Source organism: Taudactylus pleione, unplaced genomic scaffold (genome assembly GCF_031769625.1).
Source record: "Taudactylus pleione unplaced genomic scaffold, aTauple2 ptg000518l, whole genome shotgun sequence".
Classification (NCBI taxonomy): domain Eukaryota; kingdom Metazoa; phylum Chordata; class Amphibia; order Anura; family Myobatrachidae; genus Taudactylus; species Taudactylus pleione.
Window position 1 is genome coordinate 11,645,038 of NW_028284920.1, and position 72,089 is coordinate 11,717,126.

A 72,089-nucleotide genomic window follows, 5' to 3' on the forward strand; every position below is an offset into this window, starting at 1 on the left:
TTTCTTCAGAGGTTCCACATTGTGAGAAACCACCATATAGGTAAGGTGCATATGGAATAGGAAGGAATGTTCCCAGACTGACAAGAGATTGGTGGCGTATCATGTTGGCACACCCCATTTTCAGTAGCCATGACCCTTTCGTTGTTTGACCATGCCCATTTTTTGCTTATGTGGGGGGCTTCAATCTTAAATTTGCCCTGGGCTCAGAAAACCCTGCCTTGTACAAAGGCAGAAGACACTGCCTTGTACAAATTAGCTTTGGTTTACTTAAGCTGACCACCCTCCAGTGTGTACTCAGAAAGAGTGTTTAGCACAGCTGGGAACCTTGTCAGCTATCAACATACGAGGCTAGTTCCAAACAGTTTGAAAAAACTGATGTTAATCAAAATGCACTACAAATCTATGAGGAGCACCCTTGCCACCAATTAGAACAAACAGAGATGTCTGTAGCGCTGGATTCCAGTAGGGATTAGTTAATATTGTATAATAATGATATAACAGGGATAAGGTTGATGATGATAATGACATCTTCCAACTGTGGGGATGATTAACAACACTGTTATTTGCTTTAAGCCCATTGGTAGCTTGGTTAAACCAAACCACAAGATGTTTCCTTTTGTTGAGGCCGAAACAAACCAAGCATTTCAGGTACAAAAGTGGCAGTCCCTGTTCCTGCAAGTGCATAGTTAAACAATATTGTAAATGTCATTTTTAATATCCAACATAAGGATGGGTGGGAGGATCCAAAGACAATTCCATCATGCACTACTTTTCATTATGGGCTTTGCCAAAATTGTGTGTTTGAGAGGTAGCATATATTACTGTACTTTATTGGGGCATTGATGGCCTTCTGTATCTTACAAGACCATCTATTACAAACTTCTTACCCATGCGCATAAGCCTTGTTTCCAGTAGCTTCTCCACAGATACTACGATGTAGTATCATCCTCCTTATCATCCTTTATTGTGTGTGTTTAACAAGCAGTGTATATTACTGTACTTTATGGGGGCGTTGATGTTCTTCTGTATCTTGCAAGACTACCCATCACCAGATTTCCATCATCAAATCATATAATCTATATATAATCTTCAAATCACATAATCATATCTCATTTAGTCAAATCATACAATTATATAATTATCAACTTCGACTAGATTGTGAGTCTGCCTTGAATTGCTGCAATTGTCCTGAGGCCTGTGATTTCATGTTTGGAATGGACTCAGGACCTCATTCAGAGTCGGTCAAAAGCACTGAGTGCTCGCAATCGACTCGATGTTTTGGTCCTGCGCACGCGCAGTGGCCGCACTGCACGTGCGAAAGCCCCGGAACGAGAAAGAAACTCTCTCGCTCCATAGCTCACTACAAAAGGATCGGCTGTCGATGTTGATCGACAGCTCACCCCGTTTTGTAGGCGGGGCGGGGGGTGGTTACACAAACGGAGGCGTTCCTGATGGAACGCTTGCCGTTTTGTGGGCAGCCGCACTGAGATCAGCAGTGATGTCAGTGGGGAGTTTCCTGCTTGATCAGAGCAGGAAGCTCCCTGGGGCTTGCGGTTGCCGAGACCCAACCTTAGGGTCTCGTTGCAAGCCCCGATGGTCGCGATGGTCTTGACCATCGTGACCATCACCCTGGTCGGTCGCTAAGCTGTGGGTAGTAACCTACAACTTAGCTAGCGACCAGGAAGCCGCACAAATAAAAAAAAGGGCCCACCCTCATTCAGAGAGAGCGATCGCTTCTTGCGACTGCCTCTGAATGAGGGCCTTAGTTTCTTTTCCATTTTCAAAATCTCATTGGATTTTGGAAGCTTGTTTCGTAATAATTACTTCCATGTCTCCGATTTACTTTTCTTTACAGTTATTACTGTTCATATGTAGTATGTTGATTAAAGTTTTACCGGGTTTCCACTACATAAATACTCCATTTACCGTACAGGCCTCTTATCTGGTTTTTGATTAATGAAAACATTCTATAGGATCATTTAGTTTATTAAATTGCTATCCTGTCTGCCACTACAGTGCCTAACCTGCTGCTTACATGCTTCTTCCTCCCTGTCTACCCTATCTGTGTCACCTCTGTCTGTCTACCCCCCTATAGAATGTAAGCTCTCACGAGCAGGGCCCTCTTTCCTTATGTGCTTTTCCTTCCCTCACTCATATGATCATCTACTCAAAACTCTCCAGAAGGGCACTTAACACTTGGTAGCTGACGCCCTACTGCTTTTTTGAGTGTTATGATCGTTGCAGCAATGTTTATAAACCATGTTATTATTCTGTATTGTCTTGTACTGTAAGTTGCTGTTTTACGAGTTTGCCTAGTTGTTAATGTACTTTGTGAGGCGCTGCGGAACCCTTGATGCACCATATAAATAAAGGATAATAATAATTATGTTTCATAGATGTACCGTATTCTTTTAAACTGCTATGTGTTTGTGCAGCTGCTCTTTCTTATACTTTAGCCAGCATCTCACTGCAGCCTTTGGCCATTATTGGTGAAAACAATATTATGAGCTGTGAGGTGATCAAAATTGACTGGAAATGAGTGGAAATTAATGTTATTGATGTTAATAATGATGTAGGAACAAACACAGGTCAAAATTACATGATTTTAGCTGTTTTTATTAATAAAAAAAAAATCCCAAACCAGAATTTGAGGGTGATTTTGCCAAAGTCAAAACACAATGAAGATTTAGAACCAAAGCACAGGGGTCCGTGCACATCTCTAATCAAAACAAGCATGTGATCTGTGGCAAAAGAGGAGCAGCGAGTAATATAGGAAATTGGTACTTCTCAGTAAGAATACCATATGTGATCTTGTTAAGTTGCAAATAAAGTATAACAAAACTGTAATGCAAAAAAAATATCTTTACCTTCTCATTAAGGAGTATAACAACCTTGAAAGGAGCCCATTCTGCATTGCTGAGCAATATGTATTGCAAATATTAACTTCCAATAGATGGCAAAGTACTTGCTAATATTAAAAATACATATAGATTGATATTTTTAAAGTAATTACATAGTAATATAATAAATTTATATGTATATATCTGATTTTATGTTTTTTTTCAAATGTAGAGTAGTTAATCTAAGTAGTAGGGTTATATATATATATATATATATATATATATATAATGAAGCTGCTGTTACTTGTTTAGTTATCAACCTTATCAACCTATCACCAATCTCTTTGAAATAAATAAATAAATAACTTAAAATAAAACAATTGCTAATAAACAGATCTTTGAGATACTGAATGCTGCTAATTCCAGTGTGGGTTCTATTCCCATGGAGGCTCAATTGCTTATTTATGACTGATCCCAAAGAATTCTTTCAACATCACCACTGAACAAACCGAAGTGAACATTTTATTTGATAACCGTGGCATATAGTTTAAACTTTTTTGTCTGCAAAGTGTGGATATCTAGAGTTCAGTTTAATTCTACAGTTGCAACCTTACAGTCAATTTCTCTTATCCAATTTTCGGACATCAAATGTGATCTTTTTATGTTTGTAAAATGTCACAGCAGTGAATGGAATGAAAAAAATACTTTCTAGCTGTACACCAGCCTAAATATTTTGTTAACGTTATTCTGTTAATGAAGCAGTTGAAATTTGATTTTAAATATTAAAATATCAGATAGTTTACTAGCGCAAACAATATTGTTTCACAGAATTTATTTTCAATCCTTTCTCACAAAATATTTAGGGGCCTATGCATCAAGCTGTTTGTTACATAAAAGTATGCAGTAACTGCAGTTTCTTTATAATTTGATGTATTGTTCCTATGTACTAATGGCACAATACAGGATATTTCACAGAATATCTGGAAAAAGTGCTAATTAGCACTGCAGAAAGCAGTCCCCATTAGTATCAAGAGAAAGCCAAGCTTTTCAGAGTTTGACCCTGGTAGTTTGCACCATCTTCAGATGTGTAAACTGATTAAAGCCTATGAAGCCTCCAGGAGCAGGAGAGAGATCTTTTTCTCTCTGCCTCTGCAGCCCACTTGCCAGCTCCGGGAGCTGATACTGTGCACATGCTCAGTGTCAGCTTCCACAGGAGAAGTCTTTCACAAACATGAAAGACTTCTACAATTTGCTGGGGATATAACTCGCAGGGACAGCTGTTACCTCATCCGATGTCCCTGTGAGTTCCCCTTTGTACATAGTGGGGATATTTTCATTATAAATGAAAATATCACCTGAGATATGGATAGATAATAATTGCGGCAGTTCCGCAAATATTAGTACATAGACCCCCATAGTTTTAAAGTTGTCTGTGTTTATGCATTAACAATTCCACTAGAAAAATGCATTTGGGTAGCATAAAGCTACATTTCTTATTATTATTATTATTACTTAAGATGATTTCAAACATCTTTGTTTTCTGGCCTCAAATCGCCCTAAATAGATCACATAGAAAATGCTCTAATGTTAATAACATTACCAGACCTGTCAGTTTTAGTTTGTAGTGTTATAATCATGAACAGGTAAGCTCACCATGAAAGCAGAGACTAATGACATGCTACCAAAGTTTAATGCTGCTGCCATGTTAGCCCTTTGAGTAGAGTTAAATACAAAAAAATGCACAAATAATGTACATGTAAAACCATTTTACAACTGCAGTTTAAATTGCATGTACTGTATCTTAAGATATGTCCACATTAATATCCAGTATAGAGTATGTGTCTGGAGCAAAGATATGACAGTAACGATCAACCTTCTGGACTTTAAAAGAGCTTCCATGGAACAAGTTAATGGTGGTGACTGCCATATTTACATTGATAAAAAATAAATATTAGTTTTTTCTAGACAAACATATATCCCCCCCCCCCCCCCAAACCCTAACCAGCAGGGCTGTAAAACCAAGGATAGTGTCCACTGACACTGACTATGTAATAGTAAGAACCAGAATAAGCCTTATCAGTAAAGCTTTTATTACATTGCAGCAAAGAAAGTGGTAACTCAAGATATTAGAAAATATTTAAATTGGAATGCTTTTTCTTATATCTACTTTTTACTTTTTGTTTCCAACCTAGAAATGGTGAAATATCAAACTGATTCAGATATTTTCTTTAATATAGCAAAATGAAGGTTCATCACACTGCTTAGCTGCCGGCCCTCTCCTTATTGGAATACACTCTAGCGGCCTGTCAATCAATGAAAATAGCCGGGTCGTGCCTGTTGCTTCCACCCCGGGATAGGGGGGAGTCATCTTCAGTGAACACTAGTATGTGGCATTCTGAGGGACCGGATCTATCTTTCCTTATACACCACTGTTTAGTGGTCTGACAACAATTGAAAGTAGCCCAGTCCTGCCTGCTGCTTGCACCCTGGAATAGGGGTAAGTTACCATTAGTGAACATCAGTGTATGGTATTCTGTGGGACTGGACCTTATCTCCCCCAACACCAAGGGTGGCCATCCCAGTCCTCGAGGGCACCTAACATTACATGATTTGCAGACCACCTAGCTGGTGCACAGGTGTAGTCATTACTAACTGTCACATTTTAAAACATGTGGTGCATTCATTTCTAACTGACACATTCTACAGATCCACAGGTGGTTTGGAAAACATGAACTGTTAGAGGTCCTTGAGGACTGATTTGGCCACCTATGCCCTACACCATTGCCTAATTTACAGAAGCCCTACTACATCTGCCAATTACGCATATTAGTGCAGCATGGATTGCCCCTGCATATCAATCAGCCCAAGTGCGGTAGGAGCTGTCAGTGGGGGTTGTTTTGATTTCTGGATACATTCAGGTAACTTAGCCTGATACATGGTCTTTAGTGGAGACTTTAATGAACCTCTGCAATTATAAACCACCTAACAGCTTTACAAGTGTGAAGATTGAAGGAATTTCACTGTATAATAATAATCTGTGGACTCACAGGATTTTGTAAAGCAATATATTGCAACAAAGTATTTTATATAAAGTAATTATTCACATCTCTTTATACTTAGGTGCAATATATGCAATGTTTTTTTGTGTACTTTCAGGTGTAAATTATATTGAATGTTAATGTTTTTTGATGTTTATGTAATAAAACCTTTTTACTAAATTAAAGAAGCGCAAAACACATTTCTTTTCTATTACTATTGTTGTTTGGAGTGGGCAACAGAACCCACTGTGAGAGCTGCTGATGTGAATTTACGGTGATTTTATCTGACCTACAGCGCATCTTTTTCTTCTATTGGAACCAGAATCAGTCTGATCAGTATAAAGTTTTTAGCAAAACAAAGAGGAAATTTACAATATTAGAAAAAAATTCATTTGGAATGCTTTTTCTTATATATTTTTCTTTTGTTTTTCTTTTACCAAACTAGAAATGGTGAAATATAAAACTGATTTGGATATTTTCTATAATCTAACAGAATTTACATTTGAAGGATTATCTGACATTCCAGAACTCCAATTTTTAATTTAAATAATATTTCTACTGATCTACTTCATCATTATTTTTGGAAATATTGGCCTCATAGTTGTTGTGTGGTTGAATTCTCATCTGCATACGCCTATGTACATGTTCTTGATGCATCTTTCCATTGCTGACATTGCTTATAGCTCATATATTATGCCTAAACTACTAAGTGAGATGGTAATCTGGTTAAAAAAAAAAAAACAGGTGCATATCATTATGTAGTGGTCCGTTTGACAATCAGCTGCATATGATTTTCTTTTATTAAGAACATTGATCATGCTATATAAACTCCACATGGATGCTCACCATAATCTACCTTCTGATAAAACTGGGAATTGGCATACCCAGAGAAACGTGTGAAGGTTCTCATTTTAGGGACACCAATCTTACACATACAGTAGCTGCACATTGTTCCCCCTAAGCAGACTGACAATCGAGATAGTAGTCTGATATTTGCTTTTGCTTAGTGCCCTTCATCACACTGCTTAGCTTCCAGCTCTATAATAATTGGTAAGTGCATTTGTAATACACTCTAGCAGCCTGACAATCATTGAAATTAGCCAGGTCCTGCCTGCTGCTTCCACCTCGGGATAGGAGGGAGTCATCGTCAGTGAACACCAGTGTGTGGTGCATTCATTTCTAACTGACATATTCTACAGATTCACAGGTGGTCTGTAAAACATGCAAGAGAAGAGAAAAGAATGAATTGGTGCTGTCACAAGCAGCTGGTTCAAAAGGAGTATGTCAGACTCCAAGCAAAGATATAGTAATAGGAAAGGGGGTTGAACAGCGCTGATAGCAATTATATTATTAAAATTGGTGTGATATACTGAATTATCACTGAAGACAAATAGTATGCTGAGTATATAGAGACAATCAAAAGGTACCTGATACTAGTGAAAAAGGTACTATTCGGCTCTCCTACTCAATGGACTTATACGGTTTGGTTCATAATATAATGGCATTTAATAATTAAAAAACATTTTATAAAAATCAATGCATAAAAATCAAAACATAAAAATTAAGGAGCAATAGTATTCTGATCCTCAAATTTTGATAATTATTTCAGTCTATTTATAATCCACTGTCCATGAGAAGATATGAAAGTCAAATGACAAAGTCACATAATTAATGGCAGCATTCTTATAGAGTAAATTTAGTCTCATAACAGGGCAATCCAGATGATTATCCAGCAAACGAAATGAGTATATTACCAGACTTCAAAAGTGGTCCATTTTAGCTTTTATCTCCTGTTTAGCAAATGGACGACAATGTCGTTGGATGGAAAAGGATATAAAAGATGCTGGTCCGGAACCTCCCGTAAAGTCTCCAATCCAATAGGTTATTCAAGGGGTGCTAAACGCGTTTCATTGGGGAAAACCCCCACAACTTCGTCAGTAGCTTTTTGATTGTCTATATATACTCAGCATACTACTGGTCTGTAAAACTTGAACTGTTAGGGGTCCTTGAGGACTGATTTGGCCACCCCTACCCCTACCATTGCCTAATTTACAGAAGCCCTGCTACATAGGCCAATTACTCATAATAGTACAGCATGGATTGCTCCTGCATATCAATCAGCCCAGGTGCGGTAGGAGCTGTCAGAGGGAGTTACTTGTTTCAACTTCTGGATACATTCAGGTAACTTAGCCTGATACATGGTCTTTAGTGGAGACTTTAATGAACCTCTGCAATTATTAACCACCTAACAGCTTTACAAGTGTGAACATTGAAGGAAGTTCACTGTATAATAATCATCTGTGGACTCACAGGATTTTGTAAAGCAATATATTGCAACAAAGTATTTTATATAAAGTAATTATTCACATCTCTTTATACTTAGGTGAAATATATACAAGTTTTTTTGTGTGGATTCAGGTGTAAATTATATTGAATTTTAATGTTTTTTGATGTTTATGTAATAAAACCTTTTTACTAAATTCAAGTAGCGCTCCACACATTTCTTTTCTTTTACTATTGTTGTTTGGAGTGGGCAACAGAACCCACTGTGAGAGCTGCTGATCTGAATTTAGGGTGATTTTATCTGACCTACAGCGCATCTTTTTCTTCTATTGGAGCCAGAATAAGGCTGATCAGTAAAGGGTTTTTACTTTGCAGTGAAACCAAAAATAAATTTACAATATTAGAAATAATTCATTTGGAATGCATTTTCTTATATATGTTTTCCTTTTTTTTTTAACCAAACTAGAAATGGCGAAATATCAAACTGATTTGGATATTTTCTATAATCTAACAGAATTTACATTTGAAGGATTATCTGACATTCCAGAACTCCAGTATCTAATTTACATAATATTTCTACTGATCTACTTCATCATTATTTTTGGAAATATTGTCATCATAGTTGTTGTGTGTTTCAATTCACATCTGCATAAGCCTATGTACATGTTCTTGGTGAATCTTTCCATCATTGACATTGCTTATAGTTCAAATATTCTGCCTAAACTACTAAACATGCTCATCACAAAGAATAGCAAAATTTCATTTTGGGGATGTATTTATCAGATGTATTTCTTTTTAGGTTTGGCTTGCACTGAGGTCCTCTTACTGGCAGGCATGGCATATGACCGCTATGTGGCTATCTGCCACCCTCTGCATTACATTGTTCTTATAAGTATGAAACGATCTGCTGGCCTTGCAGCTATTGCATGGTTTATTGGGTTTGTAGACTCTAGTGGTCATGCTGTTCTTATATCTAGACTGTCCTTTTGTGCCTCCCACATTATTGACCATTTCTTCTGTGATATAATTCCGCTGCTAAAAATATCCTGCAGCGACACATCTAAGGTGGAAATTTTGAATTATTTTGGCGGGACGCTATTATTAGCTACTGCTTTTCTGCTTACATTAGTGTCTTATATATTTATTATAACTAACATTATAAAGATTAAATCTGGAGACAGTCAGTGTAAAACATTTTCTACTTGCTCTTCCCACCTAACTTGTGTCATTATGTTTTACGGGACACTGATCTGTTTGTATATGAGACCCACAACAAGCTATACCCCAAAACAAGACAAGTTTATTGCTCTTCTATATGCTATATTGGTTCCTGTTCTGAATCCTGTAATATACAGCCTGAAAAATCAAGAAGTTAAAAGTGCCTTGTTGAAATTTTGGAACAAGTTTGTTTGAAAAAAACTCAATATTCAAATGTCAGATTTGTAGTTCCATTATTTTCTCTAAACAATGATTTCTCATTAAACATTTTTGGACACACTGTTGAGTTTGTCCCTATTTATGGTAATAATTATGTAACTGTGTTTAGTGAGAGTCCATTGTATCTCAAGAGGATAGTTAGGAAGTTGAATTAATGACATAGATAAAATAATTTGAAATGTCAAGGACATGGTTTAGTAAAGGTAAGCTTACAAATTAAGAGACAAGCAAGATGTTAAGGTTTTAGAGGTCACTATGACCCTGACAGCCTCACTTCCTCCTGGTACCTTAACATTACTTCTACGGTCAGTCAAGACTGATGAGTGCTTGCATAGTCCTAAATGAACCATGAACATTTAATAAAGACAAAGGTAAACTGGGGTTGGAGTCTATGGCTCTTGGAAATTGTATCAGTGCAGCAGTTTTCTGATACAGCAGTTAGAAGGGAAGTCTCAGCACAAAAGATCTCTGGCAGTTGGAGGGTGTTTCAAAGATAACTGGTAATTAATAAAATAAAAATACAGTCCAGCTCCATACAGCACTAATACCCTATACAGTCCAGCTCCATACAGCACTTATACCCTTATACCCTATATAGTCTGTTCCCATACAGCACTATTACCCTATACAGGTTAGCTCCATACAGCACTAATACCCTATACAGTCCAGCTCTATACAGCAGCGCTAATAGTCTGTAGAGTCCAGCTGCATACAAAATTAATACTATATAGAGCACAGTTATATACATCATTAATATCCTACAGAGCAGCTTCATATATATAGCATTAACACCCTATTAAGTCCAGCTCCATAAAGCACTAACTCTCACCAATTTCTACATTCACTTCACCTGAGACTGTTGTATCACACCTGAACCAGAATCTTTAAAAAGCCCTCAATGAAGTAGCTCCAGCTACCCATCACACTTCACGTAGATATAGACGGCAACCGTGGCACTCTAACTTAACAAGGCATCTACAAAAGTTTCACTTAAAGTAGAACATCAGAAGCATAAATCTCGTACACCAAGTGACTTCCTCACATATAAGACTATCTACCACTCTTACTGTAATGCTTTGGACACTGCCAAACAAACATATTTTCAATCTCTCATCCCTGATCAAGCCTCTAACCCCAAGATACTTTTTAATACATTTAAATCGCTTCTTAACCCTCCCTCACCCAACCCACTTCTACTATCTGTGTACAAGATTTTGCTTCTTATTTCAAGGATAAGATTGATAAGATCCTAAATTAAATGGTATGCTTTTCCTCAGCCAGTGACCTGCTTAGTTCCTCCCTGAAACCTCTGGCACATTATCTTGATTTGACCCCACAAATGAATACAAAGTATATACACTATTCTCATCCTCCTACTCTACTACCTCTCCTCTTGATCCTATACCCTCACAACTCAGTAAAGCTCTGTCTCCTGTGCTCACCCCAACCCTAAGCATGCAGTGATTACTCCCATTCTGAAAAAACAAAATTCTGACCCTAATACTTTCTCAAATTACCGACCCATCACCCAGCTCCAATGCCCCTCCAAGCTACTTGAGAGACTTGCTTACACCAGCCACACACACTTTCTTAACTCACACAACTTGGACCCACTTTAGTCTCGCTTTCATTCCCAACACTCCACATACTGTAGACAGCACTGACTAAGGTAGCAAATGATCTGGTCACTGCCAAGGCTAATGGCCATTACTCACTTCTAATTCTTCTCTCTGCTGCATTTGATACTGTTGACCACTCTTTTCTCATACAAACACTACCATCCTTAGGTCTTAAAGACATTGCACTTTCTTGGTTCTCATCCTACCTATCTAATTACTCTTTCACTGTTTGTTTTTCTGATTCTGCCACCTCTATCAGTTGAAGCACCACAAGGCTCAGTCTTAGGTCCTCTGCTTTTCTCAATCTATACCACCTCTTTTAGCAAAATAATCAGCTCTTTTGGATTTCAGTACCATCTCTACGCAGATGGTACTCAAATCTACCTATCTCCAGATACGTCATAGTATGTATTGGTCAGTATCACTGCATGTCTTTCTGCCATTTCATCTTGATAGACATCTCGCCACCTCAAACTTAATATTTCCAAAACAGAATTAATTATATTTCCACCGGCCAATAGCAGTTAACAACCTGATCTCTCTATCACTTTTAATAACTCGACAATCTACCCTGACCCACAAGCTCACTGCCTATGTTTCATCCTTGATTCTGAACTGTCCTTTGTTCCCCACATTCAATGTAAATTTTTCCCAAAAACAGGCTCTCGCCACTACAATCCATTATGAATGTAGCTGCGAGGCTGATCTTCCTCACCAAACGTTCATCGTCTGCAGCTCCGCTCAGTCAGTACCTCCATTGGTTACCGGTATTCTACCATATTCAATACAAAATACTTTTACTTACACATAAGGCTATTAACCAAACCACACCAACATACATTTTTCACTCATCTCAAAATATCTCCCAACCCGACCTCCGCTCAGCACACGATCTGCGTCTATCATCCCCATGCATTACATGCTCCCATTCACGGTTACAGGAATTTTTGGGGCTGCACCCACTCTGTGGAATGCCCTTCCATGCACAATAAGACTTTTCTCTAGTCTCTAAATCTTTAAGCATTCCCTGAAACTCAGACAAGGTTATCAGATTCCAGAACCACCCACATAGCCTTCATAGCTTCCATATCTAATTACATCCCCTCTCACAGTCCACACATAACCTCACACATATTCTTTCTTTCATATCCTCCTGACCTTTGGCCAACATTCCTGAATGACTGGATCATACAGCCCACCAAGAAACTCTCCAATCTGGATGGACCAAAATGTAATTTATAGCACCTATCCTTGTGTATCAAGGCCTAGTTCCCTATAGATTGTAAGCTTGCGAGCAGGGCCTTCATACCTCTATGTCTGTCTGTTATTACCCAATTTTATTCTTTTAATGTTTCCAATTGTGAAGCACAATAGAATATGTTGCTGTATAAGTAACTGTTAATAAATAAATAAGATATAAGTGTCTGGTACGGTAGTTGGAGAGTTTTGTCACTACTGGTGTATGCAAGCACTAGAAGAGGGGTCCCATTAGTAAAAGTTTCTGTCAGGTGAAGTTCTCATATCAAATGGTGTCTGGCAGACTAAAAGGGGAGTCTAGGTGTTTCAGATGGATATGAGTTGGAGGTTTTTTTTTCATTCTATAAGTATCTGATAGTTGGCAAAGGTCTTCGTGCTAAAGGAGACTGGTGTGTGGCATTGATGCTATACGTGGCTGACAATTTGGAGTGGTTGGGTCTGAACTTAAAGGTGGCTGGTGGTTGGGGGTACAGATGTGTTCTAATGAATATACACCATATGGCGCAAGATGCCCGGGGCAAATGAGATGCTCCAAGAAGTGTAATGCATCTTTTCTTTTATTCACATTTTGTGTCTTATTCTCATCATGCACACAGCAAATCACTACACACAGTGTACTTGAGACACTGGGCTGTGACTTTAACTGCATAGGAATACATTTTAAACATGTACAAAGTCATAGACGAAGCACAACAGAACTTGTCATGAGAAAAAAGCCACGGCCGCTGCATTGTAGCACTTCTTACACAAATTCAGACTCAGGGCCGTATTCAATTAGTTTTGCACCCGCAGTACTTTTTTGCCTAGATTGCGTATTTTAGCTGCGGAAACTAAACGCGCATGTACCCACGATTCACCATATTAATTTCCAAAAGACACAAAAATGCAACCTGGCAAATGCAAAACAGGCGAAAAATGCTGTCAGAATTGGGGAAATCAGCCTGACACCCCCTAAAAGATGCACTAACATTGGGGATCAATGTACATGCCCCTGATTAGCTCTAATAAAGCTATTTGGGGTACTTAAGGTGTGTCAATATCTTCTAATTAGCGTCTTTGCACAAGTGGTGAAGAATAGCATTAAGCAGGTTTTTTTGAGAAAATTAGTAGTCCTGTCAAATTTGTGGTACTTGAAAATGGGAGCTAGCATGGTCTAAAGTCGCTAAAGTAAAGTTTTAAAAAATGCTAAAAATGCACCAGAAGCAAGCACCTGCTATCAAAATATACCTCACCCCTACTTGCAGACCCCCTCCAAAAGTCTATTTCACTAGTTTTTAAGTTTGTACCCCCATTCTGCACTTTCTCGCACCCTTTTTCAAAGTCATTATTTGGGTATTCCTCTAATTGTTTTAGGTTTTTTTATGTAGTAATCCTTTGGGGGGTTGTCCCAAGGATGCAGAGTGGTTTTCCGACCTTTGCACCCCAAAATAGCGCTTGTGCACATTTGTTTGACACCTATTCATAGGCAAATCTTTTTCGCCTATTACATTGCATTGCATTTTCGCGTACACGAAAACAATTTCCAATTGAATACAGAAATAAATTTCCGCCTGGTGAAAAGTCGACCTTTCTCGGCTAATTTACAGGCCATAGTCGCACACAGATGTACAAATGTCGCACCACGAATTGATCAGTGTAAGCTAGCTGAGTTCTTTTGCTACTTCCAGTTGTTTTATTTATGCAAGTAAGATGCACAGCTTGAGCGAGAAAGAGTCACCCAGGACCTGGTGCACTAAGAGGGGCTATTTGCTGCAATTTGAGAAACCGTGTATGAGGACACATCTGCACCTCTCTGCAACATGTGCTTTGCAATGGACAGTTTTTCTCGCAATTAACCTGACTTGGAGTAGCACCCATATCCAGAAGCAGATGTGTCTAGCAATTTATGTCAAATCGCACCCGCGTCACATCAGGCATTTGCACGCATGCTCACCTTCATCGAGGTTATGTTTGTGGTTGGTTCTCTGGTTCCATCCAATGGTCATTTCTGGGTGTCAACTGGGCTGCTGCCTTGTAAATGCATGCAAGGGATCCATTTGTAGAAGTATCCTGGGAAGGTTCTGGGCATATATCCAGACTTCCATGCTATTATGAGACATGCGTATAATGATGGGGCATCTGCTTCTTACGGATCTTTTGTACACAGCATGGGATACTTGTAAGTGCAAATACAAATGATGACAGTTGTGGCTGTGGACGGAAAACAAGGGCTGTGCGATTATGCACATGAAGCTGCGTGGAAACTCACATTAGCATAAGCTAGTAAATCTGGCTGCCACTGCAATCCACACTTGTGGCCATGTAATGTTAGGGTAGAGGGCATTTCTATGCAATATATGGAATATAATGTATGGACATTTCTCTTAATTTGCTGAGTCTTCAATTGGGATGTATGTTTTTGCAAATGTGGTTTGAACTGGGGTGAATTTCTCAGTAATATATGGCTGGCAATGATTATGTGTCACTAAGTAACATACAATACATGTAAATAGCAAATAATCATGGCCTAAGTACTGTGGGTCCAATGCAGACTTCAACACAATTAGGACTCAATTACACTTTGCATGCATGGAACAATATGTTTACTTTCATTTACATGCAAACTTGTGCACATACAGTATATGCAACATCAGTGAGCACTTACATCAGCCCAGTCCCAGGTGCAAAAGATGTGCCTGAAAACAGATGGATCACTGCATCATACACACAAGTTTGCATAGTCTTCAATTCCTTTGACACCTCTAGATGCCTGGACTATACTTAGCCTAAATGCAAACAGCCTGTTACCGCATAGTTATGTCCCTTCAGCCTAACGTGAAGATGTGACTGAGTTGCCAATGACTCTGGACACATGCATGTGCTAGATAACAGAGCATGCACATCATGGGATTGAACAACAGATTAGGCATGCCTAACATTGACTATCACTGGAGGATCTCTGGATGGGAAAAGGGGTGTTAATCCAGAAGCCAACATCTACCGTTCAAGGCTTTTGTACTCTGATTGTCCGGTAAGCAATCTGTACATCCACTTTTACTGTGTTTTATTTTCACAATGTGAGTTTGATTTTAAATTTTGACTTTCATGTGGTTAAAATGGTATTACACTAGAACGCTTTTTCTATTTTGTTGGGCACATTCATTTCTGAGACATTGATGAGAGGAAATCTTGTCTTTTAGAGGAGAAGGCTCCATCCGTGCATTCCATAGAGCAATACCAAAAGGGAACTCAGAAGCAACCCTTGAAAGTGTGTGCCCTTCGTCATATCAGAGGCCGATCCAAGGGGGTGGTAGTTTAGGGCAATTGCTGACAGCTTCATCATCATTTAACTGGTGCCATTAATAGTGATTGACAAATCTTTCACATCCTGTAAATCTACACAAATACAAATTATGAAAGCTGATCTTGATTGACTTGTGGGGGTTTGTTTCTACCAAATTAATTTACAGGCCCAAACGTAATAGGTTGAGAGTTTAGAAAATGTAAGAGTTTAGCAGTAACCTCTCACATTGGTCGAGTTTTATCTTCAAAATGGGAAAACATCTGAATGAGATTTTAAATCATGAGAGTTTTTTGAGTCTGAAAAACATGTGAGTTTTCTCTGCTGCTTTGTTCTCAGACTCTATTACTTTGGCCTAGTTTAAAAAGTGTGAGAAAAGTCTTACATTTTCTAAACGCTCACCCTATTACATTTGGCCCACAGTGTGTTTTTTCTATGTAAGTGTATTTCTTCTATGCAGGAGTGTATTTCTTCTATGTAATAGTCATTTTTTTCTTCTAATATTTTTCCTCTTACAAAACCCATGCTTACTACATTAATAATAACAAATTACTGTGCTCAACCCAGCCTTAGCTAATATCTGTAATCTCTCGCTCTGCACTGACATCTCTGGGCTGGGTTCACTGAGATGCCCGAGACACTGCCATAGCACTCCCTTGAGACGGCCTTTTTTGCGCTGACTTCATGCTACCTACCAGGAAATCTCATGGCTTTTACAAGAGACCTTATTCACAACGACGATCTCATGCACCCTAGGGGTTTCTCTGAATTTTCGTCCATGTGCAGTAGCCAAAAATCGCTCAACTGTGCAAACATCTACACCGCATCTACATCTAAATCCCGCCCTCTGCATCATTATTCTTTGGAGCTAGAAATTTTTATTTCTATTTAAATATATACTTTATACAATATAATTTTTTAAAATTACAACATATTTTAACCATCTTGTCATATAATAAGATACATATAATAAATAGTCAGACTTGTTAGTAACTCTGATATAATGTTTACTGCTGAAGACAAAGTAACAATCTGAGTAGCCACCTGTGAACTTGATACTATTTTTTACACATCAACTAATCCTTTTATTCATTTTATTTAACTTGTTATTTACATACTAACTAGTACTTTTAAAACCCCAATAAAATGTATAACATCATATAAACACCAGAAGTTAATACAAGTAGAACTTTTTGTTTCTTTGAACAATATCCCACTGTCCAATTAAATGAGAGGCAGAGGTATAAAAGGACATCTTGACCACCAACCAGACACCTTGAAAGAGTCACGTATCAGTGACGAAATGCATTGGTGAAACCTGGTTTACAATATGTCAACACATTGACATCACAACACGTGTGATGGGGAAATGCCGGGATACCTAACTCCGGAGAAGACTGGCAAGATCAGCAAAAGATATTATATTTTATTATTATGTGTTTCTATATAAAGTGGTTGAAAAATTAAAGCCAGAAAACTTCATTAAAACAAACACACTTGTGATCACTGTTTGTGTTTCGCCATCATTTGACCAATCAGAGAATGTCAGCAGGCCTAAATTGAGATCATGAGTGCTCTTTTTGACATATTTAAAGTGCCTTCTTTTCAGAAATTGTAAGCACTTAAGCCTCTGACCTGCCTTGGCAAAGAAAACATTGTTTGGGTAATCACGCTTGTAGTAGAGGGGTATTCTAGAAGACAGATTGCTGAAAGGATCAGCTGTAATGTGTCTGCTGTTGTCAGTAAACTTGCCAAATATAAGAACACTGGATCTACTGATGATTTGTCCAGATCTGGGAGGCCAAGGGAGAATTTGACACATCAAGATCACATTTTGTAGTGCATTAGCCTAAACTATTGTCATTTGACATCTAATTGGTCTCTGAATTATCAGAAAACAAATCTAAATTTAATGTTTTCAGTGTGTCAACATATATTGTGCCTCAAAGGCTTTAGAAGATTGGTCTCAAAGGACGGATGATGAGAAGAAAATTTCAAAGGGTGCACCAGCTGTAATGGGCAAAGGAGCATGAATAAATTTTCTCCAGAGGGTCTAAGTGTGACTTTGAAGCATCCAGTAAAAGTCATGGTAAGGGGATGTACGTCAGCCACTGGATAAGACATCTTTTAATTGAAGAGGAATAATGAACACAGCTAACTATATCACACGCCATAGGGCAAAAGTCATGAAGAATTGATTCACTTAGTGTAACATCAGGTTGCTGAAATGGCCTAGACAGTCCCTTGATCTTAACAAAATTGAAAATATGTGGCTCAAGGTTGTGTATGAGATGTCACAGAGTTAGTCGGAGACGTTCCCTGGTCAGGCTCAGGAGCGGGTAGTGAAGTAGCAGAATGATGAAATTGAGGTGGTCAAATGTAAAATCTTCTCCTAGGTCGTTCCTAGAAGCATGGACCTGGAGAGCCGAAATATCAGAAGTACCAAAGTGTTAGAACAGAGAAAACCCCAGCAACTGAGAGAACTTGGGATTCTGGTATGTAGGTCTCGGAATGAACAGGCTGGCTGGCCCTGAGAATTATAGCCGGGTGGTTTTGACACTGGCCGACAGGCAATGACTGGAAATATAGGCCAAGCTGGACTTGACAATGAAGTAACCAGCTAGAACCAGGGATAATGGCCGAGCTGGACTTTGCATAGTAGTAACCAGCTGATACCAGAGAGAATGGCTGAGCTGGACTTGGCCTTGTAATAACTGGCTAGCACCAGAGATAATGGCTGAGATGGACTTGGCGTAGTAATACCCGGCTGATACCGGCGAGAATAGCCGAGCTGGACTTGGTGTTGTAATAACCGGCTAGCACCAGAGTTAACAGGCAAGCTGGACTTGGCGTAGTATTAATCGGCAGGTACCAGCAAAAATAGCTGAGCTGGAACTGGCGTAGTAGTAACCGACTGGTCAAAACAGCAAACACTCTGAAGGAAAACTACAGACGGGGATGCTGGAGCATAGGAATGAAACTAGAAGCAACATTGCACAGGCAATGGTCCAAATCCCAGAGATCCCTTATATACCTATTGCTAAGCTGTGATAGGCTGGAATGCTTCAGCTGACCTACAGTGAGCTATTGGTTAAGACAGTATCAATCATGTGATCAGAACAGCATGGTGGAGCCCTTTGTTTGAATCTACCTGGAAGCCCCTGGACCCACTCTGCGCATCCCAGAGAAGACAGCCACCAGCAGGAGCTGCAGAGCAATAAGAAAGGCACCCGCCGCAGCCGGGGGGCCATGTTATGTAGTGGGTGATGGCTGCAGTGAAAGGCCACAAGGCATGAAAAGAGGCAGCCATGGGTGGGAGTCGGGGAGCATGGCAGATGGCAGCCATGGCTGGGGCCAGGATGCGTGGCTGCCATCAGATACTACCTGACAGTACCATTATTTGTGGGTTGCCTCCGGTAACCTACCAGGTTTCTGTGAGCACTTGGAATGAAAACTGCAAACTAATCTGGGAGCATGTACATAAGAGGCATCAGTCTAAGATCTTTCTTTGGGGCCATAACCCTTCCAATCGATGAGAAATTGGAGGTGTCCATAACGATATCGTAAATCCACTATTTTTTCAACTTCGAATTCTGCACCACTGGGGGTTGAATTTGTGGAGTTCTGGGCTGAGACCTGTTGAATTTATTCAGGATCAATGGTAGTAATAAAAAAAATAGAAGGCATTAGGTATCCGAAGATGTGTGGCAATTTTAATTTGTCCACCACAGAACTAATAACCCGTTCAATAGGGAAGGGGCCCATGAAGCGAGGTGCTAGTTTCATGGTTGGAACTTTGAGTCTTAGGTTTTTGGTTGAAAGCAAAACGCGGTCACAAGGCTTGAACTTGGGTATCACAGAGCGTGAGGCATTTTTAAAGATGAGTGTATTTTCCTCCAAATTTGCGGCAAGTGCTGTAAAGCAATATTTGCTGCAGGGACATCAGCTGTGGGCATAAACAAAAATTCGGGAACTTGTGGATGTTGACCGTAATTGTCGAAAAAAGTGGTTACTCCAGTTGCAGAGTGGTAACGAAAATTATGCGCAAATTCGGCCCAAGGTAGTAAGTTTCTTTAATGAAGAAAAGTCTCCAACTCTAGATTGATTCTTTCTGTCTGTCCATTTGTTTGTGGGTGGTAGGCCGACGAGAAGCAGAGTTTGACCTGCATATCAGAACACAGTGCTTTCCAGAAGCGGGCAATAAATTGAACTCCGCGGCTGATCTAATTCCTTGTGGAAGACCGTGCAAGCGAAAGACTTTGTGTAGGAAAAGTTGAGTTTGGTTGCCGTAGATAGTCCTTGTAAAGTAATAAAATGCACCATTTTCAGAAACCGGTTTACCACTACCCATAGTGTTGTGTAGCCATCAGACTTAGAAAAATTGGTAATAAAGTCCATGGATAGATGGGACCATGGTTTGGTGGGTATAGACAGGGGATGAAGTAAACCTGCTGGTGATTGTCAAGATGTTTTGAGCTGTGCACATTTTGAACAGGAACGGATAAACTGTTGAATACCCCCCTCAGGGATGGCCACCAATAATTTTGCTGTAAAAACTGGTAAGTCTTGTGCAACCCAGCATGGCCCGCAAAAAAAGAATCATGTGGCCAAGAAAGTAATTTATAGCGTAACTTTTTAGGAGCGAAGGACTTCCCATGAGGCAGTACCGGGGAGGTAAAAGTGGTGGCGAAATCCTGCGGGTCTTTTATTGGGTAAGTCTTGGTGGATAAGTGTTCCTCATCTGTTGAGATAGATCTCGATAAAGCATCAGCTTTACAATTCTGAAGTCCTGGGCGATACTTTATTTTGAAATTAAAATGAGAAAAGAATAATGCCCAGCAGGCTTGACGTGGATTAAGGCAATGAGCTGATTTAAGATAAAGTACATTTTTGTGATTAGTATAAATGATAATAGGGTGTTTGGTAACCTCTAATGGGTATCTCCAGTCCTCCAAATCAAGTTTTAATAGCTAAGAATTCTTGTTCTCCTATGGTATAGTTGTTCTCTGCATGGGTGAACTTGCGAGAAAAGAAACCGAAGGGATGTAATTTGCCGTCACTTGCATATTGTGATAGCACTGCCCCTTCACTGGAAGCCAAAGCATACACCTCTAAGATGAAGGTTCTTCCAGGTTCGGCTGCTGCAGAATGGGAGCTGTCAGAAAGGCTTCTTTTAAGTACTGAAAGGCTGCAAGAGCTTCAGAAGATCATTTAGCGGGGTTAGCTCCTTTCTGTGTTAGAGCAACAATAGGAGCCTCTACTGAGGAGAATGATTTAATAAACTTCCTATAATAATTGGCCAATAATAGGAACATTTGAATCGCTTTGAGGGTTATTGGTAATGCCCATTCCTGTATAGCCTTCAACTTCTCAGGATCCATTTGCTGTTCCATGCCAGAAATTATATATGCGAGGAAGGAGATAGTTGGGACTTTAAAAAACACATTTGGAAATCTTCCCATAGTGCTGATTGGAGCAATGTAACATGGGTATCTCCAGTCCTCCAAATCAAGTTTTAATAGCTAAGAATTCTTGTTATCCTATGGTGTAGTTCTTCTCTGCATGGGTGAACTTGCGAGAAAAGAAACTGAAGGGATGTAATTTGCCATCACTTGCATTTTGTGATAGCACTGCCCCTTCATTGGAAGCCGCCAAAGCATACACCTCTAAGATGAAGGTTCTTCCAGGTTCGGCTGCTGCTGAATGGGAGCTGTCAGAAAGGCTTCTTTTAAGTACTGAAAGGCTGCAAGAGCTTCAGAAGATCATTTAGCGGGGTTAGCTCCTTTCTGTGTTAGAGCAACAATAGGAGCCTCAACTGAGGAGAATGATTTAATAAACTTCCTATAATAATTGGCCAATAATAGGAACATTTGAATCGCTTTGAGGGTTATTGGTAATGCCCATTCCTGTATAGCCTTCAACTTCTCAGGATCCTTTTGCTGTTCCATGCCAGAAATTATAAATGCGGGGAAGGAGATAGTTGGGACGTCAAAAACATATTTGGAAATCTTCCCATAGTGCTGATTGGAGCAATGTAAAATTTCCTTAACATGTTACCGGTGTGTCGTTAAATCTTGGGAGAATATGAGAATATTCTCCAGGGAGACGACTACGAATTTATAAAGTATATCACAGAAGATTTAATTTACAAAGATTTGAAATACGGCTGGAGCATTACACAAACCAAACGGTATGACTAAATATTCGTAGTGTCCATCCCTGGTATTAAAAGCCATCTTCCATTCATCTCTGTCACTTAGCAAATACTTATTCTTTATTGTTATGTCATTCAGTCGGTGGTAATCTATACAGGGTTGGAGACAGCCATCCTTCTTCCTTAACAAAAAAGAAGCCAGCCCCACAGGTGACGAAAATGGATGAATAAACCCCTTCTGTAGGTTTTCTCAACTACACTCTGATATAGTCTGAGTCTCAGGGACTGAAAAAGGATAGGTGCAGCCCTGGTTTTTCCCAGGGATCAAATCAATAGGACAGTCCCAAGGTTGGTGCGGACAAAGCTTGTCTACGGCTTGTTCTGAAAACACATCCGAGAATTCTCTGTAGTGACTATGAAGAAAAAACAGAGATGTATCTTTCACAGTACATAAATGGAGAACCAGGGTAAGACAGTATTGGAAACAATAGGGACTCCAGGCAAGGATCTGAGAAGAGGACCAGTCAAAGTGAGGATTATGTAATTGCAGCCATGGTAGGCCAAGAACAATATCATGAGTTACATTGGGAAGTACTAAAACTTCTAGTTGTTCCTGATGCAAGATACAAAAAACAGTAGTTGGGGACTGTAATGGTGCTGTCGGAAGCAGCTGGTTCAAAAAAGGGAATGTCAAACTCCAAATAAATGCAAATACAATGTTTTAATATATATAATAAATATATATATATATATATATATATATATATATATATATATATTAAATTCAAGTATCTAGATTGTTTATTTACACCCAATATAACCAATATATTAACCAGTTGAGTGGTAACTATCACAGTTTATTCATTTATTATGGATATTAGCGCTGTTCCTGATGCAAGGCTCCAATCTTAATTGTGACAGCCTCTGTGCTGTGAGTAACTGTCCCATCAATAATTCGGCTCCCATTCACCGTGGTAAGCACAATGGGCTGAGACAGTCTCTTGACAGGAAGTGACATCTGTTGTACCACAGAGAGAGACTATTGTTATCAAACAATCTCGATTGGCAGGATGTTTGGTCAGCACTCCTAACTTTGACTCCTCCTGGGCAGATTAGGTTCATCTGTTTCCCAGCCATAGAGAACAAGACTTAAGGAAATGATCAGGAGAACCACAATAGAGACACAGTTTTTCCTGTGTCGACAAAGTCATTCCTCGGCAGATAGCCATGAGTGGTTGATCTGCATGGGTTCTTTCAAGGCTGAGAGTTCTGAGCAGGCTGAGGGAGGGTTTGTGGTCTAGGGCGATCTCCTTGGGACCTTTCAATATATCGATCTTGCATACGCAGGTCTAACTTAACAAAGAGGGAAATTAAGTTCTCTAAACTGTCTGGGAGGTCCCATGTCACCAATTCATCTTTTTAGATTTTCCGACAGGCCTTTCCAAAAATCGGCTTTCAAGGCCTCATTAGTCCACTGAAGCTCAGCTACTATCATTTGAAATTGGACAACATATTAACCCACTGTCCATGAACCCGGCTTGAAATGTAGCAAATCAATAGAAGCCACTGCAAGCCTTCCTGGCTCATCAAAAATTCTCTTGAAATCTGTGTTGAAGTCTGCATAGTTGGACAGGAGTGGATCATTCCACTCTTATAATGGTGATACCAAATCTAATGCAGATCCTGTTAACAATTAAATGATATAGGCCACCTTTGCTTTGGGTGTTGGATAATTTTGTGGGTGTAACTCAAAATGAACTTCACATTGTTTGAGGAAACCCCTGCAATGCTTGGGGTTTCCATCAAAATGACTAGTGGTTGGTAACTGTAGTCGAGACTCAGACCTTGTTGTTGGATGCTGAATTGGCATGGTGGAAGCCGCAGCTGCTTTAGGCAGCAAGGTGATTGTTGTCAGTGCTGCTTGAATCCTATCCAAACAGGACAAGAGTTCCTGTAGGAATTGAAGTACCTGTCCATGCATGCCTCCTGGCTTTCTGCCCTTGAGGCATCATTTTGAAAAGCATTAGGCCCCGAGACCTAATCCTGTTCCAGGTTCATTGGGGCTTTGTAAACTGCCATGGAGTTCTTTAGAGAAGTTCTTTGGTCAGGCTCAGAAGCAGGTAGCGAAGCAGCAGAAGGACGAAATTGAGGTAGACAAATGTAAGATCTTTTCATAGGTGGTTCCTAGAAGCACAGACCCAGAGATCTGAAGTATCAGAAGCACCAAAGTGATAGAACTGAGAAAACCCAGCAATGTAGAGAACTTGGGATACTGGTATGTAGGTGTCGGAATAAACAGGTTGACTGGCTATGAGAATTATAGCCGGGTGATTTTGCTACTACCCAACAGGCAATGACTGGAAATATAGGCCAATCTGGACTTGATGTTGAAGTAATCTGCTGATACCAGCGAGAATAGCTGAGCTGGACTTGTCATTGAAATAACTGGCTAGCACCGGAGATAATGGCTGAGCTGGATTTGGCGTAGTAATAACCAGCTGATACCAGTGAGAATAGCTGAGCTGGACTTGGCATTGTAATAACCAGCTAGCACTGGAGATAATGGCCAAGCTAGACTTCGTGTAGTCGTAACCGACAGGTACTGGCGAGAATAGCCGAGCTGGTCTAGGCGTTGTAATAACCGGCTAGCACCAGAGGTAATGGCCAAGCTGGACTTGGCGTAGTAGTAACTGTCAGGAACTGGCAAGAATAGCCAAGCTGGACTTGGCATAGTAGTAACCAACTGGTCAAAACCGCAAACACTCTGAAGGACAACTGCAGACGGGGATGCTGGAGCCAAGAAACTAAACTAGAAGTGACATTGCACAGGCAATGGTACTATATGCAAAAATCCCTTATATATCTATTGCTAAGCTGTGATAGGCTGGAATGCTTCATCTGACCAAAAGTGAACCAGCTATTGGTTAAGACATTATCAGTCATGTGATCAGAGCAGCATGGTGGAGCCCTTTGTCTGAATCTACCCAGAAGCCCATGGACCCACATCCCAGAAAAGACAGCTGCCAGCGAGAGCTGCAGGGGGTAAGGATGGCACCCACCGCAGCTGGGGTCCATGTGGTGCTTCAGTGAAAGCCGCAGGGTGTGATAACAGGCAGCCACAGGCGGGAGGCGGGTACATGGCAGACGGCAGCCGTGACCTGACATGAGATCTCAGGGAAGAAGCCCACAACAAAAAGGGATCTAATTGAAAATCTTATCGCCACCTGGAATAATCTTCTAGAGAACCTGGTTTTGCCATTGCATAGAGCAGATGTGCTTAAGTCTAGTGGCTTGCCAACCAACCACTTATCACTGCTAAGATATTGCTCACCCTTCTTATACTATTTCTTTTGTTAATATTAATTTTATACTCACCAAAACAGGTATTTTTTTAGAATAAATATGTGTTTAATTGAAAACTGATTTATGTCTTTTTGTATTATTTCTACTTTTGGGTAAAAAATCAAGATACCTATCAGTCATATAAAAAAAGTAACTCCAGTGTACTGTAGACAGAAAAATTCCCTAAACAATGATACATAACATGTACATGTAGCTCAATGCAAGTTGCCTCAAATTGAACAGAAAAAGCATTTTGCGCTAGTACTGCAAGTCTTTTGGGCAGCACTGTATATTTTAATTATTCAGCAATTGATAGGATATTTTCATGAGCAAAACACTACATCAAAACTTGATAAAGACTGATCGTCGAAATTCGTTGGTGGAAGGGCACAGGGTTACCTTTGGACTTTGACATCAGTGACCGGCAGCGGACTAGTCCGGACCTATCATCCACTTCAGGTTATTGCTTTTATTTACATCTGCCTTTTGCCCATCGATTACTTAGTCATTTTTATGTTTAAGTGTTACATAAAGCTGTTGTATCACTTTATGATGGAGAGTATCTGTTTAACTCTATATTATCCCCCCTGACCTTATTGGGATATGAGGAAGAAATATAGAGCAATAGAGAAGAACAGGGCTCTAAACAAAGATACCATTATGAACATACGAACCAATTTCAATTTGTGAGTTGGGGTACGCCCATCCTTTTGTTACAACATTCCATGTTTCACGAGGGTGAGCACTATCATTGGATAACTATACACTGGTGATGATACTTCACAGTTAAAGATACTGTTATAGGAGGGAACAGTAACACTTTAACGTGAGTACGGTACAATCACTGTATATATATATTTGGACAAAAGGGGAAGGAGTCACGCCTCATTTGATAAAGGACTTAGTCAAGACATATTACACTATTTTTTGTTTTCTTTGTCTTTTTCTTTGTCCCCATCCGACAAACATCAATGCAAGAGGAACTCTGCAATTCACCACGATGAACATTCTCGTATCCCATTGAGGATTTTGAATTTTGGTGGAGTATTATTGTATTGACAAGTATAATTATACTGCCAATACTTAAGCTTCACTGGTCTTTTGAAGTGTGCAGAAGTTGGGCTGTGTCTGTCTTTTGGTTGATCACTACATCAAAATGTTTGGGGAGTGACCGGCAACACAGGCAGTACTCCATTGTCCCCTGTTGTGTCCTCTTTCTGATTCACTGCACTTGCTCTTTAATTTTAGTAGACACCATTATACCAAATGCAGTGCCAATTGGTCCACCACCAGGAACTTTTTCATCATAAAAATAATACCAAAAATATACTTAAAATAGAAAATAATTTACATTTATACACCTAGATGAAGTTAACATATTCAATTCCAAAGCTGTAACTACACGTTTTAGCACCCTGGATAGGAGAGAACACTGGCACCCCCCACCCCCGCCCCTCTCATAATTCTAGAGGAGGTGTGTTCAAACTAGTTTAGCAGTCACTATAAACACTAGACTGCCCTCCAGCACTGTGCTGCTCCCTCCTACCTTTATTTACTGCTTTGAATACCTGGAGGTGCTACTGGTGCACATGTTTAAAGTTCATTTGCTGCTGGGCTGGTTCAAGGATTATTGAGGACCTCTGTGGAAAAGGGACCCCCCTTCATTACCAGCCTAACATAAAATCACTACTTTTTACTTTTATGCCTTTTTAATAAACACTATGCCATAGGGCCCCCAGGTCACATTATACCACAGTGCCCAAGTTCACAATATTACACTGTGCCCCCAGTTCACAATATGCCACAGTGTTCCCAGCTCACATTATTCCACAGTAGACATTGTTTCCCAGTACACAGCATGCTACAGTGCCCCCAGTATACAATGTGCCACAGTGCCCCCTGCAGGGCTGTGCTGCTTCTCTTATGATGTTATGATGCCTTGTGCGCTACAAGCAAGGAAACAGTTGAATTCTGCATGCCGGGCACCATTACAACCAGGAAAGCCGCTGACCATGTACAGTATCTCCAGGATATTACTTTTGTTTTAAACAGGTATACACTATATTTTTCTCCATTTCTTTCTCCCTATACATAAAGCACTCGCTTATGGCTCAACTACATTCATGATATTGTAAGCCTTTCTGTTGGTGTTGAACACTTATTAAAAGAACCTGTACAATGCAATTATTACATCTATTTGTTTTAAACATTGTTGGTGATCTGCATAGTGTTTGAATTCCACTATTGCCCGCACAAGAACATCGTCACCAATGTCCAGATATAAGATAATCTTTTACAAACACTCCTTTTTTGTGAACTATACCACCAGGGTTGATCCTTTAAATTTACAATGTTATACTATGTTATGTAGAGATGAGTGGTTCGGATTCTGTGGAATCCGAACCGCTCCGAACATTGGGGATCCGAGCCCACCCGAACGCTGTTCGGGTGTTCCCTGCCTGACTCGGATCCCCGTTCGAGGCCAAGCCGCAGCCTCCTGATGTCGGATTCTTGCGAGAGAATCCGACATTAGGGCATCTCTAGTGTAGGGCAGACCGCTGTGATAGCGGTCTGCCCTACACAGATCAAACACACAGCCGCCAGCAGCAGTTGTGTGTTTGTAATAGCAGCCAATGAGAGTCACACAGACTCTCATTGGCTCCTGCACAGAGGGAGCCTTTGGAGCTCACTCATGAGCTCCATCTTCTGGTTTCCTCCGCGCGTTGTACAGCACAGCAGAGCGGACGGCGGCAGGAGCGGGGATTCAGGTAAGTTTTTTTTAATGTGTGTGTGTGTGTGTGTAAGGGGGCATTACTGGGAGGCATACTATTACTGGGGGACTGCTAAGTGGGGGCCTGCTAATGGGGGGCATACTACTACTCGGGGCCTGCTAATGGGGGGCATACTACTACTGGGGGCCTGCTAAGGGGGGCATACTACTACTACTGGGGGCCTGCTAAGGGAGGGGCACTACTACTACTGGGGACCTGCTAAGGGGGGGCACTACTACTACTGGGGGCCTGCTAAGGGGGGGCATACCACTACTGGGGGCATGTTAATGGGGGCACTACTACTGGGGGCACTACTGCTACTGGGGGCCTGCTGAGGGGGGGCATACTACTACTGGGGGCCTGCTAATGGGGGGCATACCACTACTGTGGGCATGTTAATGGGGGCACTACTACTGGGGGCATGTTAATGGGGGCACTACTACTGGGGGCCTACTAATGGGGGCACTACTACTGGGGGCCTGCTAATGGATGCACTGCTACTGGGGGGAATACTACTGGGGGGCATACTACTGGGGGCATGCTATTGGGGGCACTGCTACTGGGGGGGCATACTACTGCTGGGGGCACTGCATAGGGGGCCCTACTACTAAGGGGACTGCATAGGGGGCACCACTAGTGGGGCCATTGTGTAAGGTACACCACTGCTGGGGGCATTGTATAAGTGGCACTACTACTGTGGGCATTGTATAAGGGGCATTACTACTATGGACTTTGTGTACAAGGGTCACTACTGTGGGCATTGTGTAAAAGGGTCACTACTGTGGGCATTGTGTAAAAGGGGGACTACTGTGGGCATTGTGTAAAAGGGGCACTACTGTGTGTCATAACATAAATAAGAGACACTGCTTTATGGTGTAATGTGAATCAGGGGCACTATGTGCGGTGTAATGTGAATAAGATTGTGCACTGTGACTCCTTGGGCAATAGCCCACTTTGTAAACAAATACTGTGATTCTGCTGGCCGTACCCCACTGGGTGGGTGCACTACTGTTCATTTCTGCCACTGCTGTGTGGCAATGTTTCATAGATGTGCTTTAAATTGTGGTGTCTGTGCCGCTGCGCCGCTGCTTTGTCACTTAGTAACCAGTCAGCTCACTGCAACCTTTGGCCAATAATGTTGAAAACAATATTATAAGCTGTGAGGTGGTCTAAATTGACTGTAAATGACTGGAAATTAATGTTATTGATGTTAATGATACTCTAAGAAGAAAAAAGGACCAATTTATGTGATTTTAGCTTTTTTGTCAATTTTTGTAAAAAAATCCAAATCCAAATCCAAAGCCAGTCACCGCAGTTTGGCAAATCCACATCCAAATCCAAAGCCGGACGACGGATTTGAACCAAATCCAAATCCAGCAAAAATTGTCCAGCGCACATCCCTAATGTTATGTAGTGCTTATTTTTCTTTTAAATATGTTGTTAAGGGATGCAGGTTCTAGACCGGCGGACTAAATGCTGCCGGTCTATATCCCGACACGAGAAGCCCGAAGGACGACTTCAGATAGGTATCAAAATACTGAGGCCTATCTGAATCCCGATGCCGGAACACCGAAAGACTACAGCCCGAATGAGGTAAGTCATGGGCGTCCTTAGGGTTAGCCGTGAGGGGGGGAGGGTTAGGTTTAGGGAGTGTAGCAGGGTTAAGTTTTAGGGGGTAGGTTTTGGATAGGCACCCCCCAGGGAGGGTTAGGTTTAGGATACGGGAAGGGGGGGTTAGGTTTAGGCACCCCCAGGGGTGGGGGGACTTAGGGTTAGGCACTACCCTGAGAGTGTTAGGGTTAGGGGGGAGAGAGGGGAGGGTTAGGGTACTGTCGAAGCTGAATAATTGGCTGAGACAAGTTCAGTTTAAAATTTAATCGTGGCAACGCCATCTTGCGAATGGCCGCAAGACTCCATTTTGGAAATGAGATCGCAAGACACCATTTTTGTGGTCAGCGTCAATTCAAGTTATAACTCAGGAGCTAAGAACAGATGGCAATGTTTTTGTTAACCTACCAAGGGCAACTGGAAAAACAAGCTTTCTTAGTAAAAGTAAATAAGAAGAGACAATGGGTATTTTTACATACAAATTGGGAATCCCTGGATGCAGATAAAGTATAGTTGTGGCAATTGAAATATAATATCTACACAATTGGATTTGTCTGAATCCTAGACAGGATGGCCCCAAATTCCACAGCTGAGGTGGTAATACATTTGCATTTCACACAAGAGTCTGTGAGAACAAAAGAGGTTTTGTTTTCCTTTGAACACACAACAGTGGGGGCTCATCGGTTTATCACACTATCTGATACACGATAACACTCGGTCAGTCCTCTCTCAGCAAAAGGGTGGAGGCGCCTTTTGGGAGACGCAATAGTCTTTCATTACCACAGTGTTGCTGAGAGCGTACTGCCGGTTATTGTGTAGATGAAGCACTGATTAGAATCCAGGGACAACAGAGGAAAAAAAAGTTTGTTTTTCCTCTGTTGATAGAACCTTGTGTTTAGAGGGGTGCTGCAGTATTTGCGTACGCAGCTAAACTGCATTTTTGCATACGCAGTTAAAAAAAAAAGTAATTATACGCTTGTGTGGTAGTCGCATAATTGTGTATGCGGACTATCGTACAATAGCGTATACGCACTTCCGGTTCTGCTGCCACGTGTTTGAACAAAGCCATTGAGGTTTACATTTTTTTCTATCTACCAATATCTGGGTTAAACGTTTATTTTCTGCGCAGAGAAAAAGTGTGTAACAGTGTGTGTATTGTTGGTAGGGGTAATTTATTCCCTAAAGTTAAGGGTACCGTATGATCCTTAAGGGCTAGGTGCAAGGGTTAGCCTAGTCGCTCGGTAAGCAGCTTTACCGTTCTAAACACAGTAGCAGGTGTACATGTTGTCTTTGTTGTATAGAGGTGCGTGAGAGTGGCCGACATACAAACTCTCATAGAATTGGAAGTTACCTTACTAAAGCTTATCCGGGTTTGGAAGTTGCCTGTTTCAAAACTTATCAAGGTGTGGAAGTGGCCTTACGAAATCTTATCCAGGTGTGTGGGCGCCGCCGACTTAAATCGTTCACAGGTAAGTGAAAGTATCTTGATTGTCTTTCACCAGTTTAAATTTTTATTGAAAAGTGTAGGAGTTGTCTCAAAATGGGAGCCACGCAAACGGTAGAAATGTTAAGCAATGATGTGCTGCTAATGGAGTCTCCGATTGGAGCCCGTCGTATTATGCATACTAAGTACGGTACTTATGCAATAAGGTATTGTGATATATGGTTTAATATGACGAGAAAGAGTGTTAGACCATTTCCCAGAATTGGTAGTTTTGACAAAAATGTGTTAGATAATGTCCAGGATCACATCAGTATGGTGCGATCCCGAGAGAAAAAGATTAGGTATTTTGAATGTTTAAAAATATGGCAGCATGAAGGGGATGCTTGGCTTAAAAATGTGCAAACGACGCAAACTAGCGTTGCGAATGCATTGCCAGAAAATACATCCGCGACGCTGAGTTGCAATACGGGCGAGCCGCAAATTGGCGCGCACGGGCGACAAAGTAGCGTCGTGGAGAGTATTGCCAGCAGTTCACGCTCACCTCCCCCACCTTATGTGGATGGAGGTGCAAGTACAGTTACCAAAAATACCAATAAAAATGTAACAAGTAATTTGTACCCCCTCTTAAGTAACCATAAAGAAAATGTTTATGATGTAGAAGATGAGCCTATTGTAATGTCTGCTATTTCCCATGCTGTACAAATGATAGATGCTGCATCACCACAATCACGGGTGGTGCCTCCATCTCCATCGGTAACAGCAAGGGAAGTGTTAATACACTCGGCACCCATTGAGGAAGTTGTTAATACCATACGTAGCAGCAGCAGATTAAACCCCCAGCCAGGTAACCAGGTCAGAGGTAGCAACGCTGCCGGTCTGCATCCCATTCGGACAATAACTGTTCCAAATGGAAATGCAGATGTAAACGGTGTAGTGCCCACAAGGGAAGTAGTAATGCATTGTACATGGACAAGAGCAGAACTGAATTCCATCATAAATGATTTCCCAAATCCCAAAAAGGAACTAGCCAAATGTCAAAGATTTTTGAGAAATTTGGGTAGTTCTCATGAGCCCACTAATAAAGATTGGCATGTGGTGTTAAGGGCCTGCCTGCCACACAATACCGACGTGACAAAATTTATCACGGACTGTGTATTGGATGGCGACGTTCCCTTAACAGACCAAGTAAACCAAGGTAACATTTCCCGCATTGTGACTCAATTGGGTGTATATTTTCCAGTAGTAGTTAACTGGAACAAAATCTTCACAATCAAACAAAAAGAGAGTGAAACTGCAGAAGAATATTGCGACCGGGCTCTGCAGGCTATCACCCAGTACACTGGGATAGAAGAGATTAAAGATAGCATTCACCACAGGGGAATGATAGTCACGATATTAATGGATGGGTTAAAAGAGAATTTAAAAACTTGGGTTCAGACCTCACAGCCTGGCTGGCGGGGACTTACAATAGATAACCTCATAGAGTCTGCCATAGAACATGACAAAAACATCTATAAAAAGAGGGAGACCCAGAGCGAGAAATTAATGGCTGTCAGTATACAAGCTCTGGAGAGAATGACATTAACATCACAGCCAACAGACACGCTTGCACTTGCACACACACTCATGCCAGAACAAGTTGCTCTCACTAACCCCACTCAACAACAAACACAACTCTATCCCACTAACCCAATGCAACCACAGGTCCCAGGATATCCACCCACTTCTTTTCCCCCACAATACCCTTACCCTCCCTATGCTTACCCATATCCACCACCTTTGCCCTCTGCTCAAACTTCACAACAACACATGCTTTCACCTGAATCACGGACATGTTTTAATTGCAAACAAACAGGACACAAGTAGAAACTGCACAGTAAAAAGAGTATGGTCCCCACACCAAGGGAAACCTGGATATCACCATAAGGGATATGCACAGAGATCAGCAAATATTCAGCAAGCACCAGCTCCAATTGTAGCCATAAATGCTTTATTGGAGAATGGTAGCCAACGCTAGGGTCAGGTCATACCTGTAGTCTACAGAAAGTCAGGTTAACGGGAAGTACTAGGGAAGAACCGGTCTTGATGGTTGATGTAGCTGGTACTGAATATCCTTTTCTTGTAGACACAGGGGCGACCAAGTCAGTGATGAAATCTCCCGTTAATTTACAGGTGACCAACGAGACAATACCAACAATGGGTGTGACAGGTAAAGTGGAACGTTATCCTTTAACCAGACCCGCAGAAGTTAGTATTGGGCCGTTGCATACCAGACATTCTTTTCTTCTGGCTGCCGCGGCTCCTACTAACCTGCTGGGCAGAGACTTGTTATGTAAAATGGGATGTGTCATATATTGCACCCCTGATGGTGTATATTTAGATATCCCAGAGAGAATGGTATATGAGGTGCGGGATATGTTAGACACCCCACAAAGGATAATGTACCACTCTACAGTTTTAAAAGAAAATCCATCACAAGTAGATGAAATGTTGTCCCAAATTCCAGATTCCCTTTGGACAAAAGATGGACAGGACACTGGATTAATGGCAGACGTAAGCCCGGTAATGATACACTTAAAAAGCGGTAGGCAAGCTCCAAAAATTCCCCAGTACCCACTAAAACAGGAAGTAGAACTAGGGGTGTTTCCAATAATCGAGCAATTATTGCAACAGGGAATTTTAGTTCGTAAAGCTAGTGTAGCCAACAGTCCCATCTTTCCAGTAAAGAAGAGTGGTGGGAGGGGTTATAGGCTGGTGCAAGACCTTAGAGGTTTTAATAAGGTAGTAGAGAGCCAATTCCCTGTAGTGCAGAAATCCAGCTGTCATCCTGATGCAGATCCCACCAAATGCAACCCATTTCACTGTCATTGACCTCTGTTCTGCTTTCTTCTCTGTGCCTCTCCACCCTGACTGTCAGTACCTATTCGCATTTACATACAGAGGTGTGCAATATACATGGACACGATTGCCCCAAGGTTTCATAGACAGCCCCAGTATTTTCTCCCAGGCATTGCATGACTGTTTACAAGCTTTTCAACCTGCCAATGGATCAGTTCTAATTCAATATGTGGACGATGTATTGCTATGTTCTGACTCATTTATGTCATGTGTGAATGATACTAAACTTTTGTTACTTCATCTCTCGCAAACAGGACACAAAGTGGCTAAGGACAAGTTACAGCCGTGCCAGCCCAGAGTAAAATATTTGGGACATTGCTTAACCCAGGGGTTACGACATCTCACAAATGATAGAATCCAGCCCATACAAAACATGACACTGCCGCAGAATCAACAGCAAATTCGTACCTTCTTGGGAATGTGTGGATATTGCCAAATGTGGATGCCAGGTTTTTCTATTTTGGCCTTGCCTTTACAGGAACTAGTCTCTTCCTCAAAGCCCGATCGCGTCACACACACTGAGGAATCAGAACAGGCTTTTCTTAATCTTAAGGATAGCCTGACAAACGCTCCTGCATTGGGAATACCCGATTATGAAAAACCTTTTGATTTATAATGTACGGAAGCCGATGGTTGTGCTGCAGGTGTCCTTACACAAAAACATGGTGATGCCAGTAGGCCCGTAGCATACTACAGTGCCCAATTGGACACGGTAGCAAGATCACTCCCCACCTGTTTGAGAAGTGTAGCAGCTACCGCTTTATTGGTGAGTAAAAGTGAGGACGTAGTATTGGGCCATGATATGATTGTCTACACTCCCCATGCTGTATCTGCTCTGTTGAACTCAGCTCAAACCAGACACGTCTCCTCGGCTAGGTTCACCAAATGGGAACTAGCCGTAATCGCTCCTGCAAATATTACAGTTAAACATTGCAGTACGCTGAATCCAGCAACATACCTGCCATATGTACAACATGATGTACAAAGGGTGGAAGGAGAGGAGTTGCTGGCGGGAGGTGAGTTCAGCAGACATGATGACACCCACAATTGTATGACATATCTGAATCAGACCTTTACTGCTAGACCTGACATACATGACACACCTTTAGAGAATGTGGATGTGACTTTCTATATGGATGGGAGTTGTCATAGACAAACAGACACAGGTGAATTATGTACAGGTTATGCTGTTGTAAATGACACAGACATCTTGGAAGCTAAACCTCTCGGTTCTCCTCACTCAGCCCAGGTGGCAGAGTTAGTAGCACTGACTAGAGCATGTGAACTGGCAGCAGGCAAATCTGCTAACATTTACACTGACTCGAGGTACGCGTTCAGGGTGGTGCACGATTTTGGGGCTCTATGGCGTCTGAGAAATTTTATGACAGCAGCAGGCACACCAGTTGCACACTCCCGACACATAAAACATCTCTTAGAAGCAATCCAACTGCCCAAAGCAGTGGCAGTAATTAAATGCAAAGCCCACACATGTGAGGATGACCCAGTGTCACTGGACAACAACAGAGCTGACGAAGCTGCAAAATGGGCAGCGGGGTTAAAAATGCCTTCTCCAATTGAAACAATTATGTCATTCCAAACCATTGATATGCTGAAATTAATTGAGATGCAAAATTTGTGTTCAATTCAGGAATAATCCATATGGAAGTCCAAGGGGTGTGGGCAAGAGTCCTCCAGGCTCTGGAGGGACGGACTTGGTAAGCCAGTAGCCCCCAAGGCATATTACCCCAGCCTGGCAGAAGCAGCACATGGTCTGACTCATCTGGGTAAACAGGGCATGTGCAAGTTGGTGAGGGCATACTGGTGCGCACCAGGGTTTTCTTCACAAGCAGAGAAGATAGCAATGTCCTGTCTGACCTGCTTGAGAAAGAACATAGGGAAAGTGATCCCTACCGAACTGTCCCACATTCCACCGACTGATGGACCTTTCCAGGTGATACAAATTGATTTCATCCAATTACCACCCTGCAGGAACCTTAAGTATGTATTAGTGTGCACAGACGTATTCTCTAACTGGGTTGAGGCCTACCCAGCAGCCACTAATACTGCTGCGTTTACTGCCAAGAAAATAGTTCAGGAATTTGTATGCAGGTACGGTATCCCTAGAATCATCAAAAGTGATAGGGGTACCCATTTCACAGGTGATGTTTTCCAAAATATGTGTAAGCTGATGGGTATTAATAGCCGACTTCACACCCCCTACCGACCGCAAGCCAGTGCCAAGGTAGAGAGGATGAACGGGACTATTAAAAATAAGCTAAGTAAAATCATGGCGGTGACTGGACTAGGATGGCCAGAAGCTTTACCTTTGGTCCTACATAGTATAAGGACCACTCCTAGATTTCCTCTGAATCTGTCCCCATTTGAAATATTGTTTGATAGACAACCTCATTTGATTATAAGTCCACAGGAAGATCTAAAGGGTAACAATGAGGTAACTGTGAAGTATCTTATATCAATGTGTAAGCAGTAAAAGCAACAGCAGCAGAAACTGAAATTGTTGTCCCATGATATGCCTGAAATGAACTGCCATGATGTTGAACCAGGAGAATATGTAATGATCCGAAATTTCTTACGTTCAGGTTGTTTGACCGATCAGTGGGAAGGTCCGTACCAGGTGCTGCTGACAAGTACTACATCTTTGAAGGTGGCCGAGAGAGATACCTGGGTCCATTCCACTCACTGTAAAAAGGTCAATCAACCGGTGGAGAAACAGGTCGGAGACAAAGCTGATAGTGTGGATCTGTCACTCGCGAGCTTGTTCCGGGAGGATTGAAAAGGTTGTAGTGAGATACCTGAACTGAGAGAAATTTGCAGGTCTTGTTGTGACAATGGATGGGCCTGCTGTGTTCATTTTCATATTCTCTTTTAGAGTGTTCACCATCCTGGTCAGTTCGGGAATACCCAGTGTCTGTGATGAGAGACCTATTGAGGAAACAGGAGCTGATGGCAGTGCTGATGGAGTGGAGAAAGGAGGAGTGCAATGCCAATCAGGGGAGTGTCTGACCAGTCTTAGTACTGTTATTGTTAAGAGACCTGTCATTCCGAATACTCGGGGAAGGTGTGAAGGGTTACCGTCTGAAGATTCCTGTATTTGTGAGTTTTGTGGGTCCCTAGTTAATGAGAACTGTATTCAATGGTGCCAACCTAAATATTACCCGTACTGGGGAGGGTATCCTTTAGAGGATTATCACAGCATGGTAGGCAAAGTGTTAAATCAAACCGATTGCTGGGTGTGTTCACATGTGCCACAGGGACAGCATAATGTAGGGTTGGTGCCATTTCTGCTGAATATCACGGAAATTTTAGAATTACAAAAGGGGAAAACATTGGATGGAAAATTCCTCTCATCCAAACCGCCTCATTTCAAACTCTATCAATTTCAAGTAGATAAATCACTTTTGTGTTTAAACATAACCAACCCCAATAAACCCGGAGGTTGGGAAGTGACGGGGAATAATCAGACGATGACCTTCTCACAAAGAGCTGACGATGAGTCCATAAACTATGATCTGCTACGCTCAATTAAATCAAGTGGGAAATATTTTAGGTACCGGTATACATTGAGTTCCACCAAAGAAATGATTGGTAAAGTACCAGATGGTTATTGTGCTAAAATAATACAACCAGAAACTTGCATATACCAGATGGAAGAGCCTGAGATAGGATTGTTTGCAAGAGAAATGTGTTTAATGATAATGATGCATACCATTCCTTATATTCTCCCTGATAATGTATATTTTATATGTGGAAGAAAAGCGTATAAATGGCTCTCCCCAAGTTCCGAAGGTTTGTGTTATCTGGGAAGAGTTGTCCCAGAAGTTGTGACCCTCACACATGTTGAAATGTTGGGAATACATAAAAACACACCGTCACCATATCTTCACACACAATATGAACACAGAGGCAAGAGAAATATGATACCTGGTGATATGCATAAAGCCGCTCAGTTAATCAGTGAGACAACTGGCTTCCAAGTTTTAGTCGCCCTGGTTCCCACCAGAATTGCTGGGGGTACATGAAATTTTAGATATATCCAGGAACTTGCTAAATTAATAGATAATATCACCGAGATGTACGATGACACATTCAGGTACACAGGGAGAGAATTGCAAGCGTACAAGAAAGAACTAGTGCAACACAGGCTAGTGTTGAATTATTTAACTGCTGTTACTGGAGGGTATTGCGTAACATTAGCCACCCAATTTGGAGTAAAGTGTTGCACTTATGTCACCAATAATACCAGCGACCCTAAGGAGGTGATAGACCAGAAGATGGATGAGATTCTGCAGCTAAAGTGGGAATTTCGTAAGAACCATAACGCATCAGTGGCTGAAGCAGGGGAAAAGATAGAAGGATGGGTGTCATGGCTGAACCCAGTGAAATGGTTCTTGGGTCTAGGAGAGTGGGTCCAGGAAGTGGTTGCCAGCGTAGGCAAATTCTTGATCCTTATACTGATTGTCATCATAGTAATTGGCATATGCGTCCGGTGTGTTCCTATTGTGTTGAAGTGTGGAAAATGTGAAAACAGAGTGAAACAAAGGGATGAAACTATTAAGGTGGTCAGAAATGATAATATGTATACCGAGGTAGATACAGAACTGCACTACAACCCTGAGCTAGGAAGTACCATCATTTAAATATATAATATTTAGACATGCATAGAAGATATTATTGAAATGTTATTTATAGAACACCCAGACAATGTAAAGTCTCAAATTCCCCTTCAAAACTACTGTTATAAGACTGGTGCATCCCCACATCTGTCACATGATCTCCCAAAATCTGCAGTGTGCGTATAATAGTAGTTTTATGCCCCCGCCTAGAGACACATTGTTGATGGATTAAGAACCACCTTGTGCCATCCCATGATAACACTAAATAATATGTGAATGTAAGCCCAAAATACATTTTTATAGCAGATTGTGATAGCATGTTGTTTGCTATCAAAGGGTGGACTGTCGAAGCTGAATAATTGGCTGAGACAAGTTCAGTTTAAAATTTAATCGCGGCGACGCCATCTTGCGAATGGCTGCAAGACTCCATTTTGGAAATGAGATCGCAAGGCACCATTTTTGTGGTCAGCATCAATTCAAGTTATAACTCGGGAGCTAAGAACAGATGGCAATGTTTTTGTTAACCTACCAAGGGCAACTGGAAAAACAAGCTTTCTGAGTAAAAGTAAATAAGAAGAGACAATGGGTATTTTTACATACAAATTGGGAATCCCTGGATGCAGATAAAGTATAGTTGTGGCAATTGAAATATAATATCTACACAATTGGATTTGTCTGAATCCTAGACAGGATGGCCCCAAATTCCACAGCTGAGGTGGTAATACATTTGCATTTCACACAAGAGTCTGTGAGAACAAAAGAGGTTTTGTTTTCCTTTGAACACACAACAGGTGGGGGCCTGCTAACAGAGGGCATGTAGAACTACAACCCTCAGCCATCCATACTGCTGGATGTTCACTTCGTGTATGAGAAATTATGCACTTAAATCTCACCCATTAATAACTAGCGTCCTTATATCAAACCCCGAATACTCACACACTACATATTCGCACACGAGGTTCCATTAGCATCAAATTGTATGATTCAAGTTGGTTAAGTTAGTTTAAATGCTAAGAAATAGAGGTTTTTGATATCTAAGGTATTATACATGATAAGCAAGGTGTGTTTGGTTTCGTTCTGATGCGTACGCTTTTTACAGAATCCCGGTGTTATCGGTGGAGAGATCGCATCATGCAAACTCAAGTTACGGATCGCAGAACTTACAAGCAACAAAATGTTTAGTTGATGGAATGTTACAGGAGGCGTTACCAGAAAGACTCCGGCTGTTAGAGGCAGGGAAAGTCTATTTGAAACAACCTGTTAAATGTGTTGTTACACATGCTTCTCCTCTGGGAACCAATGAGATCAGCAGGAAGTTCCCCCTTTGTCCTGTTTCAGTCTGGGGGGGAATAAATACATGTGTCCGAACACTGGTTTGGCAGTTCATGCTGAATTTTGGGTGAACTGAGGATATCTAGTCAGAAGTCTATCTCTGGGTCCAGAGGCGCAGCATATGTATAACCGTACTTGGGTCTGTATTATTTCCTTTTACGCCTAAGTTGTGTATGTATAGATTGCGAGTAACTGACTGTACTTTTGCCTGAATAATACTTGTGCGTTGGAAACACAGATTCCACTCCTGTCTTTATTTGCGGTTAAACTGTGTATGCAATTAGCATTCTGTTTAGAGGTTTTAGGCAGGGTTTTGTCTTAGAGGTTCTAGGCAGGTGAATCTTAGAGGTTTATAGGAAGGAATATATTAAAAGGTTTATTGACGAATTCAACAATACTTCCCAGCCGGTGTCGGGATCTCCTGCTGTCGGGCTTCTCGTGTCGGAATTTGACTCCATTATTAACCATGAGGTTTACATAAGAAAACACAGTTGATGGTCCAAAGTGCAATATTCTCCATTCCTACCTACTGTATTAACTTTTACTAGAAAATTTTAAGTCAGGTGGTACTCCTTTTATTATAGAAAAGTGCAGCAGATTGGTCCAACTATAAAAATATCCATCTATTATTATTATTATTTTAACATGAGCTGTTAGTGCATGCTGGTACATAGTAGGAGAAGTTGTGAATATACCTATACCTGGCATCCCGGCTGATGAAATCCCTGCGCCGGAATGCCTCAACCCGACTGTTAGGGGTCGATGGTACTCAATGTTTCTGATGTTTGAGGAGGTTTGCAAGGTATTACGGATGTGAGAGAGGGTAAGTGGGTGTCTGCATGTTGTACGTGTGAGTGCTTTGCGATTGTAAGCGATAGCATACTTTTGCAGCAGACCTGTGTGCGCAATTGCAGCCATGATTGCAACAGCAATTCTTGCTGAATCAGGCCCTAAATTTTCACCCTTCGAATTTGATTTGAAAGCTGCGTATGATGATATGTTTTTGATTTATAAACTGCAAGTAAGACTTATGAGTGCACCCAGTGTGCAGCTCCAATCAGAAAATGTAAACTGCAGCAACCTCATACACAATATCATCTTTAGTTGCAAGATACAGGTGATTTTCCTAGAAATAAGCACATTTGTATCTGTATTGAATTTGTTCTGCATTCTATTTTTGTAATAGGTATGATTTACCGCCAGCCGCATGGCAGGGGTGAAGATCCCGACTTCTAATTTAGGTACGTAGCGCTAACCTAACCCCTTCCCTAACACTAACCCTCACTTAGGGGTGCTTAACCCTAACATCCCACCAAGTGCCTAACCCTAACCCCCTTTAAGTGCCTAAACCTAACCCATCCATCCCCGCAGCCTAAACCTACATCTCTCGGGGGGGGTGCCTAACCTTAACCTGCCCTTGGGGGTGCTTAACCCTAATCTGCCCACGGGGGTGCCTAACCCTAACCCCCTATCCCCAGCCTAACCCTCCTGGGGGGCTGCATAACCCTGTCCCCCCAGGAGCCCCTAACCTGACCCGCCCCCCCACGGCTGTCCGTGCCCGGCTTACCTTCGATCGGGATGCCGGGCATCAGGCTCCAGGCGTAGGTAAAATGACAGGCGTCGGGAATTTGATGCCTGTCATTAGACCCTTGCCGGGATTAGACAGTCGGGATGCCAACGGTCAGCATTTAGATCATCGGCATCCCACCTGCATACCCTATTTTTATTACGTACAGTGACATGGCAAACAACAATTCCTGTATACAGTTTTTTAAAGCATGACCTGTCTTATTATTTTCTCAATAAATAAAATTAATTTCACATAAATTCCTTTTGCTGTTGTTAGCCATGCATATACTTGCTATGTCACTTTGTAGCGTGAGTTACCATGGAATGACCCGTTTGAAATTGTAGTGGGTTTTTAATACTTTATTGTTATTCAATCATGAATAATTGTTTTATTTTAACTGACTGGACTGAAACATGTCTCTAGAGCATACAAGGCCTGTGCTCTATAACTTCTACAAGTTAAGACTAATATGGAAAAAATAAACTCTGTAAACTTTGAGCAGTCCCTTAGGTAATGTTTGATACATAACAGAAGACTTATAAGCTTGTCACACATATCACCATAAAGAAGATGCTGGAGATTTCTCAGACTTGCTGCTGTCAAATCTTTATTTTGCTGATACACTATAACAGAAACAGCCGCCTGTATATGTCACTAGGCTCCAGTAAGTAATTGTATTCATTCAGTATTCGCTCAGTGTAGGTTTAATAATTAAATAACCGAAAAGCCTTTTTAAGTTGTGATCACTGAGCAAGAGGGTATACTATGTCATTGTAAAAACATGGGACAATAGCTTATATGAAGTAGAATGAAATCATATTCACTCACATTCTGTTTAATTTTAACAAGCACAAACAGAGTGTACAATATACAGCTTCTAAAGAAAAGCAAAGACCAATGACTTAAAAGAAAATAGAGCTTATCATTTTAAACAATTCCTTATGATTGAATGAAGAATCATTTCAATAGTTTTGGTAAATTGACACTGCTGCCACAGCTATGAGCTTCTCTGTACATTGCAAGGATACTTCCTTGTGCAGATTTTTGCATATCTGCAGTTATTAACCACTTGTGCATAGGAAGATATTTTTTTTAATTATATCTCCATCTGACTTTTTTTTTGCTGTAATAATGTATACATTTTAATGTTCTCTACTTGTATATGCTTATTATGTTGTTTTCAGGTTTCTATTCATTTGCCTGGGATCACAGTGATGAATAACTGCTAAGGATGTACTATCTGTCAGTTTTGCTGTTTAATGAGAATTAGATTGTGCAGGTGCACATGTCCACTCTTACAATACACCTCTACATTATTACAGGCAGTGATATGTATGTACAGCATGTTACATAGCATGGGACTATTCTGCTATCTCACTGCCCTGAATATTAGTTCCTCTTGCTGACTTTTATCAGATTGTAACATTACTCTGTTAGTCAAAAGTCAGCAATAACACTACACAGATGTGTACTCACGTAACTGTCCTTCTCTATGAATATACACATAGGCATTTTTTTATTCCTTATCATAAGATGTGTAGTATATCACAAACTATACAAAACAGTTCTATAGAACAATAGCTTGTGACACCATAGCATTTGTATTATGTCACGCTGCTCCAATTTATTATATCCGGCCAGAAGCAGAGTTGACTGAGAACACATCTGTTGGTATTTTTTGTTTGATCTAATGTAGTAGCAGAATTTTTGCATCTACCTTAGCACTGCAAACCAGTTTTTCTTAATATTGTATAGAATATAGAATAGGCAAACAAGAGTAGCAGTAATGTTATACAGTCAGTGTATTCCATAGAGCTGTTACATTTGTGCCTATTTCGCCATCCACATATGAATTTAACATCCTGTTGCATACAAAAGAGTGCAACTTTAATCCACCTCTACACACTCAAGCCCGATTCTAAAACAGGGAGCTGCTGTTGCTTCGTGGTTTGCTGGATCACTGTTTTGTTTCTCACAAAAGAGAGGATTATTGTCCCTTGATGTAGAAGAGAGATAGAGTTACTTAGCATTCATGTGTCAATAAGACATAATGAATGAAAACCTTCTTTTCCTTTGAATATCAGTGTTGCCTCTTCCTTTCCGTTTACTCCCTTCTACATACAGCAATAAAATGAAGCCAGTGACTTACTTTTATATGTTTATCAATATGCACAATATTGCTAACGTCTCTTTTTTTACAGAAATGAATATAACACATCATCTCAATACGACAGATTTTTTTTTGAAAGGTTTATCTGAATCCTTGCCAATATTTCTAATTATTATACTGGCCTATATCGTCATTATCTGTGGGAATGTCACCATCATTAGCGTTATCTGTGAGAACTCTCGCCTTCATACTCCTATGTACATTTTCCTTTTAAACCTGTCCATAATTGACATTGCTTCTACTTCCAACACGCTACCTAAATTACTAAACATGGTGATAACACAGTACAATGTAATCTCATTTACAAAATGTATGATACAGATGTTCCTCTTTATCTGTTTGGCTGGAACGGAGATGAACTTACTTGCCGCCATGGCATACGATCGCTATGTGGCAATCTGTCACCCACTTCATTACGTTGTCCTTATGAGTGTAAGACGCACTGCTTACCTGTCAGCTATAGCGTGGGTTGTTGGTTTTCTGGACCCAATCGCACACACTGTCCTTATATCTAAGATGTCATTTTGTTCTTCTCATGTAATAAACCATTTTTTCTGTGATGTTTTGCCATTGCTACAGATCTCCTGCAGTGGCATATCAGTGGTGGAAACTTTAACTTACATTGATGGCATATTACTTGCATTCACTACATTTCTGCTTACTGTAGTATCATACATATTTATTATTTCCTCTATATTGAAGATAAAGTCTGCAGAAGGCCAAAGTAAAGCTTTCTCTACCTGTACGTCTCATCTTACTTGTGTTATCATGTTTTATGGAACATTAATGTCATTGCACATGAGACCCACATCCAATTACTCTCCAGAAGAAGACATGTATTTTGCTCTTTTGTACATTGCTTTGGTTCCTATGCTAAATCCTTTAATTTACAGTTTAAAAAATAAAGAATTCCAAAAGGCTTTGGCAAAATCGAAGAGCAAACTGATCTTTAATAAAAGCAAAATTTGTTCTTCAAATATAAGATAAAATAATTATCTACAGCTGTAGCCTCATGCACTGGGCGTCTTTATGCCATATGGCGTGAGACACTCGGGATAAGTGAGATGCTCTGAGATGAGTAGCATACTTGTTTTTTTTTAATTTTGCATCATAAGATGGGTTCACACTGGGCAATATATTGGCCATTCAATTAAATGGGCGATATATATCGAGGGTGGGTGTGTATTGTTTAATCATACCTTTTACCTGCATTGTTGCATAAAGTAATAGATTCCAATCCAGTATACTTAACAATTTGTCATTTTATTAATTAATTAAATAAATAGATCTAGCCCTTATCTGGGAGCACATATCCCCAGGGTTAATGCAGCAATAACCATGATAAACATTGTTACAGATTATTTATACCTTATTACAGTCTTCAGGTAATATGCCCCTTGTACACCCACTGACATTATCAGATAGACAAAGTTTGTTCTTGTTAGCCCCTCCTGTGCTTGGCAGTCAAAAAGAAAGTAGATTCCTTCATGAGATGATCATGGTTCTGCATCCCTATATTTGCTTGCGTGAATTTCTCTAGCACACAATTATACATAAATGGACAAGCTCTTATCCCATTCTGCAGATAAACAACATTCCTTGGGAGCGGCCTTAAAGATATCTCATCTAAGAACTGTATTCATTATAAACCATACAGCATATGTAAATATGGAATTATGTAAAATATAATGTTTCTTGTAAATTTGTTTTCCACAATTCCACCCTTAGATAAGCACATTTTTTTACATGTGCTATATCTCATCTCCATCTCTTGTATGTTTTCATTTTAAAGTAACCATGTGAATACAGCATAGGCCAAATTTATAGAATAAAAAAAAATCAGGATTAAAATTTCAAGAATAAACTGTCTGTACATAAAATATGTTTGAAAATACTTTTCTAAACCTGAAAATCAAAAGCTAGGATCTAATCATGACCATCATAAATCACTTTAGAGTCTTTATCATAATGTATTCATAGAAATTCTTCTTTTATAGTATAAGCTTCATTTATGTAATTGATAATAATAACTTCTTCATCTGTAGTATCATTCATCAAATAATTTCAACAGTGAGTTCCAAGATTTCTATAAAAGATTAGACAATATCCTCCAGTCTGTACAATTAATTAATCAATTACAGGTGGTATTGTAATAACAGTTAATTCCAGAATGTTTTTAATAAATGTCCAACATATCTGAATGTCTTATAATATCATAAAGTCCAGTATCATTGTCAATAAATTTGTCCATAAAACTTAGCCAAATCAATAATCTCTTGTTGATTATCCAAATATCCCCAATTATCATACATAAGGATGTTAGCGAAGGTTGTACCAACACGATGTTTCACTGAAGTATCAATCAGGGAAATATATTTGTATTCATTGGATCAATATCTCTTGTATAACATCTGGCATCCTGTAAAAGAACTTATCACAGATTATTATGAGTTATAACATAAAATTGTAGTATCAGTTTGCCTAAAGAGCAAATATCTTCTGAATTAATTGGCAAACATTTGTAAGCATACTTTCCACATAGGTAATAAAGATCATTTGGTAAAAGGAAAGGAACATCAAATCCTAAATATCATGGTAGTAACTAACATTCCTAATATGTCTGAACTATATGATATGTCTCACTATTTGGAACACTATTGGAACTAATCACTGGTAGTGTATAATCAAATGCCTCATTGTAAAAATCTATTGTACATAGTAAGTATTCAGCTCTTTCAAAATCTTCCTTACATTGTTTAGTATAGCAAGGAACATAAGGTTTGTACACAGTAATGATTTTATTACAATATTCTGACTCAACATTTACTACTTGTATGGGGTGTTCTAGCATTGGAATAGTAAACATTCCTGCAGTTGTCCAAATCTGAGTTGTAGTCTGCTTCATTTCATATACTATCTTATTGAAACAAAATGGAAAGCGTTCACTTACATATGAAAATAGCACAATTACTAGTGGTTTTGTCAAGTTATAGTTATCAGTAACCCTTTTTCTTCTTTACAACTTTCAATTACACAATCCTCACATGTTTCTATAGTAATCATCTTAGTATGTTCAGTATATTTCAACTCAACAATGGTTCTGACACAAATTGAACTATTAGCAGCATTTAATACTTTACCCATCAATGAATATTTTTGTAGAATTGCATATTCTTTTGAGTAATACCCATACACCAAAGTATGCACCTTTCTTTTGGTTTAGTACAGTGATAGTAAATTCACTTTTCAATAGATGATAAATCAGCTTCCTGATACCATTCATTTTCCCTGCTTAGAAAAGAGGAAGGAAAGGACTTATTAGAATAAACCCCATCATCCACACTACTGGATGTGTACTCATACCAGACCATGAACCCTCGCTCGCCCTCTCTCAATAAAAAAATAAGTCTCAAAAAAAAATAATTTCAATGTTGTGATTGTTTCCATCAAGCAGCTAAAAAAATTAAAAGTTTTCTTTATCATCAGTCTATATCATAGTCTATTGTAAGCAATCGTCTCCATCTTGATTGAAGAATTCTCATAAATGCAACTTAGTCTTTATATCTCAGTCTTTATATCTCAGTCTCTATATCAGCACTTGAGTCTGAGTCTTTTAGTCCCCTTTAAGCTCGGATCTCTCTCTGACCTTTTTCAAAGCGAGCCATGGATCCAGGTGTCCTTCTCAGCAACCTTTATAGCTGTATCTGTTTTCAGCATTACTTTGCCATGCCAAGGACCATTCCATTGATCTGTAAGGGAACCAGAATGTAACAAAAGTTCTCATCATACCATAGTCTTTAGACTGCATTTCATCTACTGGACCAAATGCTGCTGTTGGTTGAATATCCGGTTGAGCTTCCCCAAAAGTCTTCTTGTTGTAGCTGCTTTAGACAATTGTATAAAATATCGAACAGTCAAATCATGTTGTCATTTCAAATCAGTCTTTGGAATAGTAACACATCTTGACTGTAGTAAAAAAAAAAGTTAATAAGGAGAGAGATTGAGATAAGGCTCAGGTGTGACTCTAATACTATGAAGCACCAAATGTAGGCCTTCAGACAATGCCATTCCTGTCTCCTTTGTAAGTTTAACTAATCTATATTTTTTTTTATAACACCATTAAGTCTACTATGACATGTGTAACTTTGATTCTATTCCCATCATTTAACTTATTTGAAAAACTTCCCCTGTAAAATGAGTTCCCCTGTCACTTTCAATAACAATACAGTAACACTGGGTAAATTATATCTTACATACAAATTCCTGCAAAATCTTTTATCTTAGCATCTTGGAGCTGTAAATTCTAAATATCTAAAAACATGTCACCAGCATACTTTAAAACACCCTGAAAACTTGACAAGAACATACTTTAATCCTTTTTTTTTCTTTGTTAACTCAATAAAATCAATTATCAATAGTACTTGGAAAATGTTTTAGTAGGTACCTTTTTCTCTACATTGTTTATCAACCAAATTACATAACTTTCACATTTTCACTTTATCTCTGGCTCGAGCATACCAGTATGATTGTACAATGTGATTCATATTGTCTGCTCTTAAATGTACTGACCCATGAACACCTTCTGCAAATGCTGGTAATATTTTTAATTCCACTCAAATACCCAAATACCATCTTCTCTTTTTTTATAAAAATGCTTTAATTTCCAAACATTGACCTCATTGTGAGAAGTATTTTCATGATATTGTCTCAATTGGTCAAATGTGATAGTCTTAAGAAAACATCAACTGAATGTCTGTATCTGGCTCATCATATGTACTTAAAATTTCCTCTCATACTACCCTATCAGCTAATATATTACTCATGGAAATAATATCAGTCTGTTTAGTATGTACCTGACATTTAATTACTGCAACTTATTTTTGGTAAACATATTGCTTCTTTAACTATTTATGTATGTGAAATGAGAGTTCCCTAAGCTATGCGGTAACCCCTATGCTTCCAATTGCTATAATCAATGCTGTACATTACATTCAGCTAACTACGTTGAGTATGGTAGTTGCTACATACTTTATTACCAACAAAAAACATTGTGGGCCAAATGTAATAGGGTGTCAGTTTTAGTAACAGTACAAACTCGCACTTTCTCGCACTTTTAAAAAGTGCGAGTTTGTACTGAAACTCGCAAATTCAATAGCCTGCGAACTTTTCAGCTCGAGGCTACTGCATTTGCGAGTTTAGGCGAGTTTAGGACTATGTAAACTGACACCTTTTAATGCGAGTAGCATTAAAAGGTGCGAGTTTTAGAGAAGCCATCACAGATCAGTGAGATCCGTGATTGCTTCTGTGTGTGTGTAAAAAAAAAAAAATGTGCACCCCCTCCCCAAAAGCATAACCGGCCCCGGGTTTTATAAATCCTGTTCTGGTTCTAAAAATACAGGGGCCAAAATGCGTAGGGGGCCCCTGTATATTAAGAACCAGCACAGGGCTTTGTTGAGCTGGTCCTGGTTCTGGTTCTGGAAAATCAGGGGACAAAACGAGTAGGGGTCCCCTGAAAATTCCAGAACCAGCACCGAACTCTGTCTAGCGGGGGGATAATGCCACAGCCAGGGAAAACCTTAAAGCCCGGGGCTGGTTATGCTTTTGGGGAGGGGGTGCACATCATTTTTTTTTTATTTAAAAAAATGTAACATAAGTACACACAGAAACATGTACATATCTCATGGATATGTGCATGTTTCTGTGTTAATCTGACCTGCTCAGGATATACTCGCTAGCCTGAAGCAGGTCTATTATTTGGGGACTTTTGGTAATCTTTTTTTTGCAAGTCTGAAACAGACACTCTATTACATTGGGCGAGTTGATTGTTTTCAATGTGAAAACATCTGGATGCGAGTTTGAGAATGGAGAGTTTTAGTAATTCTTAAAAATGCGAGTTTTAGTGAACAGACACCCTATTACATTGGAGAGTTGTGAAAAATGGCGAGTTTAGCACCAAACTCGCAATTTACCAAAACAGACTATCTATTACATTTGGCCCTATGCATCTGTCTGTAACAACTATCATCAGTAAAGAAAACCCAGTCAGAATTATCTAATGAAACTTTCCATTGTTGAAAAATATTTTTATATTTCATTATTGCAAACATATTCATTGTCTTCCTTTTTCCTCACCATTAACCATAATCAGCCATATTCCCCCCTGTTGAGGATAAAGAAGATCAATGTAGCACAATTTAAAATATGACATCTGTAACATTGATAGGAGTCTAAAATATCATCTCCCATCGACAAAATCTGTCTGTAGGAACTTGTTTAGGTTGAGCATTTTTAAATATCTGAATGTATGTAAAACAAATAGATGCTATTCAACTTAACAATAAATGCCACCCTTTGAGGATATAACTGTCTTTAACCTGCTAGAAAACAATGTCCTGTATATTTACATTTATCAGTATACAGTTGATTTTGTCCCATTAAACTTTTAACTTGCTTCTGCAAAAAAAACACATTTGTTTAGTATCTCTTTACTAAAGTTTGAAACAAATTAGAATATAACAGCAGATCACTGTCAAGGACTTGAGTCTTCTGTAAGAACAAAAAATTGCAGATCATTCTTCAAATATTGCAAACTGTTTGTGACATTTTGGAATATTACCCCAGTCTTTTTAAGACACTATGTAGATACTGCGTATCTATTAAAAAGTATATTTCATAACCTTCTTTTATCAGTACTCTTGGCTCAGGTACAAAAGAAACCTATGATGCAAGAATACAAGCACTATCTCATGCTATGAGATAGTTAAAGGATTTTATCCATTTGAAACCAAACAACTTTTTTTTTCTTCAGTGCAGCTCTCACATCTGGGAGTGGGATACAGAGAGAGTGGTTACAGACACTGACAGTATTAAAACAAGTAAAACAATTACCATTACAGTTACATTTATCTGAATAAAAGTTTACAATCCTACTCTGTATATAGGAAATATAATCTAATCTAATCTACTTTTAGTTCACTTTCAACTGAATTTTTTCTAAACTCTTTTATCTAAAGAAAGTTTTTTTTTCCTACAAGATGTTTCTCTTATGCCATTTTGAAGTTAACAATTATGTTAAAGGATTGTTCATAATACTCTAGATATTAAATTCTTAATCTATTATGTTATTCCCTACCTGAACCCAGTCAAATGTTCTCATCATTTGACCCACTAATGAAGATGAAGTATCTACAATCTTCTTATCTTCCTACTCTACTACCTCTCCTCTTGATACTATGCCCTCACAAATCAGTAAAGCTCTGGTAAACAGGATGGGCGATATATATCGAGGGTGGGTGTGTATTGTTTAATCATACCTTTTACCTGCATTGTTGCATAAAGTAATAGATTCCAATCCAGTATACTTAAGAATTCATCATTTTATTAATTAATTAAATAAATAGATCTAGCCCTTATCTGGGAGCACATATCCCCAGGGTTAATGCAGCAATAACCACGATAAACATCGTTACAGATTATTTATACCTTATTACAGTCTTCAGGTAATATGCCCCCTGTACACCCACTGACATTATCAGATAGACAAAGTTTGTTCTTGTTAGCCCCTCCTGTGCTTGGCAATCAAAAAGAAAGTAGATTCCTTCATGAGATGATCATGGTTCTGCATCCCTATATTTGGTTGCGTGAATTTCTCTAGCACACAATTATACATAAATGGACAAGCTCTTATCCCATTCTGCAGATAAACAACATTCCTTGGGAGCAGCCTTAAAGATATCTCATCTAATTTCTCCATTTAAATGTGTACAAAGCAAAATGGCTGTGCAAAGGCCATATTGAATTTTAAGAACTGTATTCATTATAAACCATACAGCATATGTAAATATGGAATTATATAAAATATAATGTTACTTGTAAATTAGTTTTCCACAGTATTGAATGATGTTGTTCACAGACATATGGCATCTGGTCTGCAGCACAGCAGATGGTCCATATATAGATCTGCAGATATATTGGCGCATCTGGCTGTGTGTACGGGCAGTCAGCCGCCTGCCCGTACATATGCTGCAGGTACTGCTGGTGATTGACATCTCAGCTGGGCGGGCAACTTCAAATGCCTGCCCAGTTGTGATGTAAGCTCAAACACATGGAGCGGCTGATTGGTAAGTGTTTATAGCTTCTCTGATTGGTGGCTCTGTCGGTGGGCCGGCAGAGAGATCTACCTGGTGTGTACCCACCTTTAGTCACATCGCAGATGCAGTAAAAAGCCACTCACAGTGTACCAGAGATACTAGGCTGCAACTTTAACCACACAGGAATTTGTTTTATATACAGTACATACAAAGTCACAGATGTAGCACTAAGGAATTTGTTGCAAGGAAAAGCTGCATCAGATCCGTTTTTACACAGACTCAGTCCCGCACAGACGTACAAATGTTGCTAACCTCAGTGGTCAGTGTATGCTACCAATGCAGTTTTGTTGCTTCCTGAGAGGGCCTGTTTGGAGCAACTGAACTCACAGTATAAAAGGACACATCTATAGCATAGGTCTATATATAATGGGTGCAGGGTGTGCTGTACACATGAGCACCTGGGTCCAGGGGGGATGCACACCACACAACTATAGTTTATTTACATTCTGCCAGCAAGTGTGTCCCTCCTTCTCCATGGCGCCATCTTCCAAGTGACATTTCCACGGAGATGGCACCACACAGGGAAAGGAAAGACTTTGGCACTGTGGCATAGCCTATACTCTCTTATGCGCATGCACCATTATCCCGAATGCCACTAGGAAAATGGCCAAGGAGGATGGACCTGCTTGCCGGCACAAGGTAAGATGCAGCACTTGGGGAGTGGGGGAAGGGGGGCGCTGCTCAGAGGAGGGAGCCCACTGCACACAGGCCCCCTTGGGCATTAATACACCCCTGATCTGTAGCCAATACAATAATAAAATACCAATGAATATTCACAACAACACAATATTACACTTTTGCCGACACAGTTTTGATGTACACAGTTTCTTTGAAAAAACATTATGTTCATTAAAAAAAATAAAAACACCAGTTTTATCTCCTTTAATCCAACTTGTGTTTTTTCACTTGCACCTCAGTTTAGTTATTTCCGTTCAAATTATGCCAGGTGATTCCCCAGGTGTACAAAAGGTGGTAGTGACGGTTTTGTCCTTAAAGCCTGTGTGCAGGTACAGATGCATCCTGTTACATCGCTGCTGATCACACTACAAACGTGCGCACGCATCGCGCCATGTGATTACCCACAGCTGCATACGCTACAGTACGCTATGGCGCGCACTGCGATCGCACCATGCAATCCTATGGGGTAACCGTTCGTAGGCGTGCGACTCGTGCCATGTGTGGCCAACTGGGCACACCTGTAAGCCTCAAACCAGGAAGCTTGTCACATGTTTACATTTATGTGATTGTAATTCCATGTTTAACATTATTAGTGCTAAGGTGGGTACACACTAGTTGATATATTGGACAATCATCTGATCCGCAACAATTCTGCTTGACCATCTTATAGTGGGTGTGGTATATTTTGTCAACATTCATCATGTTGACATGAGAATGTTGTCCTGGTCATAATGTCGACATGTAGCATGCTCTCAGTATCAACATTGACCAGATCAACATTCCTCAGTTTGACACTGATAAAATGTTGACATGATTAAAATGTCCCTGGTGGTCTAGCGGTGACTTACATGGTACAGTGGGTCTGGTGGCTCCAGCAATGTCTTCTAGGTCCAGCGGTCATTTGATGATGATGTCTGGTGGAACCAGCATCACTTGTGGCAGTGAGCATGTCTAACCACTAACCCACCCCCTACACCTAACCTGCCCACCCGCAGCCTAACGCTAATCTCCCCTCCCACAGCCTAACCCTAACCCTCCACTATCTGTCCATGAAGAATGTCAGCATGTCACATGTGGACATTTTGCATGTCGACATTGTGAACATGTCAACAGTGTGCACATGCCGTCATGTGTAATGACATTAGTGTGTACACCCAATTCCTAATATAAACACTGCTCAGGTCACATCATCCCATCAGACATGCTGCACGTCACATGGGAAAATGCAATGTACAATAATGTGTACAAATAGTAGTGTGTACGCACAATCACATTACATGTTGGACAATCATTCCTTTGAAGACATCGACTGAACTGCCACTCCCTGTTCTCCCAATACTCCCCGGTGTCAGTTTAAGCAGCTTGGGGTGTTCTTTTCATTTGAGAATTTAGTGGTTTAAAAATGGCAGCCACTCCTAAAGCCATATTATTTTGTTGGTATCCTCATACCATATTTGTATGTGGTAATGCATTATTTAAGATTTGTTGAACTGATATGGAGGATTCAGTAGAGGGCGCTGTAGTGACTAGCATAGCAGCAATAGTGGAATGTTCTAGACATGTCTGGGTCATAATAAACCAAAAAGCTGATATCTATCTTTGTGTCATACTTGCCTAACCTCCAGGAATTGTCAGGAGGCTCCCAAAAAATCGGATGGTGCTCCAGGCACCCCAGAATTGTGGAGAAGTCACCTAAAGTCTGAAGCCACCCACCTGCAGCTGCCCATTTTCCAAGTGAAGAATGGTGGTACAGGTGGCTGGTGATGCAATTCGTGTTGAATCGTGGCTCCGCCCACACTTCACAGTGCTGGTAATCGCGACATTGTATGGCAAGGGGCGGGGCTTCAATGGCAGCCAAAAGGTTCGCAAGCAGTGGCGGCTCCAGAGGTGGGGCTGCAGCATAGTCCAAAATTCAAATAGGGGAGTGTTTGAAGTGGCAGTTGGTGTGGTTCCCCTATTTGAATTTTGAACTGCGCTGCAGCCCCACCTCTGGTGCCGCCACTGTTCGCATGCATGTTCTGTGTGTGCTCTCCACAACTTTCTACAACAGGTCACCTGTGCTCAACCATGGATATCTCTAAAACCTGAGCTGTTGGGGAGCCTTGTGGACCGTGTTTGGGCACCTCTGATATACCCTATTTTGCACAATACATCACAGTGAGACTTTGATATATGGGTAAGATCCCACTCCTCTTTCCACAGTATTGTTAATGTGATATTATTGTTGAACAGTAATAGCTGATTTACCTGGACATACTGTTAAAGAGTGGAATATAACAATAAAAATGTTGCCATTTTGCCAAAATATCAGATAAAGATGATAATAAACCAAAAGTCTTGAAAGCTAACATCTATCTATGTGTGCTCTCTACAACTTTCTATAAGAGTTACCAGGCCCTTCAGATGCTGATTGGGAACCTGTAACATTAAGGTAAGTTGCTATTTTATCTGGGTAGACACTCATTAATGTCAATTATAAAAGAGATGTAAAGTGTAAGTGCATCACTGATAGGGACTGCTATCCATGTCATAGCCCTGTGTGTATAGGTGTGTTGCTTGTATATACTGTAGATGACCATCATCATTTTTGCTGTTTTGGCCACAATTGGTAAGCCCTTTATTATTATTATTATTATTATTATTATTATTATTATTATTATTATTATTATTATAATTTTTATTATTATTATTATTTTTATTTTATTATCCTTTATTTATATTGCGCCACAAATGCTCTGCAGCGCGTTACAAAGTACATAGACAAATAATAGAGCAAGCAACAAGTGACTTATAGCAGTGACGTCCCTCCGCGCAGTGACATCAGGTGCGGGAAGGGGCGTGGTCTCGTGGACAGGGGCGTGGCCTTGCAGCCCGAACCCCCAGTCTGTGGCTATCATCACTGGGGTGATGGTGGGTGCTGGAGGTGCGGAGTGCAGCTCCCTCACTGTGACAGGAGCCGAGTACTGCACATAATGCAACAGTGCAGCACCCGGCTCCTGTCACTGAGGGGGAGCCAGCAGCTTGGTGTCACCCCTCGGCGGATGACACCCGGGTACGGCCTGCACTCCCCTTGTGATGCCACCGACTTACAGTATAATACAATGCAGGACAAGGTTTATAAACATTGCTGCATTAGTGGTCATAACACTCAAATAAGCAACAGGGCATAAGCATCCAGGTGTTAGGTGCATGAGTGAGGAGTAGATGACAGTATAAGTAATGAGAAGCACAAGAGGGTAGAGCAGTGGCGTAACTAGGGCAGGACAAGCGGGGTGCGTGCCCTGGGCGCCGTTGGACCGGCGGCGTGGGGGGGCGCCGCCAGCCACGGTACCGGCCCGCCCGCCCTAGTTAGCCAGTGTAGCGCCGACCGTAATGAGTGCGGTCAGCGCTACAGATTTGCACAGAACCGGCGCTAGGCTTCCAGCGCCGGTCCTGTGCTTCGCACCTGAGCCCGTTCCCTCCCCCTGAGCGCTTGCCCAATAGCGCTAGGAGGCGGGCTCAGGCTGTGCATAACACATACATCGCCGCCAGGGCTGGCGGCGATGCGTGTGTTAAACAGCAGCCAATGAGAGTCAGATAGACTCTCATTGACTGCTGCAGCAGCCACTGCAAGAGCCGGACTGCTCCTGCAGTGGGTAATGAGACTGACGTCATGACATCATGACGTCTGTCCCATGATGCTGAGCGCGCCAGCCTGGGCGGACTGGCGGGTGGGAGTGGCATCGCGGACAGGAGCAGGAGCAGCGTGGATTCAGGTAAGTATATTTTTAGATATTTTTTTTTTTACCTATCTGCACAACGGGGGACCTCTACTGGGGGAGGGGGCTACTACTGGGGACGCCATTATTGGGAGGACCTCTACTGGGGGGGCTACTACTGGGGGCACTTAATCGGGAGGGGGAACCTCTACTGGGGACTACTACTTGGGGGGGAACTACCACTGGGGGCATTATAAAAGGGGCCTAGTACTAGAGGCACTGCACTCGGGGGACCACTACTGGGGGCAATAATAGGAAGGGCCACTACAGGGGGCACTGGATAGGGGGGATCACTACAGGGTGCCTGCATAAGGGGACCACTACTGGGAAAACTGCATGGGGGGGACTACTGCTGGGGGCACTATATAAAGGGCACTGCATAGGGGGGGACTACTACTGGGGGCACCATATAAAGGGCACTGCATAAGGGGATACCGCTACTGGGCAGACTGCATTGTGGGGACTGCTACTGGGGGCACTGCATAAGCGGGAACACTACATGGGGCACTGCATTTGGGGGGGCCACTACTGGGGGTACTGAGTAAGGGGAACTAATTGGGGGCTGTATAAGGGAGACCACTACTGGGGATACTGTATAAGGGGCACTACTATGGGTCTGCATAAGAGGGACCACAACTGCATACTGGGGGTACTACTGGGGTTAAGGTGCATATGGATAGGAATGTTCAGTTTGAAAATAAAGGGGTGTGTCATATTGACACGCCCCATTTTTAAGTGACCACGCCCATTTTTTTGCCGTGCGCGCCTTTGCCGCGCGCACATGGGGGGGTGGGGCTCCTTTTTCAAATTTGCCCTGGGCTCCAAATACCCTAGTTACACCACTGGGGTAGAGGGCCCTGCTCCTGAGAACTTACATTCTTTATAGGGACAATATCATTTCATGCCATTCACTTATTACATTTATTGTGTTGCCGCCAATATTATTATGTCCATATGCTATGTGCACCTAACCTTATTTAAAAGCCTATACAATATACTAAAGATGGCAAACAGTGCCCTCCAATGTATCACTCTTTTTATAGCATCTTGCATAGCACCTGGCAATATATTGGAGCTATATAAATAGTGTTAATAATTAAAACAAATGTGAAAGTGCAGGTGATACAGTAATCGTCACCCTTTATGTTATTAATATAAGGCCACACATTCCATAGCGCAGAGAATATGTAATAATTCTCATCTGTCCCTCAGAAAGTGTGACGCTCATACACAAAGATACACATCATTTGTTGTTTAAATATATTTACCGGGATGTAGTTGGCATCCCAGCGCACACATTGCTGGCAGACAGAATCCCGGGGCTGGATTCCTGACAGTAGTCAGAATCCCAACTCAAGAATCCCGAAGGCTGCAATCCGGTTAGTGAGTATTAGGGTTAGAGTTAGGTTTAGGGGCCTAACCCAGGGCCGGTTCTACACATACGCTGGTTACGCAAAGCAGGGCACCGCATAGAGGAGGGCGCGGCCAGCGACAAGTAGCTCAGCCTGGCAGGTGGCAGTCAATGTGACACAGCTGCCTGTACCGCACCATTCTATTACAAGGGAGTCAGAACGGAATGCATCTGCTACACCAGCTCCATTGCTTTCTATGGGTTGGTCTGCCAGGCGATGAGATGTCACGACATCATGTCACACTAGCAGTGCATGAAGAACAAGGCTGGGGCCGGCCAGCCTGGAGTCCTGTGGCCAGCTTTGGAGAGGAGTCCCTGCAGCTGGCGCTGCCTGAACTCACTGAGTGTGAGTGACCACCAGGCACAGCTTTTCCCACGAGACCACAACCCATTAAGTTCTCGCCCACGTGCTGAGGGCGCACGTAATAGTGCCCCTGGGGCGCCATCCATAAAATTTTGCTTACCTCAGAAATTGAGCTCAGGCCAGCCCTGGCCTAAACCTAACACTCCCCCCCCACAGCCTAACCCTACACACCCACAGCATAACCCCAACCCTCCCCCTAGTGCTTAACCATAACCCTAATACTTACCACCAGGATCGCAGCTGCCAGGATTCTGACTCCTGTTGAAATTCTGGCACCGGGATTCTGGTCACCGTCATTCTTTCTGCCGGGATGCTGACTTTATCCCTACTACAGATACATATTTATCTAAATATATATCATTTGCCAGGACTACAATACAGAAATTGCAAAAACATCAGCTGTTGATGGACTTCAGCATTGATTTGTCAGACCCCTGCATTACCTGATGACATGGAGACAGTTATGACATTGATTGTGTTATGATGGTTGTGTAGATCTTTAATGTGCACCTCACAAATGGAAAGAAATAGTGACAAGGACTTTCTTGACATCTTGAATGATTGTCTTTGGTACATCCGTTCTGAAGATAATTTAAAAAAAGCCAAAAGAGCCATTGTCATAAAGGCCCTGGTAGTAACCAACAGAACATACTACATTGCAGCCAATGCAGACTGGGTCAAGAGGACGTTCCTACATTTCTGGACCATCTTCCTCAAAGAGCATAAGAAGTTGGGGTGTACACCGGCCACTTTTCGTGTTTTGTGTTTTGGTTATGGATCTGGATCTTTCTTTGTGTTTTGGATCTGGATTGGTTTTGCCAAAACCACCCTTCCGTGTTTTGGGTTCTGGGTTTTGTGTTTTGAATCTGTATTTTTTTGGAAAAAAACATAAAAACAGCTAAAATCACAGAATTTGTTGGTTTTTTTTGTTCCTACGCTATTATTAACCTCAATAACATTAATTTCCACTCATTTCCAGTGTATTCTGAACACCTCACACCTCACAATATTGTTTTTAAGCAAAAAGGTTGCACCGAGGTAGCTGGATGCCTATGCTAAGCGATACAAGTGGGTGGCACAAACACGTGGCCCATCTAAGAGTGACACTGCAGTGGCAGACAGGATGGCAGTTTGAAAAACTAAGCCCCAAAGAGTACATACTGCAAAGAAAATAAGATATGCAGGGTGGAATTGACCTTGGGCTCTCCCACTCACCCTTATGTTGAATAAACAAGACATGCACACTTTAACAAACCAATCATTTCAGGGTCTGCCAGATGACTATGGCTGAAATTATTGTTTCGTTTGGGCCCCCACAAAACAAGCTGGCAATTAATCTGTCTCTGCACAAACTGTCTCTACAGATGCAAGATGTCGTCTTCATCCTCCTCATCCACCGATTCATCACCCTTCTCAGTGTTGTTCTCATCCCCACAGAGTATTAGTACGGCCCCGCTGGAATCTACCACCACATGTCCCTCTGTACTTTCTGGAGGCTGGTCTTCCTGTAAGAATTGATCATTCATTTTGATGAACATCATCTTCTCCACATTTTGTGGAAGCAACCTCTTACGCCTTTCGCTGACAAAGTTCCCGGCTGCACTAAAAACTCTTTCGGAGAACACACTGGAGGGGGGTCAACTTAGGTAAAATAGAGCCAGTTTGTACAGGGGCCTCCAAATTGCATCTTTTTCCTGCCAGTACAGGTATGGACTGTCTGACATGCCTACTTGGATGCTGTCTCCGATGTAATCCTCCACCATTCTGTCAATGGTGACAGTATCATATGCAGTGACAGTAGACATGTCAGAAATTGTTGACAGGTCCCTCAGTCCGGACCAGATGTCCAAATTTGGTCCTGTCTGCCCTGCATTACCACCAGCGGGTTGCTTAGTATACCTAAGTTGTTTCCTGGCAGCCCCAGTTGCGGGAGAATATGAAGAAGGAGCTGTTTATGTGTCACGTTCTGCTTCAGCTGACAGTGTTTTCACCAGCAGGTCTATGCACCTCTGCAAGCTTGTGTCCACCAGAAAGAGAGACACCACGTAGACTTTAAACCTAGGATCGAGCACAGTGGCCAAAATGTAGTGGTGATTTCAACAGATTGACCACCTTCGAATCCTGGCAAAGCGAATGAAGGGCTTCATCCACAAGTCCCACATACCTAGCGGAATTGATCCATCTTAGCTCCTCCTTCTCCAGCTGCTTCTGCAAAATCCTGATGTGGGGATTGACCTAACTCAAGCTGGCAGTGTCTGAATTGACTTCTCATGTGGCAAGTTCGAAGGGCTGGAAAACCTTTCACAACACGGAAATCATTCTCCATTGCACTTGAGTCAGGTGCATACCCCTTCCTTTGCCTATGTCACAGGTGTATGTATAGGCTTGAATGGCCTTTTGCTGCTCCTCCATGCTCTAAATCATTTAGAGGGTTGAGTTCCACCGCGTCACAACCTCTTCCTTCATGTGATGGCAGGGCATTTTCAAGAGTGTTTGCTTGCGCTTCAGTCTTCAGCATGCAGTCACTGAATGGTGAAAGTGGCCAAAAAAGAGACTCCTGCATGCCCTTGTCGTTTTTCAGAAAATTCTGCATCACCAAATTTATTGTGTGAGCAAAACATGGGACGTGCTGGAATTTGCCCAGTTGTAATGCCCCCACAATATTAGTGGCATTGTCAGATATCACAAATCCCCAGGAGAGTCTAATTAGGGTAAGCATGCTACTCCAGTTCCATTGCAATGATTTCCCTCAGTTTCTCTAAGAGGTTGTCGGCGATGTGCCTCTTACTGAAACAGATTGACCTATATATCAATGGGATTTTCGCTGGTGTTGCTAACCCCATTCAAGTTCAAGGCAGATATTTAGACGCAGGTATTAATATCTGATGAAACTCCCCACACAATGATATATAATATTACACTATATTTCATAGTATAATGCACAAAATGTCACTTCAAGCCTCAAAAAATGCTGAATGTGTTAGTGATGCAAGACTTTTGGCCACTATTGTTTAGAATTTATAATTCATATGACATAACATGATCATGATACGTCATGATCCAGTTTTTAATGACTAATAAATGACAGGATAAAATCACACTCACATTAAGACAGTGTATAGGTAATATAGCCGTCTTTGTGGCTTTCTATAATATGTGAGAAAAAGAAGATATGGGCGCTTCAGTGAAGATCAGTCTAAAAACACCCTGTGTATCCTGCTCACCAGAGAAGGGTGGCAAGCCCCTCAGTAGATAGTAAAAATCATCAAAAGGTATTATATTTTATTATTATGTGTTTCTATATAAAGTGGTTGAAAAATTACAGCCAGAAAACTGCATTAAAACAAACACACTTGTGATCACTGTTTGTATTTCGCCATCATTTGACCAATCAGAGAATGTCAGCAGGCCTAAATTGAGATCATGAGCGCTCTTTTTTACATATTTAAAGGCCTTCCTTTCAGAAATTGTAAGCAATTAAGTGCCTGACCTGCATTGGCAAAGAAAACGTTGTTTGGGTAATCAGGCTTGTAGTAGAGGGGTATTCTAGAACACAGATTGCTGAAAGGATCAGCTGTAACGTGTCTGCTGTTGTCAGTAAACTTGCCAAATATAAGAATGCTGGATCTACTGATGATTTGTCAAGATCTGGGAGGCCAAGGAAGAATTTGTCACATCAAGATCACATTTTGTAGTGCATTAGCCTAAACAATTGTCATTTGACATCTAATTTGCTCTCTGAATTATCAGAAAAAAATCTAAATTTAATGTTTTCAATGTGTCAACATAAATTTTGCCTCAAAGGCTTTAGAAGATTGGCCTCAAAAGACAGATGATGAGAAGAAAATTTCAAAGGGGGCACCGGCTGTAATGGGCAAAGGAGCATGAATACATTTTCTTCTGAGGGTCTAAGTGTGACTTTGAAGCATCCAGTAAAAGTCATGGTAAGGGGATGTACGTCAGCCACTGTATAAGACATCTTTTAATTGAAGAGGAATAATGAACACAGCAAAATATATCACAACATTTGAGACAAGCTTTCTTGTAAGATAAATGTTTTCAGATTACATTTTTCTATTACAAGATGACAATGCACCACGCCATAGGGCAAAAGTCACGAAGAATTGATTCACTTAATGTAACATCAGGTTGCTGAAATGGCCTAGACAATCTCTTGATCTTAACAAAATTGAAAATATGTGGCTCAAGGTTGGGTATGAGACGTCACAGAGTTAGTCGGAGAAGTTCGTTGGTCAGGCTCAGGAGCGGGTAGTGAAGTAGCAGAAAGATGAAATTGAGGTGGACGAATGTAAGATCTTCTCCTAGGTCGTTCCTAGAAGAATGGACCCGGAGAATCGAAATATCAGAAGTACCAAAGTGTTAGAACTGGGAAAACCCAGTAATGGAGAGAACTTAGGATTCTGGTATGTAGGTCTCGGAATGAGCAGACTGGCTGGCTGGCTCTGAGAATTATAGCCGGGTGGTTTTGACACTGGCCGACAGACAATGACTGGAAATATAGGCCAAGCTGGACTTGACATTGAAGTAACCAGCTGATACCGGCGAGAATAGCTGAGCTGGACTTGGTGTTGTAATAACCGGCTAGCACCAGAGTTAACAGCCAAGCTGGACTTGGTGTAGTATTAACCGGCAGGTACCAGCGAAAATAGCCGAGCTGAACCTGGCGTAGTAGTAACCGACTGGTCAAAACAGCAAACACTCTGAAGGAAAACTACAGACGGGGATGCTGGAGCCTAGAAATGAAACTAGAAGCAACATTGCACAGGCAATGGTCCTAATCCCAGAGATCCCTTATATACCTATTGCTAAGCTGTGATAGGCTGGAATGCTTCAGCTGACCAATAGTGAGCCAGCTATTGGTTAAGGCAGTATCAATCATGTGATCAGAACAGCATGGTGGAGCCCTTTCTCTGAATCTACCTGAAAGCACCTGGACCCACTGTGTGCATCCCAGAGAAGACAGCCACCAGCAGGAGCTGCAGAGCGGTAAGGAAGGCACCCACCGCAGCCGGGGGCCATGTTATGTAGTGGGTGATGGCTGCAGTGAAAGGCCACAAGGCATGAAAAGAGGCAGCCACGGGTGGGAACCAGGGAGCATGGCAGACGGCAGCCGTGGCTGGGGGTCAGGATCCGTGGCTGCCATCAGACGCTACCTGACAGTACCCTTTTTGTGGGTGGCCTCCGGACACCTAAAAGGTTCCTGTGAGTACTTGGAATGAAAACTGCAAACTAATCTGGGTGCATGTACATCAGAGGCATCAGTCTAAGATCTTTCTTTGGGGCAGTAATCCTTCCAATCGATGAGATATTGGAGGTGTCCATAACGATATCGTAAATCCACTATTTTTTCAACTTCGAATTCTGCACCACTGGGGGTTTGAATTTGTGGAGTTCTGGGCTGAGACCTGTTGAATTTATTCAGGATCAATTGTAGTAATAAAAAAAATAGAAGGCATTAGGTATTCGAGGACATGTGGGCAATTTTGATTTGTCCACCACAGAACTAATAACCTGTTCAATAGGGAAGGGGCCCATGAAGCGAGGTGCCAGTTTCATGGATGGAACTTTGAGTCTTAGGTTTTTGGTTGAAAGCCAAACGCGGTCACCAGGCTTGAATTTGGTCATCACCCAGCGTGAGGCTTTTTTTTAAAGATGAGTGTATTTTCCTCCAAATTTGAGGCAAGTGCTGTAAAGCAATATTTGCTGCAGGGACATCAGCTGTGGGCATAAATGAAAATTCGGGAACTTCTGGATGTTGACCGCAATTGTCAAAAAATGTGGTTACTCCAGTTGCAGAGTGGTAATGAAAATTATGCGCAAATTTGGCCCAAGGTAGTAAGTTCGCCCAATTTTCTTGGGATGGAGAAAGTCTCCAACTCTAGATTGATTCTTTCTGTCTATCCATTTGTTTGTGGGTGGTAGGCCGACGAGAAGCAGAGTTTGACCTGCATATCAGAACACAGTGCTTTCCAGAAGCTGGCAACAAATTGAACTCCGCGGCTGATCTAATTTCTTGTGGAAGCTGTCAGAAAGGCTTCTTTTAAGTACTGAAAGGCTGCAAGAGCTTCAGAAGATCATTCAGCGGGGTTAGCTCCTTTCCGTGTTAGAATGATATTAGGAGCCTCTACTGAGGAGAATGATTTAATAAACTTCCTATAATAAGTGACCAATAATAGGAACATTTGAATCGCTGTGAGGGTAGTTGGTAATGCCCATACCTGTATTGCCTTCAACTTCTCAGGATCCATTCGGTGTTCCATGCCAGAAATTATATATGCGAGGAAATAGATAGTTGCGAACATTTGGAAATCTTCCCATAGTGCTGATTGTAGCAATGTAAAATTTCCTTAACATGTTGCCGGTGTGTCATTAAAACTTGGGAGAATATGAGAATATTCTCCAGGTAGACGACTACGAATTTATAAAGTATATCACGGAAGATTTAATTTACAAAGTTTTGAAATACGGCTGGAGCATTACACAAACCAAACGGCATGACTAAATATTCGTAGTGTCCATCCCTGGTATTAAAAGCCATCTTCCATTCATCTCCGTCACTTATCCTTATTAAATTGTAAGCCCCTCTGAGGTCTAATTTGGTGAAAACGGTACATCCCTTCACTCTATCGAAGAGTTCTGTAACACAGGGCAGCAAATACTTATTCTTTGTTGTTATGTCGTTCAGTCGGTGGTAATCTATACAGGGTTGGAGACAGCCATCCTTCTTCCTTAACAAAAAAGAAGCCAGCCCCTGCAGGCTATGAAAATGTATGAATAAACCCTTTCTGTAGGTTTTCTCGACTACACTCTGACATAGCTTGAGTCTCAGGGACTGAAATATATATATATATATATTAAATTCAAGTATCTTGTACCATTTGACTGTTTATTTACACCCAATATGACCAATATATTAACCAGTTCAGTGGTATCTATCACAGTTTATTCATTTATTATTGATATTAGCTCTGTTCCTGATGCAAGGCTCCTATCTTAATTGTGACAGCCTCTGTGCTGTAACTATACCATCAATAATTCGGTTCCCATTCATCGTGGTAAGCACAATGGGCTGAGACTGTCTCCTGACAGGAAGCGACATCTGTTGGACCACAGGGAGAGACTATTGTTATCAAACAATCTCGATTGGGAGGATGTTTGGTCAGCACCCCTAACTTTGACTCCTCCTGGGCAAATTAGGTTCATCCGTTTCCCAGCCGTAGAGAACAAGATATAAGGAAATGATCAGGAGAACCACAATAGAGACACAGTTTTTCCTGATGTTGACAAAGTCATTCCTCGGCAGATAGCCATGAGCGGTTGATCTGCATGGGTTCTTTCAAGGCTGAGAGTTCTGAGCAGGCTGAGGGAGGGATTGTGGTCTAGGGCGATCTCCTTCGGCCGAGCTGGACTTGATGTTGAAGTAACCTGCTGATACCAGTGAGAATAGATGAGCTGGACTTGGCATTGTAATAACCGGCTAGCACTGGAGATAATGGCCAAGCTAGACTTCGTGTAGTAGTAACCGACTGGTACTGGCGAGAATAGCAGAGTTGGACTTGGCATTGTAATAACCGGCTAGCACCGGAGGTAATGGCCAAGCTGGACTTGGTGTAGTAGTAACTGTCAGGAACTGGCAAGAATAGCTGAGCTGGACTTGGCGTAGTGGTAACCGACTGGTCAAAACCGCAAACACTATGAAGGACAACTGCAGATGGGGATGCTGGAGCCAAGCAACGAAACTAGAAGCGATGTTGCACAGGCAATGGTACTAAATGCAAAAATCCCATATATATCTATTGCTAAGCTGTGATAGGCTGGAATGCTTCATCTGACCAAAAGTGAGCCAGCTATTGGTTAAGACAGTATCAGTCATGTAATCAGAGCAGCATGGTGGAGCCCTCTGTCTGAATCTACCCGGAAGCCCGTGGACCCGCATCCCAGAAAAGACAGTCACCAGCGGGAGCTTACAGGGGGTAAGGATGGCACCCACCGCAGCTGGGGGCCATGTGATGTAGCAGGTGACGGCTTCAGTGAAAGCTGCAGGGCATGATAACAGGCAGCCATGGGTGGAGAACAGGACTCTAAACAAAGATAGCTTTATGAACATACGAACCAATTTCAAATTTGGAGTTGGGGTATGCTCATCCTTTTGTTACTACATTCCATGTTTCACAAGGGTGAGCACTATCATTGGATAACTATACACTGGTGATGACACTTCCCAGTTAAAGATACTGTTATAGGAGGGAACAGTAACACTTTATATATATATTTGGACGAAAGGGGAAGGAGTCATGCCCCATTATGATAAATTAAGGACTTAGGGGGTCATTCAGACCCACTCGCGAGCGGCAGTACGCTCGTAAGTGGGTCGATGTTCCCCACTGTGCATGCGCACGACGGAGGGAGCTCCATCTGCGCATGCGCGAGACACGGACTGCGACAGCCAAGCTGTCGCTCCGGGTCTCGCACCAAAGGGGGCATGCTGTCGATGTTGATTGACAGCACACCCCCTTTGGTGGGCGTGCCGGGGGCGTGCCTGCCAGACGGAGGCGTACCCATGGCCCTAGTGATGGCCCATCACTAGTGATGTCAGTGGGAGCTCTGATAGAGCCAAAATCACTCCAGGGCTTGTGGCAGGGAGACCCTACCACAGGGTCTCCGTCGCAAGTCCAATGGTCGCGATGGTCAAGACCATCGCGACCACCTTTTTGACCGCTCGCATATGCTGTGGGTGGTCACCCACAGCTATGCGAGCGGCCAGGAGGCCACTCCATTTTCATGGAGGAGGGCCCTGATTCAGAGCGAGCGCTCTGGTCAGAGCGTCCGGCTCTGAATCAGGCCCTTAGTCAAGACATATTACACTATTTTTCATTTTCTTTGTCTTTTTCTCTGTCCCCATCCGACAAACATCAATGCAAGAGGAAGTCTGCAATTCACCATGATGAACAGTCTCGTATCCCATTGATGATTTCGAATTTGGGTGGAGTATTATTGTATTGACCATTATAATTATACTGCCATTACTTAAGCTTCACTGGTCTTTTGAAGTGTGCAGAAGTTGGGTTTTGTCTATCTTTTGGTTGATCACTACATCAAAATGTTTGGGGAGTGACCGGCAATGCAGGCAGTACTCCATTGTCCCATGTTGTGCCCTCTTTCTGATTCACTGCACTTGCTCTTTAATTTTAGTAGACACCATTATATCAAATGCAGTGCCAATTGTTCCACCACCAGAAACTTTTTCATCATAAAAATAAATAAGAAAAATACACTTGAAATAGAAAATAATTTACATTTATGCACCTAGATGAAAGTTAACATATTCAATTCCAGAGCTGTAACCACACGTTTTAGCACCCTGGATAGGAGAGAACACTGGCACCCCCCACCACCGCCCCTCTCATAATTCTAGAGGAGGTGTTTTCGATCTACTGTGGCAGTCACTATAAATACTAGACTACCCTCCAGCACTGTGCTGCTCCCTCCTATCTTTTTTACTGCTTTGAATACCTGGAGGTGCTACTGGTGCACGTGTTTAAAGTTCATTTCCTGCTGGGCTGGATCAAGGTTCATTGAGGACCTCTGTGGAAAAGAGCCCCCCCCCCCCTCATTACCAGCCTAACATAAAATCAGGACTTTTTACTTTTATGCCTTTTTACTAAACACTATGCCATAGGTCCCCCAGGTCACATTATACCACAGTGCCCAAGTTCACAATATGACACTGTGCCCCCAGTTCACAATATGCCACAGTGTTCCCAGCTCACAGTATCCCACAGTAGACATTGTTTCCCAGTACACAACATGCTGCAGTGCCCCCAGTATACAATGTGCCACAGTGCCCCAGTGTACAATATGCCACAGTGCCCCCTGCAGGGCTGTGCTGCTTCTCTTATGATGTTATGATGCCTTGTGCGCTACAAGCAAGGAAACAGTTGAATTCTGCATGCCGGGCACCATTACAACCAGGTAAGCCGCTGCCCATGTACAGTATCTCCAGGGTATTACTTTTGTTTTAAACAGGTATACACTATATTTTTCTCCATTTCTTTCTCCCTATACATAAAGGACCCGCTTATGGCTCAACTACATTCATGATCTTGTAAGCCTTTCTGTTGGTGTTGAATACTTTTTAAAACAACATGTACAATGCAATTATTACATCTATTTGTTGTAAACATTATTGGTGATCTGCATGGTGTTTGAATTCCACTATTGCCCGCACAAGAACACCGTCACCAATGTCCAGATATAAGATAATCTATTACAAACACTCCTTTTTTGTGAACTATACCACCAGGGTTGATCCTTTAAATTTACAATGTTATACTATGTTAGTTATTGCTTATTTTTCTTTTATATATGTTATTAAGGGATGCAGGTTACAGACCGGCAGACTAAATGCTGCCGGTCTATATCCCGACACGAGAAGCCCGAAGGACGACTTCAGATAGGCATCAAAATACCGAGGCCTATCTGAATCCCGATGCTGGAATGCCGAAAGACAACAGGTAAGTCAGGGGCGGCCTTAAGGTTAGCCGCGAGGGGGGTGGGTTAGGTTTAGGGATTGTAGCAGGGTTAAGTTTTGGGGGGGAAGGTTAGGGTTAGGCACCACTAGGGGGGAGAGTTAGGATTAGGCACCCCCGGGGGTAGGTTAGGGATCGGCACCCCCCAGGGAGGGTTAGGTTTAGGATTATGGGAAGGGGGGGTTAGGTTTAGGCACCTACGGGGGGGGACTTAGGGTTAGTCACTACCCTTGGAGTTTTAGGGTTAGGCACTCCTCAGGGAGTGTTAGGGTTAGGGGGGAGAGAGGGGAGGGTTAGGGTACTTACCAGCCGGTGTTGCGATCTCCTGCTGTCGGGCTTCTTGTGTCGGGATTTGATTCCATTATTAACCATGAGGTTTACATAAGAAAACACCATTGATGGTCCAAAGTGCAATCTTCTCCATTCCTACCTACTGTATTAACCTTTACTAGAAAATTTGTAAGTCAGGAGGTACTCCCTTTATTATAGAAAAGTGTAGCAGATTGGTCCAACTTTAAAAATATCCATTTATTATTATTATTATTATTATTATTTTAACATTAATGAGCTGTTAGTGCATGCTGGCACTTAGTAGGGGATGTAGTGAATATACCTACACCCGGCATCCAGGCTGATGAAATCCCTGTGCCGGAATGCCACAATGATTTTAAAGCTGCGTATGATGATATGTTTTTGATTTATAAACAGCAAGTAAGACTTATGAGTGCACCCAGTATGCAGCTCCAATCAGAAAATGTAAACTGCAGCAACCTCATACACAATATCATCTTTAGTTGCAAGATACAGGTGATTTTCCTAGAAATAAACACATTTGTATCAGTATTGAATTTGTTCTGCATTCTATTTTTGGAACCGGTAAGATTTACCGCCGGCTGCATGGCAGGGTGAAGATCTCGACTTCTAAGTTAGGTAAGTATCGCTAACCTAACCCCTTCCTTAACACTAACCCTCCCTTAGGGGTGCCTAACCCTAAGCTCCACCCAAGTGCCTAACCCTAACCCCCTTTAAGTGCCTAAACCTAACCCCTCCTTCCCCACAGCCTAAACCTACATCTCCCGTGGGGTGCCTAACCCTAACCCCCCCATACCCTAGCCAAACCTTCCCGTAGGGCTGCCTAACCCTAAGTCCCCCCCAGGAGCCCCTAACCTGACTCGTCCCCCCATGGCTGTCCGTGCCCGGCTTACCTTCTATCGGGATGCCGGGCATCGGGCTCCCGGCGTAGGTAAAATGACAGGCATCGGGATTTTGACGCCTGTCATTAGACCCTTGCCGGGATTAAACAGTCGGGATGCCGACGGTCAGCATTTAGATCATCGGCATCCCGACTGCATACCCTATTTTTATTACGTACAGTATATCACTGTTTGGATCATTCCATGGTAACTCATTACAAAGTGACATAGCAAACAATTAACAATTCCTGTATACAGTTTTTTAAAACATGACCTGTCTTATTATTTTCTCAGTAAATAAAATTAATGTCACATAAATTCCTTTTGCTGTTGATAGCCATGCATATACGTGCTATGTCACTTTGTAGAGTGAGTTACCATGGAATGACCCGTTTGTAATTGTACTGGGTTTTTAATACTATATTGTTATTTAATCATGAATAATTGTTTTATTTTAACTGACTGGTCTGAAACATGTCTCTAGAGCATACAAGGCCTGTGCTCTATAACTTCTACAAGTTAAGACTAATATGGAAAAAATAAACTCTGTAAACTTTGAGCAGTCCCTTAGGTAATGTTTGATAAATAACAGAAGACTTATAAGCTTGTCACACATATCACCATAAAGAAGATGCTGGAGATTTGTCAAACTTGCTGCTGTCAAATCTTTATTTTGCTGATACACTATAACAGAAACAGCCGCCTGTATATGTCACTGGGCTCCAGTAAGTAATTGTATTCATTCAGTATTAGGTCAGTGTAGGTTTAATAATTAAATATCCGAAAAGCCATTTTAAGTTGTGATCACTGAGCAAGAGGGTATACTATGTCATTGTAAAAACATGGGACAATAGCTTATATGAAGTAGAATGAAATCATATTACCTCACATTGTATTTAATTTTAACAAGCACAGACAGAGTGTACAATATACAGCTTCTAAAGAAAAGCAAAGACCAATGACTTAAAAGAAAATAGAGCTTATCATTTTAAACAATTCCTTATGATTGAATGAAGAATCATTTGCATAGTTTTGGTAAATTGATACTGCTGCCACAGCTATGAGCTTCTCTGTACATTGCAAGGATACTTCTTTGTGCAGATCTTTGCATATCCGCAGTTATTGACCACTTGTGCATAGGAAGATATTTTTGTAAAATTATATCTCCATCTGACTTTTTTTTTGCTGTAATAATGTATACAGTTTAATGTTCCCTACTTGAATATGCTTATTTTGTTGTTTTCCGGTTTCTATTCATTTGCCTGGGATCACAGTGATGAATAACTGCTAAGGATGTACCATCTGTCAGTTTTGCTGTTTAATGAGAATTAGATTGTGCAGGTGCACATGTCCACTCTTACAATACACCTCTACGTTATTACAGGCAGTGATATGTGTGTACAGGATGTTACATACCATGGGACTATTCTGCTATCTCACTGCCCTGAATATTAGTTCCTCTTGCTGACTTTTATTAGATTGTAACATTACTCTGTCAGTCAAAAGTCAGCAACAACACTACACAGATATGTACTCACGTAACTATCCTTAAGTATGAATATACACATAGGATTTTTTATATACCTTATCACAAGATGTGTAGTATATCACATAGTATACAAAACAGTTCTACAGAACAATAGCTTGTGACACCATAGCATTTGTATTATGTCACGCTACTCCAATTTATTATATCCGGCCAGAGTTAAGTGAGGACACATCTGTTGGTATTTTTTGTTTGATCTAATGTAGCAGTAGAATTGGTTGCATCTACCTTAGCACTGCAAACCAGTTTTTCTTAATATTGTATAGAATATAGAATAGGCAAACAAGAGTAGCAGTAATGTTATACAGTGTATTCCATAGAGCTCTAACATTTGTACCTATTTCCAGGGCCGGATTATAGGGAGGGCGATAGGGACGATCGTCCCGGGGCCCCCACACATAGGGGGCCCCCACACACTGGGCCTGATTCTGACCCGCTCGCGAGCGCTGAGTGAACGCAAGCGGGTCGATGGTGCCCTAGTGCGCATGCGCATGACGGAGGGAGCTCCGTCGTGCTCATGCGTGAGACCCAAATAACGACGGGGTAGCCGTCGTTATGGGTCTCGTACCAAAGGGGGCGTGCTGTCGATGGTGAGTGACAGCACGCCCCGTTTGGCGGGCGTGCCGGGGGCGTGGCTGCCAGACAGAGGCGTTCCCATGGGAACGCCTACCGTCTGGGTCCGGCCCCACTGACATCACTAGTGATGTCAGTGGGAGTGATTTTGGCTCTGATAGAGCCAAAATCACTCCAGGCTTGCGGTCA

The 72,089-nt window shown here is 41.4% G+C and overlaps 2 protein-coding genes across 2 annotated transcripts; both read left to right on the plus strand.

Moving 5' to 3' along the window:
* The first annotated feature begins 8,629 nt into the window (after positions 1 to 8,629).
* Positions 8,630 to 9,574, plus strand: LOC148501500 (olfactory receptor 5AR1-like). Its single transcript, XM_088450436.1, has one exon. The coding sequence runs from the start codon at positions 8,630 to 8,632 to the stop codon at positions 9,572 to 9,574; it is 945 nt and encodes a 314-aa protein (XP_088306562.1).
* A 34,100-nt stretch (positions 9,575 to 43,674) lies between these two features.
* LOC148501501 (olfactory receptor 5AR1-like) lies at positions 43,675 to 44,664 on the plus strand. Its single transcript, XM_088450437.1, has one exon. It carries the CDS (start codon positions 43,675 to 43,677, stop codon positions 44,662 to 44,664), a length of 990 nt encoding a protein of 329 aa, XP_088306563.1.
* Positions 44,665 to 72,089: the final 27,425 nt, after the last annotated feature.

Bases quoted from the DNA above. Each gene is read 5' to 3' on its own strand.
- LOC148501500 (XM_088450436.1), top strand. From the start codon at position 8,630: ATGGCGAAATATCAAACTGATTTGGATATTTTCTATAATCTAACAGAA.
- LOC148501501 (XM_088450437.1), top strand. From the start codon at position 43,675: ATGCACAATATTGCTAACGTCTCTTTTTTTACAGAAATGAATATAACA.